The sequence below is a fragment of the Cydia pomonella genome, chromosome 4 (genome assembly GCF_033807575.1).
Source record: "Cydia pomonella isolate Wapato2018A chromosome 4, ilCydPomo1, whole genome shotgun sequence".
In the NCBI taxonomy this organism is placed as follows: Eukaryota; Metazoa; Arthropoda; class Insecta; order Lepidoptera; family Tortricidae; genus Cydia; species Cydia pomonella.
The window spans coordinates 7,680,244-7,752,332 of record NC_084706.1 but is presented as its reverse complement, the minus strand read 5'-3'; the positions used below and the strand labels follow the sequence as shown (position 1 = coordinate 7,752,332).

The 72,089-nt window shown below is 36.9% G+C and overlaps 1 protein-coding gene across 3 annotated transcripts; it reads left to right on the top strand.

Moving 5' to 3' along the window:
• Positions 1-38,843: 38,843 nt before the first annotated feature.
• Positions 38,844-64,039, top strand: LOC133516980 (delta-sarcoglycan-like). Of its 3 annotated transcripts, XM_061850072.1 has the most exons (7): positions 38,844-43,462; positions 43,720-43,814; positions 53,875-54,135; positions 57,282-57,471; positions 57,644-57,836; positions 61,561-61,684; positions 63,405-64,039. In XM_061850072.1, the coding sequence occupies exons 3-7, from the start codon at positions 53,908-53,910 to the stop codon at positions 63,597-63,599; spliced, it is 930 nt and encodes a 309-aa protein (XP_061706056.1). In that variant the 5' UTR covers positions 38,844-43,462; positions 43,720-43,814; positions 53,875-53,907; the 3' UTR covers positions 63,600-64,039. The 3 variants fall into 3 exon arrangements, with proteins under 3 accessions (XP_061706056.1, XP_061706057.1, XP_061706058.1); XM_061850073.1 differs by lacking the exon at positions 43,720-43,814; XM_061850074.1 differs by lacking the exons at positions 38,844-43,462; positions 43,720-43,814 and adding an exon at positions 43,868-44,268.
• The last annotated feature ends 8,050 nt before the right edge of the window (positions 64,040-72,089 follow it).

Sequence of the window (72,089 nt, the reverse complement as noted above, 5' to 3'; positions counted from 1 at the left end):
ATACACCAAAGTTAAAACACCTCCGAACTAGTTAAATCTGAAGTCAATTAGAAAAATGTTAGCTATATTGTCAGACAAGGTTATAATTTGGATTTTTCAATTAAAAGTAAAAAACATATTGTTTACAGGAAAACTTAGCACCTTAAGACTGTCAGAAGACTATGGTCAAAAATATATAAATAATATATAATACTAAAAGTCATAGACAACCTAAGCTTATTTTGTAATTTTGATAACCACAATTTTTTTAAAGTGCTGCTTGAAAATACACATTTATTTCAAATTAATTTATTACCAATTACAATCGTTATTTAATCTTCCCTGAGTTCAGTATTGAATCGCCTATAACTGAAATAGAGGAAATGGTTCGGGCGTGGTGTTGCGATAGAGCGGATTGTGCAAATCGCGGCGAACACCGCAGCGCGCTCGGGCGAGTCTTAAGCCGGCTGTTATGTGGGCCTTGTGGACCCGGCCCCTCGTCTGCTGTACCTACACTACATACGAAACGAATTCTCACACACAACCTGGGTAACATATCAGAATACCTAAAATCGATTTACAGTCCGTTAACTCTCAGAATGACATTCGTTTTTCGGGTAAAATCGGACGTAGTCGCGTAATAGAAAATGACCAGTGGCTTACTGATTTAGTTGCAATCCAACACCCAACTAAACTAACTATTAGGTAAATATTTAATTTCATATTTATAATAATACATAATGTATTTAAATATTTTTTTAATACAGTTGCTCAAAAAGTGCTATTTTACGTAGCTGTTTAGCGTGCGGAAAGTTGGATTTTGCGAACTAGTGCTTTTTACTTTTCCACGTGTTCCAATTCATGACTTATTGATAAGTGTTAATGTTAGTTTCCTTTAAAAATCGTAATCAACATAAAACCAATGTAAAAATAATATTGTATAATTTTACCATATAAATCGACTCTGTATAATTTCCGCCAAAAGTAGTGAATGACGGTGTGAGGTGGGACATTCTGTTTTTAAATTACCTCCGGAAGAATTCCAAATTCTGATTATATTTTATTTAGATCATGGCAAAAAATCAAATCGCAATATAATCATCAACCGAATATTAAGCATAATGTCATAAAATTAGGGCTTATTTTACATTGACACAATAGGCACCCTTAACTTTTTGCGGTAATTTTAAATTTTTATGTGAGTAAATAAGAAAGCAGAACAGATAGTACCTACTTATCACCTTCCCGTGTTAACGCCGATTTCTGATGTAGGTATCTTTCTAAAATCTGAAGGTCATTCTGAGTGGTACCGGACTGTACCTAATGTTAAAATACCGATGGTCGAAAATCTAATTATAAAATACCTAACGATCATTTGGTTTTTGGGATAATGACCTAAGTTTATCGAACGAGCGAGCGCATCAACTTTGAACGCAGCTGGCTATAGGAGTGGTTGCAGAAAGCATAAAAAGGTCAAATACGGCGATCTCTGAACGAAAGATTTCCTTTGGCAGAATTATTATTTGTGTTCCTGTATTAAGAAGTGGAGTCACCCAGATTTTTGATGCAGGTGGAGGGGCAAGGGGGTTGTTCAGGGTCGGCGATCTCTGAAGTTAATAATTATTTAATCTTAGGTTCTAATAAGTCAAGTTCAGTGTCATTTTCACCTAAATCAAAGTTACAGATGTAGATTTTATCTAAATCGGTTCATCGGCTATTAATTTCCCAGACAAATTCCATTTTCACACCCTTTTAAGAGATGATTTTTATATAAAACTATTCCAATTTCTTCTTGGGAACTCAAACTATCTCTATACCAAATTTTAACTAAATCGGTCTAGCAATTTTGGCGTGAAGAGTAATTTTTTTTTTTTTCATATTTTATATGGTTTTACCACGGAATGAGGCCAATATGATACCATGTAAATGAATACAGCATCCCCGATTTTAGACGAAATCGTTACCAAACTTGGCCTAGTAGCATAATATTTAAAGTCTAGCTGTATTCTTTATAAGAACAACTCACGAGCCAACTGGTTTCACGTTAATGTTCCCTAGTTTTTTTGCGAAGAAGGCAGACAATTAATAGACCGCGGGGCAGGAGCATATTTCGTCAGTCATGGCCTCCCGGTTGATACTTTGTCAGATGATAGTTTAGATGCTCTTAAATTATAAAAATATGTAAAAAATATGCGCCTTACCACTTTATGTGCGGCAAAGTATATGTAAATTTCGTAATCCGTCGATGGCTTTTCAGGCGTTTACGTCTAATGAAATGCTCCATACAAAGTTTCATGATTTGTTATTGCTATCATAAAAAGGTATAGCGCTTATTTTTTACATGTTCATGCGACCAGCTGATGTTCTTACCACCGCGATATAACCGGCTGACTATTTTTTTAATTAACAATAGAATCTATCATTTGACAAATTATCAAACGAGAGGCGATGACAATTTTTTTTTTGTTTTACCTGTTTCGGTGGCTGCCATTCCGCAACCCACCAACGGAGCGGCAACTGACGTCCACGAGGGTTCATCATACCTAGCCGTTAACCTCTACATGAGTTTTCGGCCGGGAGGCGATTGGTCATGGAAATCTGTTCCTGGCTCGCGGTCTATAAGTCTTGGTGTCTGTTTCTGTCCACTTATACTATCGATAGCACCCGCATTGCTATACCAGCGACCATTAGCGTAAATTATTGCGGTCCCGCATTGAACAGTTTTCTCATAAAACGATTAATATTAAAAGGAAAGAACGAGTTTTGTATAAGCTTATTTAAGTCCATATCGAATGAAAAAAAGAGTACCAAAGGGGTAAAAATGAAAATTCAACCTGAGAAGGACAGTCTTAGAAGCAAGAAACAACTGCATAATCAGCTTTGCGTCGAGTAATATCGTCGTGCCCGCGGGCCGACCGCGGTCTACGCTCGATATTGCGAAGACAAAGAAATAAATTATTTCCACCATTTCTTGAACGTCTCTTTGTTTTGGATACAATACGATTATTCTAACAGTTTTAACTTACCTCTCCTTTTACTAAATTACTAATTTATATGATCTATTTAAAAAAAAATCATTGCCAATACATGATATTTGCAGTTAAATAACTTTTCTGAGATTATAAACAATGGCTTTAGATTGTGTCATTCACGTAACGTACCTATTGTCTTCATGCTAGAGAAACCGTGGATTTTCCTTTTATAAATTCAATACATTTTCAACAATATGAGGTTACGCTTGTATACACAGGTTTTAAGTTAAAAATAATAAATAACGTATAACATGAAAGAACGAGTTTGAATTAGTATTACACGTAGTGGGACCGGAGCGCCTAGTTCGCGAGTAAATCCGACGATATCGAAACGCCACTTCCTTGGGCAAGCCATAAACACAAATTTAGCGTAGGAGTAACAGTGAAAATATTCTAGGTTGTTCGAGTGGTAGTCACTGTTGGTACCGTGCCAAACTGTGCATGCAGGGCAATGTAATTGTTTGCTGCGACGTCTAATGCACTGGTAACGACGGAGGTAACGCGTCGGCTCCACCTTTCAGAAAGCAAGGAAATGGACACATAAGTATTCATGATACCAATATTTCCTCTAATATACCCCACATAAAGTACCTAATGCTTTGGTTTATCGATTATTTTCCTGAACGTTACTGTTCCTTTATCGCTGATCGGTATTTACTGCCTATAAATTATGTAGCTACACGCCCAAGCTTTTTGCAGTTCTTTGTCAATATTAGTCATATTTAGTAACTGAATTACACATTTGTAGATTTTTTTATTTATTAGAGAATAATCACAATTACATAATATTTGATCAAAAAGCATCGTTAAACCAGAATTGTTGGTCGCGATACTCCTCTCCGCAGTATTTAAATAATTAACTATACAATGCAATACACACACATCTAATTCGTAAACAACATAATGATTTTCATTTTAAACGGTACTTCATTTCTCCACCTTGGTTTTATTTAATCCGTTAATATCGGCGTATCGGTAGTAAGTACATTTATGGAAACTTAATGGCATAATTAATATACATTTTACTAACAATAAATTGTTATTTATCGCTGGGACCCCATGTATATCCATTATGTACATTCGTATATACTGAATATATACGGAGTTAGATGGGGTCCTAGCGCGCACAAGTTTTTTTGCAGAAATCGCAAAGCGTCTGGTTGACGGAACTGGTGAACGCAGAGCTGGCGGCTTCCTCGCACAACGTATCAGTATTGCGATACAACGAGGAAATGCCGCCGGCATCCTTGGTGCAATGCCTCAAAGGCCTATTTTAGGTTAAAGCTAATTATAGTACGAGCCCCAATGCAGAAGAGTTCGTCAAGTCATAGATTATTAAGTATAATGAATCTTATATCAACTCGTTTTATTTCTAGAAAGGCATTAGCAGCAAACGATTTCTACAATATTATACTCCATAAATACAACGTTGCTTTTACACTATTGCACAATAAATACAATGTAAGAAAAAAAATCCTAGGTATATTCATTCATGTATGGTTTCACAAAACAGTTCGGCAGGTTCTTAATTGATGCAAAATAGTTTGTACATGCCTAGCGTTAAGCCTCTTTAATGTTATTTATTACTCAAATAAATAAAAATGATTCAAATAAATTTGGAACCCATTGTCATTTAATATGTCAAAGGGTACATATATATTTACATACTCCAAGTATTTTTTCACTATTATAAGTAATTTAGAGCAACATGGGCCGCGGAAAACCAGTCACAGAAGAAGTCAGGAAAATTATAATTTCCAGTAGTGAGAGTGGAAAATCTACCAATCAAATCGCCAGAGATTTATTACTGCCAAGATCTACTGTCCATTCAATCATCCAGCATCGCAAGAAACACGGCACAATTTCGTGTTTGAAGAAGTCTGGTCGACCGCGTATGACGAGTGCTGCTGAAAACCGAGTTTTAAAGAAAATTATCAAACAAAACCGCCGTGCTCGTGCGGGGGAACTTACCGTAAAATGGCGTGATATGATCCAGAAAGACGTTTCAGTGGATACCTGCAAAAGGGTTCTCAAAAGAATGGGATATGGTTTTTACACGGCCATGGAAAAACCTTTACTAACGGAGTTACAGACAAAAAAAGCGGGCAAGTGCGAGTCGGACTCGCCCATGAAGGGTTCCGTACCATATATGACGTATTAAAAAAATCTACTTACTAGATCTCGTACAAACCAATTTTCGGTGGAAGTTTGCATGGTAATGTATATCATATATTTTTTTTTAGATTTTTCATTCTGTTATTTTAGAAGTTACAGGGGGGGACACAATTTTTTTCATTTTGGAAGTGTCTCTCGCGCAAACTATTCAGTTTAGAAAAAAATGATATTAGAAACCTAAATATCATTTTTGAAGACCTATCCATAGATACCCCACACGTATGGGTTTGACGAAAAAAACATTTTTTTTTTTTAATTTTATGACGTATTAAAAAAAACTACTTACTAGATCTCGTTCAAACCAATTTTCGGTGGAAGTTTGCATGGCAATGTATAATATCATATATTTTTTATTTATTTTTCATTTTGTTATTTTAGAAGTTACGGGGGGGGGGGGAGGACACATTTTACCACTTTGGAAGTGTCTCTCGCGCAAACTATTCAGTTTAGAAAAAAATGATGTCAGAAACCTCAATATCATTTTTAAAGACCTATCCATAGATACCCCACACGTATGGGTTTGATGAAAAAAGATTTTTTGAGTTTCAGTTCTAAGTATGGGGAACCCCCAAAATTTATCGTTTTTTTTCTATTTTTGTGTAAAAATCCTAATGCGGTTCATAGAATACATCTACTTACCAAGTTTGAACAGTATAGCTCTTATAGTTTCGGAAAAAAGTGGCGGTGACATAATCGGACAGACAGACGGACATGACGAATTTATAAGGGTTCCGTTTTTTGCCATTTGGCTACGGAACCCTAAAAAGAGGCTGAAATTCGCTCGCGAGCACTCAAACTGGACTACTTAGCAATGGCGTCAAATAATATGGAGTGATGAATCAAAATTCGAAGTAACTGTCGGCGACGAACGAAAAAGATCGTTCGAAATAAAGACGAAGCATTCATCAAGGACTGCATTAAGAGAAAAGTGAAGTTTCCTGGGTCTGTGATGATATGGGGTTGCATGTCGGCACAAGGGGTAGGCCGCCTGCATTTTGTAGAAGGGACTGTTAATGCAGTGAAATACCAGGACATTTTGAAAACCAGTTTAATTCCATCTATTCCAAGCTTGAAATATGAAAATGTCTACACTTTTCAACAAGATCTTGCCATACTGCGAAGACCACGAAGACTTGGCTCGAGTCTAAAGGAATCCCCACTATGGAGTGGCCGTCGAATAGTCCAGATTTGTCACCCATTGAAACATTGTGGTGGAAAATGAAAAAAAAATTACGCAAGTTTCCATCGAGGTCAAAAAGTGATTTAAAAGAGAAAATCGTCGCTGTCTGGGAGTCTATAACCCCAGAAGAGTGCGAGGAGTTGGTAGCGAAGATGCCATTGAGGATCAAGGCTGTTCTTACGAGCCCCGATGCAGAAGAGTTCGGCTACTATTTAAAATTGAAAGTAACTTTTTTTCAAAGTCAAATCTAGTAAGTAATTTTAGTAGCATAGGAGCAAGAATTAAAAAAAAGTGTTGTAAAATTAATCAACTTTATTTCCTATTTTTTACAACAAAAAAATATTCATGTATTGCAATAAAAAAAAATACAATTCTTCTATCAACTACAACGCATAATAGTTCGGCTATCGATCTTGAGTACGCAAAATAGTTCGCCTACCACTTAGTTGTCTCGCCTTTACTCTTACGAGTAGGTATTTCTAATTTTGAATAGATTAGAATTGTAACGTACAGTTTCTTGTAATATCTTAACTAGAACTATCCGGGCAACTAATATTTGGTCAATATCAAACATTAAGCGGCTACAGCAAACACAATTGAGCGCACCTTATCCATAACTCATAAAAATGAACGGGCGATCCAACAGCAGCTCGAACAAACACAAAACGACAAACAAGTGACGTATCTAGTATAGATCTATAGATTGGAATGATAGAAAGGAGACATACAAAAGAGCCAGGTTTTTAGGGTTCCGTAGCCAAATGGCAAAAAACGGAACCCTTATAGATTCGTCATGTCCGTCTGTCTGTCCGATTCTGTCACAGCCACTTTTTTCCGAAACTATAAGAGCTGTACTGTTCAAACTTAGTAAGTGGATGTAGTCTATGAACCGCATTAAGATTTTCACACAAAAATAGAAAAAAAAAACAATAAATTTTGGGGGTCCCCATACTTAGAACTGAAACTCAAAAAATCTTTTTTCATCAAACCCATACGTGTGGGGTATCTATGGATAGGTCTTCAAAAATGATATTGAGGTTTCTAATATCATTTTTTTCTAAAATGAATAGTTTGCGCGAGAGACACTTCCAAAGTGGTAACATGTGTCCCCCCCCTCCCCCGTAACTTCTAAAATAACAGAATGAAAAATCTAAAAAAAATATATGATATACATTTCCATGTAAACTTCCACCGAAAATTGGTTTGAACGAGATCTAGTAAGTAGTTTTTTTTTAATACGTCATGAAATGAAAAAAAAATTTTTTTTTTCATCATACCCATACGTGTGGGATATCTATGGATAGGTCTTCAAAAATGATATTAAGGTTTCTAATATATTTTTTTTTCTAAACTGAATAGTTTGCGTGAGAGAACCTTCCAAAGTGAAAAAAAGTGTGTCGCCCCCCCCCCCCCCCTGTAACTTCTAAAATAACAGAATGAAAAATCTAAAAAAATATATATGATATACATTACCATGCAAACTTCCACTGAAAATTGGTTTGAACGAGATCTAGTAAGTAGTTTTTTTTAATACGTCATAAAATTTAAAAAAAATTTTTTTCGTCAAACATATACGTGTGGGGTATCTATGGATAGGTCTTCAAAAATGATATTTAGGTTCCTAATATCATTTTTTTCTAAACTGAATAGTTTGCGCGAGAGACACTTCCAAAGTGGTAAAATGTGTGTCCAAAGTGGTAAAATGTTGAACAAGATCTAGTAAGAAGATTTTTTTTATACGTCTTAAATTGTACGGTACCCTTCATGCGCGAGTCCGACTCGCACTTGGCCGCTTTTTTAACAGAACAAAGAAATTGTCTGAAATTAAGTAACGTTTGATCTACGATTGTTTATTATATGTTTTCTGTTGTAATTCATCCTATAAATATTATATTACATATACCCGCGTCATTAACCTTAAAGAGAAGTATGTAATGAAGTTAATTATTAATATTAAAGAGACGTACCCATTTGTAACTTTAATGATTTCTGTATTTTAAGCACAGTAATGGTTATGGTCTCGTTCAACGGGACATAAAAGTGTTTCGTATTAATTCTTTGATATTCTATTATCGACCAAATTTTATGATTTATAAAAGGAACGGTCATTGTAGGTCGGCCTTACTGGCATTATTTTACTCAGCTCATTCAATTAAAAAATGTCTTAATATGAGAAATAAATCGGCCCTCGGCTCAGTATTTATTTGCAAGTAACATTAAGAATTTAAATTCTCCTACGTCTGCACCTATATCATAGTCGGTAAAACCTACTGTTGCCTAGGTATTATATATAAGTATATTATTTATGTAGATTATTAAGGGAAAACGTTATGCACCAGCGATATTGTGGAATGTGCATGTGTTGACAACAAAAACATAATATTGTCACGTCAAAATAAAAGCACTTGGGTTAGAAACAGTGAAACGTTTTTTTTTTTTTTTTATAGATGGCGCCAGCATAGGTTCCCCTGTTGTGTTTTATGAGATTTGGCTAAAAGGGCTCATATAATAAACGTGTTTTAAAATTATTTGTAGGATTGTCAGGGAAAGTCACATTAGCGCCATCTTTAAAAAGCTTTGACAGGCCAAACCCATTTTTGAGAAATTTCCGATATAAACCGGTCTTTTAAAACCTGGCTATTTCATGCCACTTGTCTCCCTATCTGCAGTCACTGTGAATTTAGTGAACATGCCTTAAAAACAGACAAAAGGTCTCCTAGGACAAACTGCCTTTGGTGGTGTGACATTAAAGTTTTCATTGTCCGCCAACAACTTCCATTGATTGAGTTCCTGCTAAATCTTTTTAGAACCAAAGCGGATTGACATGGTATTTTCATTAAATTCGTTGTAACAAGTAAAAACTTGGTTTAACTAAAGAATTTCTAATTAAAAATTTAAGCTCTTCACGACATAGCAATATTTCAGGCTCGTGAAGGTATTTCCAATAAGGGACTTTGCCAAGTCATAATTCTTGAAAGTTCGGGTAATGAGATGTGGATGTTACAGCGTCTTAAGAGTAAGATATTGTCTCCGCTTCCATTTTCCTAGCTACTTACAAAGTTTAAAGATTGGGCTGCATTCTATTCTACATAGTAAGCGTCAGTTTTCACAATGAATTAATAAATATCACTTAAGGCGCCGTAAGTTCAGTCCTTGTATGAACGCACCTCGCTGAGCACTGAGCTGACGGCCGTGCGTGCCCCGGCATTGCGGATAACATTGTCAATTAATTGTTATTTTAAACAAAGAAAGTAACCGGTGAGTTAAATCAAAAATAAAACTTAGCTACTAAATTTCAGCATTCGCCTCTTCTTATTATTGAATGAAAAAAAATGATTTCGTGCATTACACGTGTGATACACTCAGTTGAGACCCGTAATATAAAAACAGATTAACATTCCATATAAAAAAATAAAAATACATGTATCAACATTAAAATATAAAATAGAATATATATATATATTATGCACCAGGCCAGTATTGATACACATATGCAAGACGGTTTAATATGATGGATTTAATTAAATTTTAATTACATCAAGGGGACTTATCAACTTTTTTAAATAATTTTATCATGATGCACCATTGTTAAACATTTGAATCAAATATATGTTACAGCTCATTATGAGGGGTATTATTAGTCAAAAAATTTGAGGTGCCTCTGTTTTAGAAGATTGAAGATTATTTCTGAAATCATAATTTGTGGCTTTCCGTCACCAGAATGAATGAATTTATTGAATCAAGTTTCGAATCTACTTAGCTACTAAATAAATGCCTAGATTAGATATTAGATAGGTTTATTTTTATTTTTGGCAACCATATCATGATCTAAATCAGTTTTTGGCAAACATTTCATTTTTGGTATAAGCTTTTATCATCGAGACTATTATAAAAACCCCAAACGCAAATAAGTAGGTTGCGTTGTTTTATCACAGCTCTTGTCTCCATCATCATATCAGTTCGATTATACCATAATGTTGCATTGTCACCCGACTTATGTATGTATGCAAAATTTCAGCTCAATCGGAAACCGGGAAGTGGTTCAAATTTAGCTTCCAAGATTTGATCAACACAGACATACATTCATACTAACAAGGCAAGTTAAATAAATATAAAAGATAGTATAAAGCCTTATGTTTTTTTCAAAAACTCGTCTGCCGGTTAAACTTACTACACCTTAATAAGAGCACATAATGAGCGCGGTACTCAGCATCATAGAAAAAATACCTTCATGCGCACGTTATGAAATAGAAAAATTATGTTAAATATAGCCTAGGTCGGTACCTAATTCCAGCGAGGAGAGGAATGGCGCAGCAAATGGCGCATAAATTTAACTTCGGGAATAAGTCGAGAGCATTAAGAAAATATAGATTACATGTACGGAACATAAAAATGGTCCTGCAGCGGTAACCGACTGCTTCTGGATTTATGTCTTACCTTCACTGTAACTGCATGGGATATTGTTTACTTCCAGAAAATAATTTGGTAAAAAATTAAGTTAATGCGTTTTATTGATAGTACATCATTTAATTGGTAATACATGAGAGAAGAATTATAGGCTCATGTTGGGCAAATATTTCAGGTAATAAATAGATACATTGACAATTTAAGAAAAAAGGGGTAGTTATGCTACAAAATTATCAGTCCTGTGTCGTTTAAGAAATGTCGCCGTATTATGCCGTACAAACCATGAATTTACATTTACTTTTATATCGATAATAAACTGTGCCCGCGATTTTATCCACAAACAGGGCGTTAAACTGCCCTCCACTTGTTACTCATGTTACCCCTTAGTAATTAGTGCAGTTTTAATTCATCTGTACAACTTTTTCATCGAAATCCGAAAAGACGTTTTTGCGTTAAGGGGCTCCTGCGGTTTTCATCGATTTTTAACTAGTTGTAAGTCGTTACTCCTACATTTGCACTATAGATAGATTTATAAGACGAACGGCCATCGATTCTTCAATCTTTTATCTCCATTCTGGTCTGCCGGATTTTGAAAGAAATGAACACTTATTTTTTTTGTTTTAAACAATGTCTAAAAAAACACTTTTTTTTTAATTACTAGATTGCTGTCTAGGATTTTACATGTACGAAATCTATACATTTGGGTTCGTCTTTGACGTCGCTAAAAACTGGTCAGATATTTTAATTTTAAACTAATTAACACAAAAGTTATGGCCAGTAAACCAGTTTTTTGGTCTAAAATTGTTCAACTATGATGCCAAATATCTCGAAGACAGTGCACTTTGAAGTAAATATGGTATACTATAGTGCTTACTGCCGTTGCTGTTAATATGAAAAGCTACAAAAAACATTAGAAAACTAAGGGATTCATATCGAAGTTCATTGGTGTTAGGGACCCCCTTGAGGAGGACTAAAGAAACAAACAATTTAAAAAAGTTTTATATTTGTAATGTTACTAAAATTACTCTCAATTCTAGGTATGTTTTTTTCTGTAGACAGACATAATTTATTTACCTTGTTTAGACAAACAATGCTCCAAATATTAACTGGTACTAATTATCAATTAGGAGTCAAAGATTCATAATACTCGCACGCCACCGCCGAGACACTCACTAATGGGCTTTCCAATTTTCTTCGCCGCATTGCTCTCGCTTATTATTTCTTCATACAGCGAAATATTTACCATTCTAAATATTACATCTAATACTTAATATTAACGTATTTTTCTGTATTTCACTGTGTTTATTCTTGAATCATTCAATGCTCCGGGTCTACTAAGTCATATCCAGTAGTAGGGTTTTTCCGCTACATAACGTTAATTGTCCGTAGATTCGTAGCAAGCAAGCGTCCTTACAAACCAGAATTTAAGCACTAACAATACATTTAATAATTTTAATTAATACGTCTTCAATAAGAGCACTCTTACTATAATGACAGAGTATTCCGGCCAATAAGTACAGTTTTAAACCGAGAACTCAGTTCGATAGCGGTGTACCATCAAGGTAAGAGGATCAAGCGTCCGTAATGCCCGGCCTGCACACTGCAACCCGCCTATAGCCTTTGCAGGTATAAAATTCTCTTCGGTAGTTGTTTTTGATCTTGTATCTATTACATTCTTTGATACTTATTTGTAGCAATTGAATCAATATTATTTACTTTTCGTTTTTATTTCTACTGGATTTTATTATTTATTCTCTAACCATTATTCTATTTGTATAGGTAGTTGAACGGAAAGTAACTACTTATCATCTGAGTTTCTAGCACAGACAATAAACAACCTTGTCGTTAGGTCCTTTTCTATAAATATTCACAAACTTTAGAGAAACTTATCATTTACAGAATGTTCTAACACTATACTAATACACTCGATCTCCACCTCTCCTCACCTCCACCTCTCGACCTTAACGTTTCTTATACAAGGTTTACCAAAACTCATGATCAGGATAACTTGTCACTACAGTAATTTGGAGCGACTGTCTTAATTCTTTGAAATCAGTGAGGAAAGTTGCATTTTACCCTTTATTTCTTAAAATTTAATTTTAGTTTTATTTATTCAGAATAAACAGTCGCCTATTGTTGCATTTGACACAATAGTAAGCACGCAAGCAAGCAAGTTTTTTTAATTAAATCATATAAACCTAATTAAATTATTTAAAAAAAAATCGGCAAAGCGCATGTCGGGCCATGCTCAGTGTAGGGCTCGGAAACTTCCGTAGTTACCATTCCGTCAGACATAATAGGCTAAACGGGGGTATTAGTAAGTATCATGTACATGACGTGTATACGGGAGTACCTTCGTAGCGCTTTCTACGTCTTTTTACTAAGTAAATGAGTAAGTGATTCATTTGTAAATATAGGTAGAATGACAGTGATTATCAGTAAGAAGAGAATACTTTATCCAATAACTCAAAAAACGGCTATACTTATCACGTTCGCCATAATTTTAATTAAAAGTACATCTTAAGCTTTTGTTTTAGGATTTTGCATATTTTTTGGAACCATGGTTCAAAAGTTAGTTTATTTCAATTAGTTTAGTAGTTATTTTTTTCTTTCGGGGCGATTACTTCCAAAAATATGGACTAAATAAAAAAATGGATTTCGGGGACCCCTATTAATTTTAAAAAACCCATAGCCAACTAACTATAACCTACATCATTGGCTTTAAGCGAAAAAAATAAAATAAAAATATAAAGTCTAAAGAAAATATTTTGTATGGGAGGTACCACAACATTTTATTTTTTGTTTTACCGTTCTGTCAATCAATCAATCAAATCAATTGATGCAAGTTTTGAGTTTTTCCTTGAGGTTAGCTGGTAGGTTGACTTTCAAGTGATCATTTTAAATAATATAATTATTTAATATCACTAATTTGGATAAGAGTTTTAATGCCTTACAGCTAATGTATCTCTCTTACAACGCTTAAGATTTTATTTTTTGAAGAACTTGCTACACTTGAGGTTTCAGTTTTAGAAACGTTCGCTTGCTCATGTGTCAATATTAACACAAGGGTAAACAACAACCTTTTTCCTCTTATTAAACTAATTATTTCAACCAAACAAACCATTATTATTACCGACCAAAGAACTTCGATACCAATTTGACTTAGGTTAGTCTCCTGAATTACCCGGGTGCTATTGGAACGTTAACCATCATATTTAATTTTGTCTACAGTGTAATAATTTTCAAGTATATCGTGACTGCTGAATACCGCTAGTATCTTTAGTGCAAACGACGAATTTCCATAATACGCCGGCGTACACGAGTGATCAAAGCTCTGAGAAGGCAGCAGTACGCAATTCTGTCCCGAAAGTCGACATTCGGAATGTGGTCACGTAAAATTTTACGTTTGAGCTCGGCAACGTCGGTGCAGCGACGGCGATTTAAACGTAATCCAATCAGAAGCAATGATGCTGGACACGGGTGTCAATTTTGCAATGCGCCCGCCGCTACGCGCTCACACAAGCAACATCATAATAGTCGAGACATTTCAGGTTTACTGTTATGAGTTTATCGGTATTTCATGTGCACCAGATAGAGGAATCTCGGGACAAAGATTGTAAAGTCGGACCAAGCTTACTCTGCATGCTGTTTGCAATGACAATGTGTGGCTATGTCAACATTAATGTCCAATGACTATGAAAAACTGACGTTTATAACGACACTCCCTCTGTTTTATTCAAATCGGTGCAAAGTTACACAGACTATAAGTACAACATTTACACGTTACTTAAAATTATGTTATCTACATATAAGGCAATATCAATAACTTAAATTTCATTTATTAATATTCCATTATATGTGGATATTTTATTTTACCATGGGTAAGTCCGTACACAATTCTCTACCGTTTTAGGAAAAAACTTGTAAGCTAAAACATATGTTTTACACTCTTAACTTTATCTTAGTCATATTATACATAATATTTAAAAGTTAGATATCACATTACGCTTGAACTAATGTTTGCAATACTTAATGATCTTGCGAACGGCCGCCAACATGTACAAAAACATATTTATTTCTAGACCGCGGGCCAGGAGGATATATCGTCAGTCATCGCCTCCTGGCTGATACTTTGTCAGATGATAGTTTAGATGCTATCATGAATTAAAAAAATAGTCTGCCGGTTTTATCGCGGTGGACAGACCGTTAGTTGATGACTACTTAGAACATTAAACAAAAAATTATCAGTCATCGCCTCCCGATTGATACTGTGTCATATCATATGATATTTGTAATGCCATTTTAAATAAATAAAACCGTCAGCCGCTTGTATCGCGGTGGAAAAACCGTCAGCTGGTCACTTGAACATGTACAAAATATGCGACTTACCACTAAATGTCCGCAAAGTATGCGTAATGCGTAATAATCCGTTTATTAAAACCACCTGATAGCTACATGCAAAGTTTCATGATTTGATTATAACTATTATAAAAAGGTAAAGTATTGATTTCGTTAGGTGTTTTGACCGTTAGGTATATCAACTTTAAGTATTCCGTACATTAGAAATATCGACTTTTAGGTATTTCGTCCAGTGAAATCATTTATTTCAAGATAAATACATTAAAACATTGTTATATAGGTACAAACACAAATGTCCAGTAAGCTTTAGGTATTTCATTAATTAGGTAAGTATATCAGCTTTAGATATATTATCTATTATTTATCTATTCAGGCAGCTCGCCTTTGGAATAGTCTCCCTGTCAAAATTAGACAGTGTCCGAACAGCAGTGGCATCATGGTTCCATTTTTATCGCTTATTACTATGCCCGTCACTTTCGCGCTTACATACTTGTTAGAACGTGACAGGCATGGTGACAAATGATAAAAAGCCGACCATATTAGCCCTACAGGTTTGCTTTTAAAAAATCCTTAAGTGAGCACTTTGCTGGCAGTACTGGAAAATCTTAATGTTTCTGCTTTGTAAGTTCATCTGATTTCATATATATATATATATATATGTAAGTATATGTATTTGTATCAATATTATTTATATATATGTATGTTTATGTATGTGTATTTCTTATGAATGTATTGTGTTCGTACATGTATCAATTGTATCACCCATACCTATGTTTTTGCACCGCCTACAACTTATCTGCTTTGCCTAAAGGTTGGCTGGTAGAGAATGTCTTACGGCATTAAGTTCGCCTATTGTACAGTGTGTTTTCTTATGTGCAATAAATAAATAAATATATCGTCCATTAGGTATATCAGATTCAGATGTTTCGTGCATTAGGTATATCAGTTTTAAATCATCTATTTCAAGATTAATACATTAAAACATCGTTATACAAACACAGGGTTAGGTTAGGTGATTTGAATTAGGTGCAATAGCAATTCAGTTCACACTACGAGTAGAATCATCAAAAAATAATATAAGATACCTACGAGCTATTTTTAGATCATGAAATATTAACAATTAATCCAGACGTTATTAAGTATTTATTAAAAAGCTACTTATTGCAGCTTTCATTTATGCATAATACAGCCTGAAGCTTCGCCAATTATTCATACAGAGGCTGTACACGTAGTGTCTGTAAATAAAACAAGCAGGGCAGCTTTTAATAGTTATTATTTACGGGCCCTAATAACTGGTGAGCCTGCACGCGCCGCGCTGCCCGCTCCGAACTCACCTAGAATATTTTAAGGGCTGCTAGCCAATTTCTTTGCATGGCCAGGCAAATGCATGCAAATACGAACCGGCTAGTAACATATTACACATACACAATACAGTTAAATTATTCTATAACTTATGTAACTAACTATTGAGCTAAGCTACTATTGACTAGACCTACTACTAGCTTCTTTAGAAATGTAAAATGTATACTATTTAATACATAGAATTTAATTTATTTTTGCAATAATTTCGAATACACACATTATTTAGGTTTTAAGAGAAATTATTGAGACCCTAACACAAAAAATTGTTACTTTATGAATTTATTATTCTAAATACATTTATTTATTGTAAGTAGCCATATTGTTAAGAGAAATAATTGAGACCGTAATACAAAACTATGTTCTTTCGGGAATTTATTATCTGTGTATTTATTATCAACGTAGGTATTTTTATTTATTGTATAATGACATTTGGAAAATAAACTCCTCTGTTTATGCATTACTTATCGTGCGAATTTAATTAATAATTATGTACTCTAATTTAATTTGATAATTATATCTTTATTCAACGACAGTTAATATACTTACAAATATGGAAGGTAGATGTAAGGAATGCAATCTCCATAGGCAGAACTGATGCAAGTGTCCAGTTGTCAGCTATAAATAATAGTTCCAAATCTCTCCAGAGTAGCGCTAGCGTAGCTAGGGACCTAGGCGTTATTGACGGAGTGAATGCGCTGTCTATAATTTGTTTTTTTATTTCAAGTATTCTAGGTATTGTAGCGCCACCTATCTAAGGTTTTTTGATTACACTTTTTGGTATACCTATGGAGATTCCATTCCTTACCTCCATCTTCCATATTTACAAATGTGAATTCTTAACCTTTTCGACGCCGTGTCAAACACAAAAGCTGTCGCCACGTCACCGAAGTGTCAAAAATGAAATTGAACTTTATGTCTTTGGCGTTGGACCTGCGCCTGCGGTGTCTATATATCCGTTATTGGCGTCGAAAAGGTTAATTCACCAGAAAGTATCATTCAACCGCTGTATTAAATGGCCATAAGTACAATAAAAACCTTATTTGAATGTAAAACATGGGTTGGAGCGGAGCCGGTAGCAGTAAACGATTTGTCGGCGTATTAATAAAACGATTAAATGAAGCTCTCGGCGGTAATCTGAGAGCGAGCGGCGCGCGGCAGATGGCCACAATTCCCAAACTTTGATGACGAACGCCCATCGCTGGCGCCGCGGAATCAACCGGCGATTTGTAGACTTTTGTTGAAGACTACTCCACCGTAAAAGGAATGAGTTCTTTGAATGCCTTTCATTCTTCAAGATGAAAGAACCCTCTAAATAACTTATTTATGCTAAAAGACTTAACTTGCCAATGGCACTGCCGTACCTACCCCTAGATTTCTCATTAAGGCAATTATGTCTAAAATAAGATACCATTTACAATTTGCCGTAGGTAGTAAACTAATGATACGCATTAGTTTGAGGAACAGGCATATTCTGATTCTTATAATAGGTTAACAATTAATAAGGATCTGGATCTGATCTGTCAGTGTCGAAAGTGACGTTTTTGGATGAAGAAATGGCCGCTTTTGATACTGGCAGATCAGATCCATATCTAAACCAGATCTAATTCTTAACCTGTTATTAAAATCAAAATACGCCTGGAAGTGACTTCGATCGGGGTCCGTCGTTTGATGAGTCGTCAAAATTGCTTCCGCGCTGTTAAGTGCAGGAAATTGTGACATCTCCATCGACACTCCTGCCAAATATTGACTGCCTTTGCAGTACGTAGGTACCTGCCGTTTGTGTTTATTGCTGTGTTCTAATTACAATTACCTCCTTACAATTTATCTATTGAGCACTCGGAATTATAAAAAAAATATTTGCAGGAAATATAGCGAAAACTTATTTTTGTAACAGATATCGAGAGTCGGCAGAAAAGTTACCTAAGTCTTACGGATGCGATATCGCACACGCTATTTCATACAAAATGTGTGAGAAGTCGAACTCCTTTGAGGGGTTATAAATAAATTGAACCATATAGACACTCCGCACTTTTATCGTAAATAACTATAAGTAAAATAATGTTTTCAAAGTAACGATGCAGCATTACGCATTTTCAAGACCTATACAATCAGGTACATATTTATTGTCAAACAAAAAAAGTGCTGTATTTTTTATTTCACCTACCTACCTACGGGGAGAATTTGTGTTACATGGTATCACTCGCCTACACGCACCCTTTCAAACCATCCGCCATTGCAGTGTCACAGTTTATCATAAGTCAAATTATCTCTGGCAATATGTTAACTCTATGTATAGAAATTCAAGTTTTGGAGACCCTATACATCTCTAAGGATATTCGTTTTATGTATTTGTAATTTATTGTTATTGCTTGTAAAATGTAAATTGACATATTAAAGTGCCCTTGTCGCCTATTTGCTGAATAAATGTTTGAATTTTGGGTTTGAAAACAATTGAAAATTATCGGAAAAACGAAGAATGAAAGTACTTAGTTGGTCAGTTTTCTCTCTTATATGCAACTGCTCCATGATGTATTAGTACTATTGTAGACGTAGGTTTTTACTGTACGTGCAACTTATATATCCATATCTGTGTGTGGTCCACAATAATTCCCTATTATGTATTAATACACGATACACGGCACTAGATATTTGAAATACCGGTTGTTTATTAATACTTGCACTGAGTTGCAATAAAAATGAAATAACAAAGTACTAGAATTTTTTATTATTTTTATGTAAAAAGTGGCTGAGAGAAAATCACCCGAAGCGGAAAATGGTATTTTGGGCAATATTTCGGTAACAGCAGCTGTGAAGTAATGGCGCCGCCACTTTACGCGATGCGATTACGACCACCTAAACATTAATTATAAGTAATGTCCGTCATTTATCTGCTCTAATCACTATGCGGGGAATTGCCGTCTACTGTTGAAAAAATATCTATTTATTCAATCTTTACAGCACAAAAGAAAAACTTATCTTACAATAGTGAGACTAAATGCCATAGGTAAGTCTAGTTCATTTTTCACAGTTAGTTCAAGATTAAAGATGAAATTATAACAATACCACTCAAATTCAATACATGAACATGTAGTATCCTCAACATAACTTAGTAACTTAAACCGAGATGTTTATAGATCTGATATTCGTTTATTTTTGTTTTTAAATATGTTTAGACAAAAATTTAGTTTTTGTTATTAGCTTTTATCTTTAACAACCTCCAATACAATTAGTTTGCGTTGTTTTATCACAGAATTCCCATGGTTACCTCCTGTCTCCATCATCAAATCAGCTCAATGGTACCATAATATTTAGCTTCATTGGAAGTCGGGAAGTGGGTCAAATTTAACTTGCAAGATTTCATCCGTATAAATAGATACATACTTACATTGCAATTTAAATAAAAGCTTTTAAAAGGCTTGCAGCGATTGCTTTAAGTCACTAGAATTTCCTGCACTGACACTAGAATAAATAAAGTTTAAGAATGAGCACCGGCTAAGCGGCGATCTACCTACCGTTCGCGTGAAGGCGGCAGCAGTTGCGGGCCGGCAGGTAACGCTAAATGTTTCACGGTTTAATCAAGCCCCAGCCATCAGGCAAGACAAATAGTCGGCTCATCTGCATCTATACGAGGCGGCGAAACGTGATACGTTTCCAATTATTTTTCCACTCTATTGTGATAAGTTGTCGAACAGTTTGTAAACGGACGGGGATCACGAAACAACATCGTATGTTTTTTTTTCATTAATAGCCCTGATACACAGATTTTTATTTATTTGAGTTAGGGATTTATTTGTGATCTGGCTGTTCGAGTTTGTGCGCTTCTAGCTGATTGAAAGTATTTTTTTCTATACATGGTGTACTTAAAAAAAAGTGGTAATCCGTTAAAGGGCATATTCGGTATCGTGTTCTGATCAGGAAAAAGTAGAAGAAAGAAAATATCCCATCCAACTCGGCCAACCATCCATACAAAGACCAAAAATGTTTCGCTTCAAAAAAGTTTCCTTCTATTGTTTCATAATCAGAACACGATACCGATTCACGACGACGATTCAGGAGGCGACGAGCAGACGGATCACCTGGTGGTGAGCGATTACCGCCGATTTTTTTTTCTGCAACACCGGAGGGGTTGTAAGTGCGTTGCCAGCGTTAAAAAAGGGAGATCGTATCGGTCCGGAAATACCGCAGGCGACAGTTCATTCTACAGTTTAGCTGTGCAAGGCTGAAAGTTTCTGGAGAAACGCACAGTTGAGGACTATCTAAGTGGTGAGGATAGAAATATTGTATTGTAAATATTGGCGATAGCGAAAAGAAGCGGCAGAGATTAATCCGAACAATTCTTAGGAGCACTCCCCATTTTGTCCTAAAATCACTTGCCCTAACCGTTTTATCCTGATGGGTATTTAACCTAATAATCAATTTTCAAAACCGTTACTTGCCATAGTGTAATTATAACCCTAATATTAATTTGTGCCAAGCGTTCTTATACCATATATAACGAGTAAAAATCTTAATGTATTATACTTTAACATTGGTTTTCATAATAACTTTTGTCCTTAACTATTTTACCATAAATATTTTGTCCTAATGGTAATAGTCCTAGTATTCAAGAGCCATAATGTTTATTTGCCATAATGTATTGATTGTCGTAAAACATATTAGACCTAAGCATTATTGCCATAACAACCAACTAGTCTAATTAATTGAGCCAAATTTTGTCTTGTTGTTGCCTGCCCCAATGTAAGCTGCGTTGTCAATGTGTTACCAGAAGATTAGGTAAGGTTAGAACTGCGGCCCCCAGAAAAACGAATCGTTGCCAGAAAAGTAAGTAAGATTAAGACAGAACTGTGGCCCCCACGAAATCTAACTGTTGCCAGTTAAGTAAGTTAGTTTAGATTAGAACTGCGACCCCAGGAAAACGAATTGTTGCCAGTACCTAACCTAACCTAAGCTACTCTGTTAGGTTAAGTAAATATTGTACTTTAGACATTAAAATATCTTTATAAATTTGACGACCGGTCTGGCCTAGTGGGTAGTGACCCTGCCTACGAAGCCGATGGTCCCGGGTTCAAATCCTGGTAAGGGCATTTATTCGTGTGATGAGCATGGATATTTGTTCCTGAGTCATGGGTGTTTTCTATGTATTTAAGTATTTATAAATATTTATATATTATATATATCGTTGTCTAAGTACCCTCAACACAAGCCTTATTGAGCTTACTGTGGGACTTAGTCAATTTGTGTAATAATGTCCTATAATATTATTATTTTTTAAATTTCGTACATTAGACATTTTGATGTTCGATGTTCTGTCTTTAGGAATTTCGTACTTAAGATATTTAATGCCTCACTGAAATACTGAATTAGTTAACAATAGTTTATTTATATTTCAGTTTTCTACAATTAAAACAATACAAATCTTTTATTCAACCGCTTGAGTTTTTCCTCTCAGTCGTAATCTAATTGTTAATGTCACATTTTACCAAAACCGCGGCAAAACTATCTGTCACTTGTCAAACACTTGACAAAATAAAACTAAATAAAAGATCGTTCGAGATATCCTTAATATCTAACAATAGGTAACCGATGTGGATCAGTAATATCAGTATTATAATGAGTACGTATTATTCAGCTTTATCTAATATCAGGCGTGAACAGGAATACCTAAATACTAATTAAGTCACATATTACAGACACAAGAAACCCTGATTTTATATTTTTGAAGTGACTGATAAGTAATGAGTAGGTAATGACATTTCTATTAATAAGATTTGCAACGCTGCATGTATTGGCGTCTTTGTTGGGTTCACATAGCGGTCGGCGGCGGCCGAGTGCTCAATCGCACTAATGGCAAGAACCGCAAGCGCAGTCTCTGGGGACAGACTAACTAAATATGTAATGGTTATTCGGAGCGCTCTCGTTACACTTAGACCCACCCCACTCTCATTGACCAGTTAAAGTTACCTACATGCGCCTAAATTACCGTCTAGGCACGGATCCCGAGCACGCTTTATAGCATCCTGCATTCACTGTCGCCACACGTTATTTATAAGTTCCTTGATATTATAAAATGCACCCGTTAAAGCAAGCTGTAAAACAGCCGTCGTAATGAATAGCATTCCTAAGTTCAAAAGGAATTTCAGAAAGTGTGAGTGACTGCAGTAAAACAACTTTTGAGCCTTATTTACTCGTTCCGAAATTGCACTGGGTTTAAGCGAGATTTCATTTGTATGGGAGCCGGCATAATCTGGAATAATACCACAGTGGCGGCGGCGCGGGCCTCAAAGACGGCACTCGTCCGCGCCGCGGCTGCCGCGTGTAATGAGTTTTTTTTAAATGCGCAACACATTCGCACCACGCCGAGCTCCACCGGGCTTAACTCCTCCAAGAGCAGTCGTAGAAGCAATATCGTTTAATTATAAATTGAGAGCATTTTATACAGCTAAGTAGAAATACGTTCTTATTAAATGTTAAAAGTCATCCTTTTAGAGCAAGTTTTGCTATCGAAGGCGCACATACTTCCCGTGAATAGCTCAGTGAATGTAACTGCGGGTTGAAATCCAAGGGTATCCGTCGCCCGACCTCCGCTAGACTACTCAAAATTGAACGGATTATGAGGAATTTAAAGTACAATGACTGAGTATGAAAGAGAAACGTATTTTTAAATTAGACGAATTCTCCCTTTGTGCGATGATGATCCCTTGTAAATGCATGCATTTCTTGAGATCGCACTGATTAAAATTCTTTGTTATGCTGATTATGAAACATTCACCGTAATAAAAGTAAATGATATTAGCGCGGGAGGTACTTAAGGAAAACGATATTTGTTCATTTAAACCCATTTACTGTTCAGATAACCTCGTAGCCATACACCATAGCCTTTTAGTAGGCATAAGGTAATTGTGCGTTTCAACGAACGCTTTAGATCTGGATGTACGTGTCTTTTTTAAATAAGATCTAATATTTTCGTACGAGTATGATGAATAGGTAGGGGAGAGTTGGATATATCGTACCAGTTTTGACTTAAACGTAGATAGTTTGTAATAAGAGGTACTTAGTTACAAATATGTTTCACTGTGCATATAAATGTTCAGTATCTTGGCTACATTAATTATGAAGATGAGCATTCTGGGATCCAATTAACATAGTCAAAATTCATTTATGCGGAAGCTCTGCCATCGGTACGATTTAGCCGATGAGATGTTTAAATTGTACCACCCATATTAAAATTGTATCATCTGTCATAGAAAATGACGCGTTGGACGCCCGGACTAGCTATTTTTTTTAAATAATCAGTATAAAAATAAAAGCATACAAATCGGACAATTTTTAACAGCTACCAAGATGACAAGTTACGGTATTACAAACACACATCAAAAATTAGATCGAGTTCGACGACAACCATATTTTTTCTGTCACTCGTTCGTTTGTAGTCGTGTGCCATGACTAATTAGATTACTGAGCTTAATTCCATTAGAGCACTGTTTGGTGCCTTACGTGTAAATAAACTAGATTGTTTGATGGAAAAAATGGAGGTGGTACGATTTGACTGGCGGTACGATTTTTTTTTATACTACGTCGGTGGCAAACAAGCATACGGCCCGCCTGATGGTAAGCAGTCTCCGTAGCCTATGTACGCCTGCAACTCCAGAGGAGTTACATGCCCGTTGCCGACCCTAAACCCCCCCCCCCCCCCCCTCGTTGAGCTCTGGCAACCTTACTTACCGGCAGGAACACAACACTATGAGTAGGGTCTAGTGTTATTTGGCTGCGGTTTTCTGTAAGGTGGAGGTACTTCCCCAGTTGGGCTCTGCTCTAGATCTGGAATGACATCCACTGGCTGTGCCCTACCACACAAAGCGAGATGAAATTCACAATGCCCATACCTCTCTTTTGGACGTAGTTTAAGGACGTACCCGGGTCCGACGATATAGCCGACTCTCCCTTACTAACGGGTTGGCGTAAAGTATTGAAAAGTTTTACTTTAGAATACACAAAAAAGACCATAAACTATTAGTTTTTGGATAATATAATGACGAACTGGAGCATATTCGACATTATAAGCAACCAACTTACAGCTTAAAACGGACGAAATTCTGTGAAAGGGCCCGTTCGATGAACCGTACATTTACCTATAGGTGCTGTATAGATGCTATAGGCGCGTGCCGCAATAGCACCATAAGAGTTAACAATACTTATCTAATAGCTCAAAAAAATTATAAAAGCAGAAGAAATAATGTAAATTGGTACAGTTATACCTTGTGGTGTCCAGATGTACATACGTACTAAAAGTCCTCGACGGTGGGGGATGTATTGAAGGTGTAGAGAGGGAAAGTACCTTTTTTCAGATTTTTGCTCATATCTCGAATGTCTATACGAATAGCATTATAATTACTTCGATTAAAATTTTGTACATAAAATTTCCTACAAAATTCCTGCATAATTATTTTTACTTTCAAGAAAAACTATAGCAAACCCGATCGTTGAAGTAGTTATTGAGTTTTAACAATTTAATCCGAAGATGGTTTTAGATTGTCATCCACGTAGAATCCAGTAATTACTTAGTAAATGTAAGCTAAAATGAATATCACCGGTTGATTAAGACCGGTTGAGTGTTGTGAGTTACACTTATATTTCCATATAAACCGATAAAACAGCCTATATGTCGGATGAAGGCATGTAGGCGGGAAAGTGAGCCGCGGTCAGGCTCGGGTGCACACGCACCACAGAGGGCGCGGAAGGAACACAGGGTAATTACTGGAGCCCGGCGGCTCAAGACAAGGGAAGTACGCCTGTGTCAAATAACTTATGACTCCACTTTTAAATATAACTATAGTGTTATTTCAAAAATACTTACACAAAGTACTTAATCAACTTTTTTTGTGCACCTCGTATCCATGGATACGTCACCTGGGTCACTCTCAAAATTATTATTAAGGTGCAGTGAGTTCAGGGGCCCGAGTTATTAATTTCGAGCGCTCGATTTCATCACTCGTAAATCTGTGGAAAACGGCGAAATGCTTTTTTAATACGAGCTGTAGAAATTGGTAATCTAGTGGTATATAGACCACTCTTTTCAATTCTATTAGTAGAATTTAAATACCTACAAGTGGAGATAGTATTAAAGGGTACACACGAAATCGAGCGATCGAAATTCAAAAATCGGTCCTTCTCCGAACGCAACTCGCATAGCACTGAGGGGACGGCCGTATGTGCCCGGGATCGCGGATATTATTGTTATTGAATTGTTATTATAACAAAAAAGTACGCATGTGTAGACGCAATTTTCATGTTAATAGCTTTTATGCAAAAAAAGTTACAAATTTTTTATGGTGCGTTTTGGACCTATGTTCGTGATATTTTTTTATAGAGCGAAAATTGTTTAATGAGCTTTCGAATCGATGAAATTACTAGAGAAAGGCCTCAAAATTGCAGTCCTAATTTTTTTTTCAAAATTCTGCTGGCTGAACGCACCTAAGTGGAATATTATTGCATCAAACAGGCATTTTAGGGAAATTTTAAGACCATTTTCATTTTCATTTTTTTGGCTATCTACAGAATAACCCCTTTCATTGTGGTTCGCTAGGTCTTCAATCTTTCCCTAAATTTGGTCAACGGGCTGTACATAACAATAATATATGTTTGACCCAGGGACCCGTCCACCCCTTCCCAGAAAAAAGCCTTTAAATGGCTTAGCCGTTCATCGAATAGCCCCAACGATTGGCTTTCCCTTTGAATAGCTTACCCGTTCATTTGACTTAGCTCTAGAAAGGGGTTTCCCTTTCAGAGATACCGCTAAATGAAAGGGTATCCCCTTCCTAATTCAAAAAATTATGACGCCAGTGCTGTCAACGCGCTAGACACTCAATCCTTCTCTTTAAACATAAATAAGCAATATTTGATTCTATTTTTACCAAGAGAAAGTCGGAAATGGCATAAGCGTTATAATTTATAATCTACACCCCTTCAAGGGGTTAGCGCTTAGGAACGGATCAGCTTACCCATATTATGAAGCGCTTAAAAAGGCAAATGAAAGGGTTTTAGTTAGCAACGGCTTTGGTAAGCAAAGCCGTACGAAATACCCCTTCAAAAACCCTCGAAGGGGATACCAGACCGGTCCCTGGTTTGACCGTCTGAGGGTTAGGTCTCGAGGGGAGTCACACCATCCCCATTTATAATGGCCGACCTTTAGTCATGTTTTTGTCAAAGAATTCACACTTTTAAATGCAAAATACGCAACAATCCGAATTTTCAGGTATATGTTGTCGATTCAAAACTGTTGTTTTTTTACGCTCTTTCATTTGAACATGATTTCATTAAAGTCTACCGTAGACTCCGGCGGTTTTATTAATTAGATGTATATACTCGTAGTAGATACTAACACGTGCTAGTCCTTTTATGGGCGCCGTTAATCCTACCACTTCCGACTTGTGTAATCAAAGTCCTTGGTACAAACGATTACTTTTATTTTACTCCAAGTTCTTACTCCAACACTCTTAAACAATCTTAAATTAACAAACAGTAGCCTTCCTACTAAATGTTACTGGTTCAAGCGCCATAGCGAAAATGCTCGTCCCATTCCACCACACGGTACATTATATTTATACCTTTTCATCATTAGAATTGGCGGGTAAGAGAGAACGGTTATTTTCGACCAGATTAATTAACAAATATTCGGGTAAACGCAAATCACATTTTCAAATCACTACCCATGAATGCCGTTAGTTTAACATATCTCAACACAAAATAATTATAATTTATTCTCAAAAAGTTAGTCGGAAAATTAGTTGTTTTGGTTTTTCTTTCATACAAACTTCAGTCCCCCATTTATCCCCTTAAGGGTTGATTTCCTAAAATTTTATTGAATGCCTAGTTACCTACCTATAGTATCTTTCAAAAATTTTAATAAGGACAGGGATGCACACTACACACGCGGTATGGCGGCGCGGAAGGAAAGCCTCGCTAATTACCAGTCCCGGAACCGTCTTCCGCGCTGAAAGCAGGGGAAGTGCGCTTCGCACCGCGTGCCAACTGCGCGCTGACATTTGCTGTGCATACGACATCGCGTTCAAGTCATGACAACTTTAAAAATAATCTCTATTATACCAACGCGAGCACAAATACACAAATATTCACCAATTCTTTATAAAACTGAAACAACGGAAAATTAGTTCAATTTTGTCCACACAACCTTAAGCCTCTGCTGAAGCGCGTGCGGCCTCATGAGGACTTTGTCTGAACGCTTAGATTGCCGCCTCACAACATATTAGGTAGTGGTGATAGGCAGGGCGAAATAACCCACCTTTTAGTCACTTTCTCCTCTCTACTCGCAGTGATGTTAAGGTACTTTTAAAGTTTAAGTGATTTTATGTAAGTTTTAATATAGGGTGTAAGTTATTCTAGTTTTACTAACAAAAATAGGGATCACCTGGTCTGAATTAAAGGAACTTTTTTATTTATTGATTTAAGACTTTGGTATTCAACCTACAACCGTTATTTTTTTTATAAAGGGGCAAAATTGTTGTTTAGCTCTATGGAGTGTGGAATTAAGAGGAGTGACATCTCTTATGGTAGAACTGTTACAAAAGTGTCCAGCTGTTAGCTATAAATAATAGTTCCAAATCTCTCCAGAGTAGCGCTAGAGTAGCTAAGAACCTAGGCGCTATTGACGGAGTGAAGTGCGCTGTCTATGATTTGATTTTTTGTTCGAGTACTCTAGGTATTGTAGCGCCACCTATTTAAGGTTTTTTGATGACACTTTTTGGTACATAGAGATTTATTTCCTTACCTCCACCTTCCGTATTTAGCTCTTTATCATTCATGTCATTTTTGAATATTTATCATTCAAAATTATAACTTAAACGTCTATTCCACCAAAACAGCTCAAAATTGTCTTTTCAATTACTTTTCATAACTCATGTTGTGAAAGTGGGTCAATGTTATTCTAAAAAGTGTGCAGAAAATGATACGTTTCTGCTCTAGAGCACTGTACTTTCCAAGTATGTTTTTTTCTTTTTTTACGATAAGCAATTAAATTTTGGTTTTAAATGAATGTGTTGCACAATTTCCACTCTAATAATTCACTCCTTCTTCCATAAATAACGATAGTTTTACCTAAATTGTTAAATGAAAGTACCCTCAAGAAAGACTACTAAAGTTTTATACTTAGCCGTGTTTTTTTTTAAATGCACATGTATTTTACTTTCCACGTAATCGAGATGAAAATAGAGTGTTTAACTCGGGTGAAAAACACCATTTCAGTCTCAGACTATCTAGACAGAAATGGGTGCCTTTCATGCCTTGGTTAACAATCTACTATTGACAATCTTGTGGATAAAATGCAACTTTCTCATCAGTTTTTTAAGAATAAAGAGAGCCTTTACGAGCTGGTGTGGTGAATAATTATTTAAATATCCTACTACCAAGGACTGTTGATAATACGCCCTAAACACATTACACTTTGATTTGAATTTACATACGCATCCAAAAAAAATAGTCGCATAAAGTACCTACGAGTAGTCTCTAAGATCTCCAACCATGGTACGCTGATGGTGAGCGCGTTAACATAAGAATAAATGATGTTCAGGAGTATAGGACTATCAATTTGTGAGTGAAAATCGCTTACGCAAGAATGATGCAATGTGTAATTAGGGACCGCACACACGACTCAACCTTGTGTGCCTATGTCTACCCACTGTATTTACCCCAAAGTGATGTTAAATCGTTTTCTGTTTACGCATCCAATCCCGAAGTAATTTCACTGTTACAAACAAATTTATGGAATCACTGTCTCTTTGAGCTCCCGAGGAGTATTTAAATTGCGACATATGCTTTTATTCTTAGGCGGTTTAATAATAGACAGGAAAAATTGTAATATGTAATTAATTTATAAAAGTTCAAATATATAGCACACTTTTGAGGAGCCTTAATTTAAATAATTATTAGGTAATTGCAAATTAGAGATTTGCAAATAAGCTAGGTATAGTACATTTCACTTAATTTTATTTGTAGCTATATTTCTCAGCGTTAGTTTTACAATCGGGAGAAGTTATCTAAAACTTCTAGAACTACCTAGAATACCTTCATATTTTTTACAAAAAAGGAGCACATACAGACTATAACAACTATAGACCAATTACTATATTGCCGTGTATCGACAAGATAGTTGAGAGATACCTCGGTAACGAAATCAGTAACTTTTTGATTCACAACAATATAATTAACAGTAAGCAATACGGTTTTCAAAAAAACCGAAGTACCTCTCAGCTACTTTCTGACTTTAACAATGATATTAACGAGCACATGCATGAAAAAAGGCATGTACTCGTTGTTTTCATTGATTTCAGCTAAGCATTTGAAATGTTAGATTATGAAACATTGTTTTACAAACTAGAGCAGAGCGGTATACAGGGCCCTTTGATTAAATTGTTAAAAAACTATCACAAAAATAGACATACATTAGTAAAGATAAACAACACATACAGTGACGAAATAAAAACCGAAAAAGGCACGGCTCAAGGATCTATAATCGGCCCAACTGAGTACTTGCTGTATGTTAACGATATGTGCAACATAATAACTAAAGGCTCTGTCTATCAGTTCGCGGACGACACATGCATTATCACAGCCGACCGCGACATAGCTACCGCCGAGCGCACAATGCAATCTAATTTCAACACCATCTGCAAATGGGCGCACGACGTTGGTTTAGTAATTAACGCGCAAAAGACGAAAATAATGCATATTCGTTCGGCGCACAATAAAACTGCTCGTGATATTACTGTGGTGGCACACACTGCCCTTTCAGCTGCCTGCACCAGCAGAATATCACAACGTGTAACTGTGAAAATATCGAAGTGGTCACAGAACACATGTATCTCGGGTTAATAATCGACCACAGATTCAACTGGGGGCCGCATATTAACTATGTGTGCGATAAGTTAAGAGCCATTCTAAGCAAAATGTCAATCCTAAGGTATAAATTACCGTACAAAATCCTACGTATGCTGTACCTAGCCCTCGCTGACTCTGTGATCGGTTACGCTTTGAGTACTTATGGTAAAACCTATAAAACATATATAGAAAAAATATATAACTTACAAATAAGATTATTGAAGACACTTGTACCTAAGCATATCAAAAAGAAATACGAAACAGAATATGCACAACTTTTCAAATACTGTAATGTACTTCCGGTTCAAAATAAGTGTAAACTAGCCATACTAACTGAAGAATATCACTATGTTACTAAACTAAAAGTAAACAAAAGATGTACAAAACTAAGAAGTCTACAGAGACAAAACAAATATTGTAAACCCAAATATAATAACATATATGGCACTAGGCTGTATACATATATATTACCTAAAATATTAAACGATTTGCCAGAAGATGTTCGTGTAAAGTACTTAAATGGTAAACATATAAAAAAAGTAATTAAAATGCACTTATTGACATCAAACGACACAAGCTACTTATACTAAGAATCCTACAATGTTTTCTTTTTTTTAAATTTAGACATAAGACATTAATATATGTATTGTTCTCTGAACTCCCCATCGGCACACAAACCTCCTCAAGGTTTTGCCTACGATGGGTCTTGTATTAAATTATAGACTGTAAATTGTTTGTTTATTCAATAAATTAAAAAAAAAAAAATATTATTCACTAAGTAACAAATACTACGCGATGGTACATATTATGTATGGAAAAATATAAACTATAATAAAAGAAAAATATAAGCTACAAATATCACGAAATACATTTCCATTTTAGTTCATTTTATCGATACGTTTAAGATTAGAAAGCTTGTCATAACAGAGAGCCGACGTGAGCCAAACCTGATGGGTTAATATTAGCAACAGCATTTTGATATTTTTATATTTCACATACTTCATGAGTAGTAGGCCAATAAAATAAGATTCCCAGCAAGCTGGAAATCATTTTAATATTTTCATTTTGTCCTCCTAAATGCGTGTAATGCGAGGTTGCCCCGTCCCAGGAAGTGAGCATACATTTTGGAAGCCTTATAGGCGATCAATTTTACATTGGATTGCCAAACCACTCGATGTTGAAGGAACCCATCATCAATTACAATGGCTTTACCAGCAAGGTTGGGTTGATCAGACACTGGTAAAAACCGTTTTCGGATTTAACATGATTATACCAAATAAAAGAAATCCAAAGTGGCAGCCATTTTTTAAAAACTTTGACTACGAATTTATATTAAGGTACCTTTCGGATCCTCAGATATCAATTGTCATCATGATTAGAACAAATTTTCTGTGAGACGTACCTACCGTTTTCGATCTACAAACAAAAAAATGAAAAAGAGCTAATTTATGTACATCTCCTGGGATGGAGCAAACTCGGATTACACGCATTTAGGACCAAATGAAGGTATTAAAACGGTATCCAGCTTGCTGGCAATTAATTCTTCGAAAAAACCTACTTTGATAGGTCCCCTATAATAATATATAGGAATTCTAGTTTAATTTTAGTACCTAAGTAGTTGATATTTATTTCGACTACACTAAAATATTATTACGGGTCAAGATTAATTGATTTACTTATTAAAGAAGAAGAAAGAGAGATACTAAGTCAACAATCGACTACTTATATATTCGACAAAAAGACGGAGTTGTAAAGATCAGACATATTTTAGCAAACAAGGCAGTACCTATAAGTATAAGAAAGAGTCTTCGAGGTGTCGGCGGCAAGAGGCAGCGCCGTGGGGGAAGCCATTCATAATATTGTAATAACGGCTTCCAGCAGCAGTTATTCCGTGCTTAAACGTTTTACTGCGGTCATTATCTACCCGCTGAAAGGATATGCAGGCGATAAATTGTAAGCGTTACCTACACACGAACATCTAGCCTAACCGGATACTTATCCGAATCAAAAGGAAATGCTATATTATTATCAACTATATAACCCCGTTTAACAATGTTTTTATTAAAATCTTTTACTTATTTTTTTGTTGAGGTGATAATAACTTCAAGTAAAAGTTTTACCCCATCACAGTGGCCCACAGGTGTAAGGCATATAGTCAATTATACTAATAAGCCACTATCACACGCGCGTTGCCAACACTTTACACATATATACCTAGCTGTGACCCGCGATTGGAGATCTACACGAACAATGTGCAGAAAAAAAATTGCAGTTTGGTTAAGTTTTTTTTTTAATAAATTGACATTAACCACATTGTACTTTATTCATGATAATAATCTTTATTAACTAAACCTACATTAATTTCGTTTGTATATATCTTCTCTTATATTTTTGTATTGTATTGTGCCATTTGACATTAAATTATTATTCTAACCACCCATATGTGTAAATAACTAATTAAGTCTTGTAATCAATTATTATAGTTGCATGATATTAAGTTTTATTTTTAATTATAATTTTTATTCAAAACCAATGTAAATTGTGACTGAATAAATGAAATGACAACACGTAATATTTATCTGTCAATCAATTAACCCAGCGGATGAATTTTCTTAAACGCTATAATTACTTTTCTAGTTTTCTAGTATTGTGTCTTTTTACAAAGTTTCACTCAAAAAAAATTGGCTCCTCATAAAAACTTACAACATCTTTATTACTAACTTAGGGGATCAATTTTCGTAAACGCTGAAGTTGTTTCTTGCATTTTAATAAAAACATATTTTTACGGATTTTCTAGTCTTAAAATATAACTTGTACCAACATACAAAATATTCATCCATTTAGAAGTACAATTTCTCGAAATATCTACGTGTATTTCGTACACATTATACATGTAACCTGATGTGCAAATTTCAATTTTCTAGCTTTAGTAGTTTCGGCTCTGCCTTGATGAGTCAATCAGTCAAGATATACGCATTTATGCATATATAGATATATCTTTGCTGGATTTAACGCTTAATAAAAGACAAAAGAGGTTATTTTTTCATCTACATAATGTAAAGTGAAATTCAATAGGAATTGCAAATAATGTAAACAAGCCAATTTACCTGCATATCTTCATAATCTCGCACTTTTTGTGGGCAGTCATGATTTTATTAACAGTTTATAGACTAAAATCTTGTATTTTTAACAATTACTAGAATGGTGAATGCGACCAAGAGGTGGTTAGAAGAGCCCAGATGGCCAAATAAGAACTTACCGACGAATTATTTTAAATTTGAAACCCGGGACCGCCATCTTTGTGACGTCACAGTTATCCCCCTGCACTCTTAGAAAGTGACAAGTCCTCGTTTCGTACTCAGTAAACTCTACCGAACACAACGATACCACTTTTCGGTAGTATACTGTCCAGTCACATCAAATAGTGTATGAAGCCCTCTCGCCGCTGTTCTAGTAAGAAAAGAAAGAAAAGTGTACTAGTAAATCTGGCAAGCAATCGTTTCCAAAAGCAATGATATCAGTTAGACATTTTAGTGGTAGCCGTGCACGAGTATCGGATATCTCAATGTGCACATAAAGGGACGCGCCTTTCCTTTGGCAATAAAGAGACCATTTAATCGAAGCTTATCTGCCCGGAAGTATTCATTAGATGATTGCCTTATAGTGGCGTCTGCTACTCCACCCTGCGACATTATTAAATCCGACAAAATACTCGACACCGGTTTTTAATAGCAGCGCTCAAGTAAATTAATGATAACAATCATTTAAGCAATTTGGAGTAAGTCAATTGAATAAGTGGATAAGAAATATTTGCAACTTCAAGGGCGACTAATAAATTACGGCGAAGGCGTGAGGTAGCGATGGGATCGAGGGTTAATTATTGTAAACATTTTCCAGAACCTGCGTATTTTAGATGCTTATACAGAATACCAAATTGCAAAGATAGATACTTAGGTATACAGAATACCAAAATACTTAATACGCAAATTCGGGCGTATAGTGCCATCAGAATGATATCTAAATAATGTCAGTTAGTTATCGTCCGTCTCGCTCGCGCCAATACATGTACGGTCAAGTACGAGCGAAATGCACAATAAGTAAATGACACCATTTAGATATCATTCTTCTACTGACATTCAATGCTAGCTAGAGATGGGTAGTGAGAAAATACTCACGGGTAAATACTGAGTAAATACTACTCAATATACCCGTATTTACTCGTTTATACCCAAATTGGTGGGTATAAACTATTTAGAGTGCTAAAAGCGGCATAAAAATTTGATATATATATATATATATATATATATGTGTATTTTATAAGCCACTACTGGATTAAGTACTCAAAATTGTAAGAAATATATTTTTAAGTGGGGCACTCCATACATGTAACTATTTGTCACAAAACGTGTTGCACATCCATCATTAAATGGGTCTTTAAAAATAACTTGAATGTTTCTTAAACCTTGTTGGGATAAATCGAATACTTCTGGAAAAAAATCGTTTCTAAAGACCGAAACAATGTTTATCCCTCTATAACTTTCGAACCCAAATTCAAAAAAAATATGAAAAAATATCGTGGGCCGTATAGCCGTAGAATAAAGTACTAAAAGATACTTATAACAAAATAAATAAGTAAATAAAAATTACATTCCAAATTAAAATTACAATTACAATTATTATTAATTAATATTACACTAAACTAAGATTAAAAAGGTGTAAGTGCAACCTTACTCCTACAATAGCATGTTTCGTATACAGTCTTAACAATGCTGTGCGCCGATTGCAACATGATCGATTGAGGCATTTTAATAAAAGGACGTAAGTGCAGCGTAAGCACGCAATTTTGCGCGAAATGCAGTTATCTAGTACATCGATAGAACGAAAGTCCCATATTTTTAAAGTCCATACCTTCTTATTAAAGAAAAATTGTTACCACAAATCACAAAAAATTAAATTAAATTGTTATCACAAATTGCCTCTCACCGATGATTACCTTTTAAAAAAAATTAAGCGTCCTTTATGCTTTTTTATTATGTATAGGTACATATATTGTTAATACACGTTAACACTCTTCAATAAAAAACAATTTAGTTCTTAAATCTCACTTTCTTAATTTTTTCTTAGCAATCATTTTTACTCACTCCTACCAATATCTAGTGCCCGTGCAAGCTAGGAGCGTAGCCGATAACCGTATGTAGCGAAAAGCGCCTACGAACAAGAACCCGCTTAGCGACTCGCTGGCATCGAATGTATTAAACAATACATATTTTATTATTTCGATTTATTCTTTTTTGTCATAAAAATAACCTAAAGTTTTATATGTTACCGTAAAAAGCCACTTTAATAAATTTTCTCTTTTGAAATGATTGTTTTTTTTTATGACTATATGTTTGGCAATGTCCGCCTCAGCGGACACATGAATTCATCCAACTTGTTCTCGATATTTGGCAGTGTCCGCTGTGACGAACATGTTTTTTTCCAAAACTAATATCTCAAGATTTTTTTTTACATTGTATTGGAGCTCTTAAAACACCCGTGAGCCAATATATTTAGTATAATATACCACTTTATTTCATTAGTCTCTGCCAAATTAAGGGTTAAGTGAAAACGCATTTTCTCTGAGTAAAACTAGGTTTTCGTATCGCCTTGATGAAAACGCGTTTTCAATGGTTAAACAAGTTTTTCCTACTCCTCTACTGTTATCTGTCATTTATACATCCATGAACACGAATATAAGAACCTACATTAAAGGTTTGAAGAAAAGTCTATATTGTCTATTCCTCATAACAGCACTTGCGCTTTAATTAATCGCTATAACGATACTGTGACTAATGGCTACCAACCTAACAAAATCAAATTTAATACAGTTTCAAACTAAGTGCATTGCTGCCAACTTACAAAATATTCATTTGGTTGAATAGTAGAAACAATTGCTTCATAAGTCAGAAACACTCATGTGACACCCGTAGTATTACAATATCCATAGACTACGAAGACCGCATAGCGTCGCTTGTTAGTCTCCATAGACTATTGGGGCCAAAATCGAGAAAAAAACAGTCCAAAAATTTACTTAGCAAAGAACAAGTACCAGGGCCTCATGACTTACGAGAAGGTGTCGCTGAGCAGCCGGGCCGCCAATGTATGCTCGCCTCGCGTATCTTAGATGTATACTCTTGGTTTGTTTACCTACATACAGTGTATATGATTCTAACCGAGTTTAAAGTATTATTATTGTTTACTCGTAGGAAAAGTATTGCATGCAACGTTGTATAAGTAGGTCAGAAAATGCTCGTGGCGTATTCCTTAACAATAACTCACGCCACTCGCCTTTTTTGACCATTCTTATACAACTGTTGCATAATACTACATTATGATACAAGTGTGCTGAGTTGGTCATTACACACGAGGCGATATTGTGCAATAAGAAAGCCGATGTGTGTAATGACGAATTTTCGTATTTCTATTCGACGAATGGAGATCAAATCGATAAAATATTATGTTTATTCATTAATGTATTTTATCATTTATAATGTATAAATTATGTTTAGTGTAAAGAGGTTTTAACCTCTTTGAACTAACATTTGAAACCAAATAGTTGGTTAAAAAGAAAGTATTACTCTACCAAATAAGAAGGCTCCGTTTCCATGCATATTATTAGCAATCAGTGACCTTCTTAACTCAGTCGGATAATATAATAAAAAAGCACGAGTGTTATAATATACTGAAAAAGCACGCGTGTTTAATATCTTGGATTATGAGTCAAAAATCGGTGGAATAAAAACGCCATTTTGAGCAAGTGTGTTGAAAAATACTATTACGAAACGCCTTGGCGAAAACTAGTTTAAACTATGGAAAACGCGTATTAATTAGAAACGGGTTTTTACACATATACAAGTACAAGCTTATTATTGTATTTAAGAGACAAGTATACCACTTACTTGAAAAACAAAAAGAGAAAATGTTTTTCCTCTTCTAAATATTTTCCATTCTCCATGATTTTTAACATGTGTCAATAACACAATGAAAAACTAGGTTTATAGGTTGTCCTTTTATTCAAGAGCAATACAATTTTTTCTTTATTTTTTTTTTATTAGACAAAAAGGCGAAACCTAGAAACCTATAATATATTATTCTGGAGCGATCGACATCAAAATGAAAACCGTTTGTCTCTAAATGGAATTTCATAGAAAAAGTGCTGTTATTTCGTTAGGATCGCAAAGCTTTTCTTCCCTCTTAACAATTCCAAAAACCATACAGTTATAAATAAATGTTTTCTTACTACGGCTAATAATTGTAAGTAGCTCCTATCTTTGTACATCTGTCCTAAACCAATACATGTGAATGGTCGGGTAGTGTAAATGTTTTTGTAAATACTCGAGAGCAAATAGGAGGGAGACACGACGGCCCTTGTGTCGGATACTGCGCTAAACGAGGCCGCGCGAGACCAAATAATTCTATTAGTGAGACTTGAGCAATTTCTCTTGCCGGTTGATGTATCGTGCTCTTTAAAATCTCGGTGTTATAAAAAAAAATTGACTTTTTTATACAACCTACCTATATTTTTATTTATTTATTTACGAGTAATAGCTGATTGACTTCAAGTATTATTGAGCTTACTGTGGGACTCCTAGCACTATTATTCGCGGTAACGAACCCTTTACATTAGGTAAATAAAACAATAGGTAGCTTTTCTGTCGTTCATGGGAATGACGAATGTTTTATGCATACAAAATAACTAGATATTGGTTTGATATAATGACATATTTAGTGATCCACGTTGTAAAGTATCCAAAGTAGCAGCTTCTAAGTTACATGAAGCTTATGATAAACTAGAGACGCTAACAGGCCTATTCATACGTACGCTACTGATATCAGAATGATATTTGAATCATTATTTAGTTGATTAGCTAATTATCGTGCGTCTCGCCCGCGTGAATACATGTCCGGATCACGGATTACTTAGATGTCATTCTGATATCTGTGCGTTCGAATTGGCCTGTGAGTTAAAGTTTGATAGTGCAACATAAATCTCTATCAAAAAATAATAACTGTACCTAATAGTAGGAGAGCACAACATAAGGTAGGAAAGCAGTTCAAAAGTGGTGCATAGCAGAGAGGATCGCGCGAGTCGCGGCCGCCGGCAGGTGGCTTAAATTACCGCATTTGTTACACGTTTACACGAAACTGTATCAATATTTCATGCGGATTTACACCAGCTATCGCGAGGGTTTGCATTTTGCTGTCCTAAAAATACGCGCACTTGCTATCAACCCCACGAAGCCTCTCCTATTTGAATAACAAACTTTTTTTATCAAGAACCACATTATGAATTGAACGTACTGAAGTATAATATGAATTGAAGGCTTATCGAGAACACTTTTATACAACCAAGAGGCTTTTAGATAAATCTCGGCAACCTAAAAAGTTTCCAGTGCTCGTACCTACAAACTATCATTTCAATGAGACTGGCTGTGAATCCTTACAATGACAACTCACTCAACTGTAAAGCGAACTATTTCTATAAGAAAGGCATTGCAAAAGTTTTTCAATTTTCAAGTGACGCAGGTATGATGGGGAACTTTGGCTTTGGACGACCACGCTGCGGCGTGTTCGCGTCCCAACTTATCGTGTCGTAACCATTGCTGGAAAACAATGCATTTCGGGTGGAAGTATCTTCCATTGAATTAACAGTTCGTATCTTTGTAGTGAATGTAAATTTGGATTATTTGTAGTGACATGTAAGTTTCTATGTTTTACTGAATGTAGATGATGAAGAAAGGAAACTACGAATGACCATACCAATGTGGATTTTTTTTATCATGCAGATACGTCTGTAAGCGATACTACACATTTTTATATTAAAAATTGACCCCTTCGGCAAGACCCACCACACTTTTGGAACACCGGTCCAATCGCTCTTAACCAACTGAGCTACCGAAGCTTATCAGAAGCGTGCGAATTTTTCCGTTCCTGCCTTTTTTGTTTACATGCCTTTTAAGGTACAATAGGAGCAGCCAGCAGAGTTCTTGATAAATCGTTACGCTTTTTTAGATCACAATTCGGTTTCCAACAATTTTATTAGCAATCTTTCTCTCGTAACTTCATCGATTTGAAACCTGATTTCTTGATTTTCGCTCGATGGGGAAAATCACGAGCATAGGTCTAAAACGCACTTTAAAATTTTGAAACAATTTTTGTACAGATGTTAAAAACATGAAATTATACATTGCGATAGGTGAAGAGTTTGCTTATTCTTTTTTTTTTTGTAAAATATTTTGAACATGGGTTTTCTCTAAAATTAATCATCTATTTCAATTTTACCCCAAAGTGAGTTAAAATTTTAAATTGATAAGCAAGCGTGTGCAGGGGCAGGCATAGACGGCATTATGCAACATCACGCCGGGATCACGGGATTGTTTCCTAAAACAGAATTGAAGCCCTGTTTGAATTAACGAGACCATACACTCCGCCACTCATCCGCCAAATGAAAGTAGACACAAGTATTTTGATTGTTTCTTGTGCAACTGGCTCTGGTTGAAAGTAAAAATACAGGCGTGTAATAAACTCGTATTTTCGGATGTCCGTTAAATTTATTTAACAATCTTAGTATTTAGGAAAGCTTTTGTATATATAACACCTATTCGCGTAATAAAAAGATATAAAAAACATTAATTATGTATGTATGTGCACATAAATAGGTTATCATACAACAGACAAAACTAAACAAAAAAATGTTATGTACAAAGATGAACTTATCCCTAAAAGGGATCTCTTCCAGCTAACTTTTAATTATATTATCTTAATTATATTGTCAAGAAACCTAAAACCGCGTGACTACGATGAATTCGCATGACTGCTTAGAGCTAAACAGAAACGCGTGCAGGAACAATGTTTTCAGCGTATCACGCAAAAGACGGAATTTTACATAAAGCGTTCCCCTATTTTTTTTTCTAAGAAAGCGTAGGGATGGCCGTATGGCCATACGTTGGGACGACAGAATGACGTCAGAGACAAGACCCACATTGCAGGGTAGCATGCACGGGGCCCAAGATAGAGCGGCTTGGAGAGCACTGGTGAAGAGTGTCCACAGTCGTCGCGTCCGTCAGCCATGAGGATAGGACAAGGAAGAAGATAATTCCTTCTGGAAGTTTCTAAGAGAGGAGAAGCTAACTACTCTAGTACTTTTAATTTGAACGATCGTACCTATACTCGTACCTAACAATGGCAAGGACATTTGCGATGCGTTTAACAATTTCCTGCGCCGAAAGCCTCACAGTTCCCCTAACCTTTATTTTCTGTCTATCACTAAAGTATTGCATTTTTCCTTATTTATGGAAAAAATACCAAATTATCCCTGTTTACAGAAAGTGATCAAAAACCAGTATAGTTAATTATAGACCCATATCTATCCTCAGTACCATGAGTAGAATATATTCTCTCATAAGTAGTGGTATTTCAAATACTCAGCATGGTTTCTTCAAAGGACACTACAGTTACAATAAAAATTACCTACAATAGAGACAAGAAGACTATATATCTGAATGTACTCGTTCGTACTAGATGCTCACATAAGAAAAAGCAATCGAACAAGTTTACACTATGTCTGTTTTACTACTGATGTGGAACAGCGGCCTATCCCCCGGGGCTTGCATTTATCTACCCAATAAAACTCCGATGAAAACACTCGATGACGTCCAATATGATCCGGGCTTCCCGAAGGGTCCTTATGCGCAGTCACATCAACTATTTTGCTTTATTACGCCATGTTGTACGGCTTTATGGGCCCATCTGAAGTAATAGGATTTGTTCTGCACAAATTCGTCCACATTTCACTTTCATACGTGATTTGCTAGGCAATCTTAAGCTAACACTTTACTGCGTTTGTTCTTTGCACTGCTTACTACACAAGGGTTTGGAATAGTTATGTTTCCGTTCTTTATTTTATGATAATTTTTCTGGTATTGCACTGACTTGTTTATTTTGAAATAAAATAATAGTCATAGTGCAACGTGAGTAAGTGAGATATTGGAAACGAGGGGAGATAATTCCCGACAGTCGCACATTGATGGAGGGAATTAAAGGCCCGAGTTTGCAATATTCTTACCCCCGGAGTTCCACACAATGTTTATCATCACACTTGCGAAGAAAAATTAAAGCGAAATAATTCTTAAATACGGTGACATTCCAAACATTCGTCCGACATATTGACATTTTTTAACAGGTTAGGCATCAAAAGCACGCCACGCATTCAGCCACGATTGAAAAATTGTTCTAAAATATTTGAAACGGCTATTAAATTAATCAAATTAAATATATGTATAGAAAAATTATAAACGTCAGTATTTTAAAAGTAAAAGCGCATTTATGTTTGCCTACCTCCTTTGTCTTGTTAAACTCAGACTCATTGGAAATTGACAATGTAATCGTGAGTCTTTAATCTGATAGCGCTCCCGGATGGGATGGTCTCACCACACGCTTCCTTAAATTAGCCAGGCCATTGATTGTACCTATCATAAGTCATTTAGCAAACCTTTGTTTCACACATGGCGTATTTCCTAGTCCGCTGAAACAATCAATTGTAACTACGGTGTACAAGGGTGGTGAGAGAGACAGTGCAAACAACTACCGACCAATCTCCGTCTTACCTGCTATTCGATGGGACCCATGAGGAATCATGATGGGAACTTCTCAAATTTAATAGCGAGTTTTGTTATTTGTTAAAAAAAATTTTTTTAATCAACAAATAAAGACTCAAACTTTGCAGAATTTTATTTGGATTAAGCCACATTCAACGGGCATTTGAGTGCAGTAGATACCGATGGCGGCGAATCTAGCTCAAAATAGCCGAAATATCGATTCACGAGACTATAACAATGCGAAATAAATTTAACAGAGTAATGCTTATAATTCATTGCAGTTTGGATTGGAACATCTTTGCACATTTTTCCCTAGCAGTATTATTTCAAAAAAATAAACGTGTCAGACTAACTGGCTTAAATCAACGCCCAGCCCAAATCGTTTGACCTAGAAAATTTAATTTATAAAACGCAAGGAAACAGACCAGACAAAGAAGCGATTTTGATAAATTCAACCCTTAAGTGGGTTATTAAGGGGATGAAAGTGTGTATGTGGAACAAGTTTTATTAAAGCAATTTTTTATAAAAGGTAACGTATTTCCGCTTTTTTGAAAATTCATTCTCCATAAGGAGTGAAAAGAGGTTTGTATCGGGAGCAATTTCTTTTAAATTTGGGACTTGAAACTTTGCAGAAAGACACGTGCAATATTATAAAAAAAACGGATTTCAGCATTTTTGAAAAGGCGTAATAATGAAAAATCTTCCTCTAGGTGAGAGGATGTTGAAAGTTTGTATCGAGAACAAATATTTATTTGATTGAGGAACTTGAAATCTAGTAGAAAGACATTATGCCAGACATATGTCACGTTTTGTCAAATTATTAACCCCACTACTATTTTTGCTTCAATATAGAATTACAACAACCGACATAAAAATTCACGCGTAACCTAACCTAACCTAACCTAACCTAAGCATTCCTAAATATATTTCGCCCTCTCTTTCACATACTTTATTTCTGTCTGCTATAACTATATCCTGATACAGGGAAAAAATATCTATGTGCGTAAAGCTGCCAGACCCACACATATCGGCAAAGCCAAACGACGTACAGCTGTTGGCAATGTTGCCTACAGGCGCGAGTTGATAGGGGTCCGCGTAAATTATTAACAAGTCTGCATGAAGGTGACGGTTAATGATAACGTTAACTAGATTTTGTAATAGAGGCAGCTGAGAGCGACCCGGAGTTATGTCCCGCGCGAGACGGGCAGCGGATTAAAAATGCAACTCTTCAAAACGAGTTCAATTCGGCATGGGCTTGGGCGACGCTGGCGCAACCGGCGATCCCGCCAGTGTTGTTATGACGCCGGGACCGCGTGGTTGACTCCGTCACTCGGACTGCTCGCCATTTACTGTTACTATAAGTAAAATAGGCAACCTGTATTACACATTTTGAACCGAGTGCTCGTGATCTAAGTGATTAAAGGATATTGCCAATTTTGATGGTAAGCATGTTAGACAAAACGTTTTCTTTCATTTTTGTGCATTCTAGGATAAACTCATTTAATTTTGTTCAAAACTTCAATCTCATCCAACTTATTAGGCACCTTTTTCAATAAACAAATAATATATAAGTATTTTTTTCAAGTTAAAATTATCTGAATTAGCAAATGTGATATAGAAAATAATTTTGTCGGTATCGCAACTTACATGTATACTGATATTATTATAACCAAAGTATTTTTAAAACACAAAATTGCAGAATGGATTGACTGCAGCACCGACGTTTATAAAGCAGGAACACAGCTAACAGACAGGGACGCTACAAACGTCAGTATTTACGTGGAGAGAATAAAGGTATCCGCTCCAGAGTTTCTATTTTTGCGCTATATCGTTTATTATGAGGACGGGCGAGTGCGCGGCAGCGGGCCGGCACGGCGCCGACACGGCTCGGGCACGCGGCCGGGGCGGGCGGGCGCGCCGTGACTCTCGCCGGCCACTACATCTGATATTATATTCTGGAGCACGCCGCCTAGCCGCCTCGCGCCAGATATTTCGAGTGTTGCATGCACCACCTATGAATTTACCTAGTATTTCAGTCACAAGGTAGCTCCGGCACAACCAACCGTATCGCGCATCGCCGCTTTTACCTATTTTGTAATAATATTTATTTACATCTCATTAAAACTGTAAACGCCGCGCGTCGCGGTCAAGAGTCCCTTTATGAAGTAATGCTTGGTGCAGTCCGGCTAGCGTAGCGTCGGAGGCGCGCTGCGTGGTACAAAACGCAGTTATTTAAACTTTGATTCAGGTAATACCAATTTAATATCCATGATTGTCAAATGTTTTACTTAAAATATAAACTCAAAACATTAGCAATCATCAATTAATAAACATATGCAAGGCAAGTTATACATACAATAAAAAACCGTAACATTACAGAGAACCTTCAATATTAGTACAGTATGTGAGGTTAAAGTATGCGCTTTGAAGTGGGGTCTATTGTATAGACTTGTTGTAGAGCTCGCCTAACAAAGCCCTGTGATATAGCGTGATAGAATGATGAGGTACATTCATGCTCTATACTTTAGATACAACTACACATTTTTTTCAGATTCGGCCAAAAATAAAGAATATTTAAGCTATAGCTAAAAAAAATACAGTAGAAGCTCGATTATCCGAACTAATTGGGACAGAGACTAGTTTACATAATCAAAAGTTCGTAAAATCGAAATGTGGAGGTTTTGGAGCAATATCAAACAAAAACAACGCCTTTTTACATAAAAACAATAGAAAATGTTAAAATTTTATGTACAATAAAATTATTGTTAAAATAAAAGAAATTTTCTTACACATTTTTTTATAAAGTCGTCCATTTGCAGCAAACGGATGCAGTGTTCGATTAATGGAGGGTTCGGATAAACTAAGTCAGCTTTCGGATAATCGAGGTTCGCGTAATCAAGGTTCTATTGTGTATAGGTATTTTTTTATAAAATAAGCAATTTATGGGGAAAAACAATATATAATAAGCCTATAGTAATTTTAAACATCACAATGTCACTTAATGGAATTGCATTAAAGTGCCGTTTCTTGTAACAGTCCGGATATAAATAATTTAGCGCTAAATGATCTGCATTGCAGACCTGGAGTGGCATATTTAGATAGGGCTGCCCAATTCAAGTTAGACGGATTTCATGTCACAATTATGATTTCGGATGTAGGTAGTAGTGGAAATGACTAACGAGACTGAGAGGCGAGGGTTAGGCGTGAGAGGTGAGGGGAGAGGTTGGGGGTTGAGGGGTTGGAGCTTGACGGGTCAGGGTTTGAGGGGCTGGGGCGTTGAGAGGACGATGATTTGATAGATTGGAGACCCATTCTCCGTTGGGTGTTGAGGGGTCCGGGGTTGGGAGTTGAGGGGTCGCGGTTAGGAGTTAAGGAGTCTGGGGTTGAGGGGTCAGGGATTGGCGGTTGAAGGGTTGAGGTTCAGGGTCGAGGGGTTTAGGGAATAGGAGTTGACTGGTTGTGAGGATGAGGAATCGGGGGGTTGAGGGTTTGGGTCAGTGGTGGTGTGGAGGATGGATTTAGTGACAGGAATGGACGGAATTATTACTGAAACGGAATGGTTACTCGAAGAAAATCCTCCATATTTAGAATGTTTACATCCAGTGTAAAAACATTTGTTTTTCATTTATGCGTCTCGTGTCACACATAAGATCTTAACAATACTTTAAAACTAAAAATGTAAAAAAAAACCTTTTATAAGAAAAAGTAAACCAATTTCAAAAATGATAAAATAAAATATTATCCTATTTAAGTATATGCGTTACCTATTAATATGAACACCTACTGTTATAATACTGGTCAATAATAATCAGCGTTATGTCCAAAAATCACAATACATTAGAGTGCTTCGCCAACATGCCAATCGTTAAAGCTCCGTAGCGTAGCGTAGTCATCACTCTCTATCACTCTTCCATAGGTATTGTGCGACAGTGACAGTTGCGTTTCGTTCGCCATGGAACGTAAACGATTAGCATGTTGGCTACGCACACTAATAAATGTGAAAGTAACTCTCTCTGTTTTTTCCACCTTTTTGTGTGAAAATAAAGAAATAAGTTTTTAGCAAAAATTTCATTTTTGGTACAAGCTTTTATTGCTGACTGTAATTTTATTTTCACAGGCAACTAATACTCACTGAGACAATTTTAACAACCCTAAACACAATTACGTTCAAACAAACACAGAGTTCCTATGCCCACCTCCGTCTCTATCATCAAATCAGCTCGATAGTACGGTACCATAATATTGCATTGTCACTCGACTTACATATGTATGCTAATTTTCAGCCGAAGCAGAAACCGGGAAGTGGGTTAAATTTAACTTGCAAGATTTGATTACAGATTCAGATGATACAGATTACAGACATGTAATACCTCTGGTGTTGCAGGTGTCCATAGGCTACGGTGACTGCTTACCATCAGGCGGGCCGTATGCTTGTTTGCCACCGTCGTGGTATAAAAAATAAATAGGGTGAAACTAAATAAAAGCTTGTAAAATATACTGACCATCTCGCATAACAGCCGCGTCTGTCAGAGCAGTGTTATTCGTCCGATTTCCCGTTGTTTTTGAAAAGGCTCCGTGTTATTAGTCGCCCGGCGCGCCGTTCATTAGCGCACTGCGATGCGCTTTATCCGTGTTCGTTTTGTCACAACCTTGTTATTCATTCACTTTAAACCGACTAATTGTAAAACCATTGCAGGAGTTCATAGCATATTTATATCATATATGCCCATAACAAAGTAGTTAATACACTTTTAAATTAAAATATGAGGTTAGCTGCAATTTATACGCGTACTTCTTTTTAATCTTGTTATTTATTACTTTGAACCCTTTGTTTGTATACAACCCTATCAGATATTTTCTTGTAATAAATAGGTACGACTGAAAGTTCTTATATCTGCCACTTAGACTAGATATAATACAAAGATGCATTGAATTTATCATGAAAATACAAGTTATGGGAGGTTATTATTTTGATTTCAGGATTATTAAAAAAAAATTGGTCGGCGCTGTTATAGTTTTGACCCGAGAAATTTATCATGACATAATTTTAAACGGCTATTACTGTGGGCTAAAAAGTTAGCTTAAGTAAATTATCTTTTTATAATAAAGAACAGTTTAAGCAAACTGTTGCATAAAACTGTTCAACAAACTGTTTTTATTGATACCTATTACAAATTCAATCGCTTTCGTACTTTTTAGGGTTCCGGACAAAAAAGGTAAAAAGGAACCCTTATGGTGCGACTCTGTCTGTCACATTGCTAAATATCTCGAAAAGTACTTAAGCTGTCGATTTGAAATTTGGAATAGTAATGAGAATGAACAACGCTAACCCCCACATATTAAAAGTAGGAAGTATATATTTTTTATATGAATTATGGAAAATGCCCAATATAAAGAGGGGGCAAAATTTCAAAGCCAAGTGGGGTATCATTTGAAAGAGCTCAAATTGAACATTACAAAACAATTTTTTTTTTCATAGTGAAAAAAATTGACTTATGAAGGAAAATGTAAAAATAAATATCATCGCCCCCTTATCTCCGAAGTTTACGAATGAAAAATTATGAAATTATGATTACAGGAAAAAATAAAAAACATTTTATAATTTAATTTGCAATTTAATCCCGTTTGCGGGTGTGTATTATAGTTGAAATTCCTATGAGTTTACACTAAAAACACCTGTCAAATAAAACAAAAATTATTGAAATCGGTTCACATGCAGCACTTGACCGGTTTTTTAACCTTGACCATACAGAATGATGTCATTCAACAGCGATCACGTCCCAAGTTAACACTCAGCAAGCTTTGTGGCTTAAACACGGTACTCGACTGAGAAGCTCTGTACTATATCGCGATTGTATAAAATACTATTTTATACGTAAGAAGACTTTAATATCGTCAAAGAGAATTTGAAATAGAGGTGGATTGTCAAAGAAAAATTTATAGCAACAGTAAATTTATCAAAAAGTGGCGCCATCTTACCGGGCATAGGCAAAAGGTTATGGCGCCATCGCTCGAAACGATGCCACCATACCGTTGACCTATCATCTATTAGATGGCGCCACTTTTTGATATTTATCAAATTTAACACATACCAGTGAAAGAATAAGGATCAAAGCCAAATAGCGTTCTAAAAGTTTTAATAATGTGTTGATGATGGCAGTAAATTCTTTAGTGTACAAAAATACATATTAAAAGTAATATACACTTAGTAAGAAGTACAAAGGCGAACTTATTCCTTTGAGGGATCTCTTCCAGTTAACCGTTGAGTAAATGAGCGGAGATAGTGAAAAGAGGGTGAGAAATGCAGCAAAATGTACAACAAGGTACCAGAAAGACAAAGGATATAAATACATACATAATTTATAGGATAAACATGCATTACAACAAAAAGGAATGGGGAAAACACACTAAAAATTGGAATGAAGTAGAAGAATATAAAAAAAACTATTCAATAGAAATTAATCAGTCAGCTAACCATAGAATCTTTAACCTCCCCTTGAGCGACGCAACCGATTGCGCCTGTCTGAGTGAAACAGGCAGCTCATTCCACAGCTTCACTGAACGCACTGCGAAGGACTTGTGGTATCCACGAGATTTGTGAGGGGGGATGGCAAGTGATAAATTCGCGCTAGAACGCAGACGGTGGCCACTGCCTTCAGGCAGAAATTGAGATTTTTGAGAGAGGTATAGAGGAGAAGAAGGTGTAAAGAGAACATTAAAGATAAGAGAAATAGTGTGAAGATCTAGAATAGAGCGGCGGATTGGAAGCCAATTGAGTTTTAGACGGTAGTAAGACACATGATCGTACTTCTGTAAGCCGAAAATGAATCTGATACAGACATTTTGTAAACGCTCTAACTTGTCCAGAAGTTCCTCTGACATGTCAAGGTTCACAGCGTCCCCGTAGTCTAGTAAAGGCAGTAACAGAGAGCGAGCCAGCATAGTTTTGGCATCAAGTGGAAGAAAGTTCGCGCCTTAAAGAATGAAGAGATCCAAACAGCTTGTTGCTCAATTCAGTGACATGAGGCGCCCAAGAAAGTGTCTGATCCATGGTGCCCCTAGATTTCTGACAGTGGGTGAGAAAGGAATCGGTATACCATCAAATAAAATTCTAGGTACAACCTGCTCAGACAATTTGGATGTAATAAGCACTTCCAAAAACGATCGCCTGTGACTGCGTGGCGTTGACTTTTAAACCATAAAATGAAGCCCACAAACAGACGGATTCTAAGTCGGCGTTAATTTGCTTTACGAGGAAATCGAAATCGTCAAGGTTGGCAACTGAATAAATTTGCAGATCATCTGCGTAAAGATGGTAACAAGATTTTAAAGACTTAGTAATGTTATTTATAAAAATGGAGAAAAGCAATGGAGAGAGAATACCCCCTGAGGAACGCCAGCAGAAAATCCACACCAATCAGAAAGATTATCATCAACTCGAACCCTCTGACGCCTCCCAAAGAGGTAGCTGTGAAACCAGGACAATGAAGTGGGCGAAACATTAAAAAGTTTAAAAAGGCTAGGAGAATGTCGAAATCTACTGTGTTGAATGCTGTGCTAAAGTCTAAGGGAACCAAAACTGTGATTTTTTTTATTTTCTATATTAAAGCGAATGTCGTCGGTGACTTTCCCAAGAGCAGTGGTGGTGCTATGCCCGGGGCGGAACCCGGATTGGAAAGGATTAAGAAGGTTGGGTCTACTGAGATGCGAAGAGAGACGTTTATCGGTAAAGTGTTCAATTATCTTGGAAAGGATTGGAAGAATGGAAATAGGACGATATTGGGAAAATGAGGAAGGATTAGACACTTTAGGAAGTGGAATTATGTGAGTATATTACTAACATGAAGGGGAGACACCAGAGAAGAAAGAAAAAATTATTATATGCGATGGTACAGGAGCTATTAAGTCCACCACGAGCATATGCATATCCAAGCTCAGGTTATCATCACCGACGGCTTTTAATAGACTTGAGAATTGAAACAACTTCTTGCGAGGTAATGGGGGCCAAGATCGAAAAGAGAAATATCTGGAAGTGGAGAATTGGCTAAAAGGGATAAAGAACTTTGCTTGACGCGCGAGTCAAGGCAAACAGAAGAGGCGCTGAAATATTGATTAAGAGCGTTCAGATCTAGAGTTCCAATAGCATTGAGTTTGGGTTTGCCAACACCAAGTGATTTTAAAAAACTCTAAAGCTTAGTGGGGGGACATTCGTCATTAGAACGATGTATGTATTTGCGCCTAGCGTCCCTGCAAGCCCTATTGCAATGGTTACGAAGGGGTCTCTATTGGTTCCCATAAATTTTTAGTTCCGATTTTCTCAGTCCATAACGTTTTCTACCATAATTTTTATTAGTCATATTGTTAATAGTCATAAAATTAAACGACATAAATTGTAGATCCGATTTTTGCAGGTCATCATTATTGTTAGTCATAATATTTGTCGGTCATAATATTCAAAGCTCAGATTCTATATCATTACATAATGTAGAAGGTAATAAACTTGTTTATAATAATTGTCGTAAGGTCTATTTACGCAAGGTATAATGATCGATATTCACTTGATTAGTTACTAATACAATTCAATGTTCTGGTATTAAAATATAATATGATTGAAGGTTTTATCGTTTTCTTTACGCACAATCAATATTACCAGTTAAGTACCCGTACCACGAGTTGGCTTTTGATATTAACTCCATCGCATTCTCTTTATCGCACTAATGCATCAGTACAAGCGAGATGAACTGCGATCGAGGACACGAAATGCTATTTTTCATGTAGCTTATTACATGCTATTTTTTATGTAGCATGGAGTCGACTCCTATTTTCGCTCTGAGGGACACAAGGTAACTAACGAACCTACCTGGGGAAACATGATTTTTTGTTTGGCTGACTTTACCTCCGTTTCCTATATTTCATGTAACTTATTAATCCATTTCGTGCCGCCAACGAGTCGACGGAGCCCCGCTTCGCGGGACTCCTATTTTCGCTCTGAGGGACACAAGGTAACTAACGAACCTACCTGGGGAAACATGATTTTTTGTTTGGCTTACTGACTTTACCTCCGTTTCCTATATTTCATGTAACTTATTAATCCATTTCGTGCCGCCAACGAGTCGACGGAGCCCCGCTTCGCGGGACTCCTGTTTTCGCTCTGAGGGACACAAGCTAACTAACGAACCTACCTGACGAAACAGGTTTTTGTTTCGTTTGGCTTACTGACTTTTGCGCCGTTTCCTATTTTTCGTGTAGATTATTAATCCATTTCGTGCCGCCAACGAGTTGACGGAGCCCCGCTTCGCGGGACTCCTGTTTTCGCTCTGAGGGACACAAGGTAACTAACGAACCTACCTGGGGAAAAGGTTTTTTTTTGTTTGTCTTACTGACTACCATGCCGTTTCCTAAATTTCATGTAATGTAGCTTACTAATGCATTTTGTGCCGCTAACGAGTCGAGGAAACCTCGCTTCACGGGACTCCTATTTTCACTCTGAGGAACACAAAGTAACTAACGAACATACATAAGTTTCTTTTATTCTTATTTTACAGCATAATTTTAACAAGACATTATCGAAAGGCATAATTATAAAAAGAAGCACCTTCAAAAGTATGTCTTTAAACTTTTCTGAGTAAATATATGTATGTGTATAAAGTGGTATAGATATGATTTCTTAGACGTAATTCACTTTAGTAATTAAAACTATATGAATAATAACCATTAGTCCGTTAAAATGTATGCCATAAAATATTTCTGAATAATAATGCATAGGCCTTAGAATGTTATACTAATCAATTTTATAACTTTTGCGATTATAGTATTTAATATTATAGAATGATAATGTTCGAACTATTAAACGTTATGCTTAGCAAAAATTATGACTATTGATCTTTATGTTCTTTAATTATATGGATATCAATTTCTGACTATCGAAATTCGGAACAATAAGAATATGGGAAAGAAAGGGATCCCGTTACGAAGTGATGTGTAAAAATTTACGGTGTTTTCTTTGACAATACACCTCTATTTCAAATTCTCTTTGATATCGATGAGTACTCCACGATCTTCATACAAATTCACTAAGATTGAGAACCCAAAAACGCCATACAAAAAAGGCCTTCGAATAATGACTTGTGTAATTTTCAGGGTGAATCTATCCTGTAGAAATATGTATATTGGATACGTGCGAAGTGCATGGTGGGGGGGGGGGGGGTAAGTAAAGCCATCGACATGCGGTGGTAAAAATTGGCACTAAAGATGATTAGGGTGTTTAACATTTCGTGTAAGTTACATGGCCCGAAATGGAACTTATCACTCCTGAGATATTCATTTCATTGTATGGTATAAGGAACCACCGCAATCTGTATTTTATTTGTAATACATATTTAATTTGATAATCATTAATACTGTATCCGTGTATATAGCTTTACAAATACCACATATTATATGTTTTTTTTTTCTAAAAGTTAAGAATGGGTATAGTAAGATATCCTTAAAAGATAGACATACACCGCTTTCAGGCGATCCGGCTTTGTAATGATCTCCCACTCAACATCAGACAGGCTCAAACCAAGCTCACGTTTAAGCGCATGTTACGCAAGCACTTTTTCGACAAGCTCACTGGTTAAATATCCATCGTAGTCATAGTATTTTTTGCACTGGGTACATAAAGTAACATCTATTTAAGTATATTTAATTAAAGTATATTTATTTAAGTTTATTACCTACTACTGTTTCTGTTTAGCCTGATTGTTTACTGGTAAAGAATGCCTTTAGGCATTACGTTCGCAAGTGGACGTTATTTGTTATATTGTGCAATAAATAAATAAAATACACCATCGCAGACTTTTTTGTAGACCAATGAAAGAGAGACAATCCCACCATACATTGTTTTGTTATATCTCAAACGGATCAGGCAGCGTTTTCGATTAGAGCTTCTCCGACATTATTAGCAAACATCGTCATTTCCAAACCTTAACAAGTTATAGACTTAAACCTTCCTCAAGAATCACTCTATTGATAGGTGATAATGGTATGAACATACGTTTAGTAGTTTTTGAGTTTTGGAGATGTAGTGAATTTACGTTGCGCCCTAGATTTGCGGATGTTAGGTTACGGGACAGTCGTCCACAGCGAATACAATAAAAATGCACCTATAAGAATTCAATTAACGACGACGAATGACTACAATTTTTCCTATTCAAAAAATGTTCAGTTTTCCCCACGTAAGGTAATTTAATGAAAAAAATTGATTATGGAACTCCGATGATGATCAATTTAAAGTATTCATCAACATTTGCATTCGGTAAACCAAATGGTACTTTGAGAGACCAAGTGCAAAAGTTACCTACTTTAAAATACTAGTAATTGTATTTTAAGAATACTCTCGATTGGTCTAGGACTATGATATTTTAATCAGTTTTATTTTTAAAACAAATTTCAAATGAAAAAGAAAATAGTCATTAAAAAGTCATTGTTCTCTAAGGAAACAAGGACACAAATATTACCTCGTCTTGGCACTCTTGGCTATTCATAGGATCGAGTATGTGACAGCACGCGTCTCTCAGTTTTGTGTTAATAAAACATATCATATCAAAACACTTAACATATTCATAAATAAGCTATTAAAGGTGACTCACGCCAGACCGAGCCGTAGGTTCCTGTTCCTTCCGGCGCTTCGTTTTCTATGGAAAGCACCCCGTGATCACCGATCAGGCCCCGGCCCAGTCTAGCATGAGTCATCCTTTACTCGTAATATACAACTTTTATTACGCGGCTCTTACGTGCGGTAGTAAGCCGCTGACACTCCATTAGAGTCTAATCATGTCTAATTGCAATTAGTTGTAATCCTTTGTTGCAGGATAATAGCACATTGTTAGCAAGGGTGTAAAGGATGGCGGGGGAAGCCCCGGGCTCGCTGCACGGGTGGGGCTGCACCCCTACCGGGGACACGCCGCCAACCGTAGCGGGTGAGCAGGCCACCAAACCGGCATGCCTGCCAGTTTTGCTCAGAGGCTGGCGGAAGACTGCCCTCTACTGCATCCTAGTGTTCCTCATGGTGCTAATTTTCCTAAATATCGGACTCACCCTATGGATCATTAGTAGTTTGAAATTGAGAATGGTAAGTGATGTTAACAGCCGATAACAATTAAGTATAATTATTAAACAAGAAGCTAACACAATCAAAGCAACTAAACGGATATCGAAGTTTGGTTCGGATGTCTTTATAGAGTTCCGTAGTCGATTAGGAAGTCTAAGAATAGTTGGAATAGGAATCTTTTGTATTTTGCCGCGGCTCAGAATGCGTAGCCAAGGTGACTATTGCTTTTAACGAAACGTTTTGATTGATTAGTGCGACACTAACAGTTGCGTTTCGTACGGAGCGTAACGATTGGCATGTTGGACCAGGTCAGTAATCGTAGAAAACTGCAATTTGTCATGGGTATATATAAGTAGGTATTATGGACACATTAGCGTGAGTCATCATTATTATCGTAGAGCCAAAACAATACAAGCTAGAAGGTTGAAATTTGCACATCTAGTTTCATTTATACTGCGTATAAGAAATAACTTTTTGAGAAATTCATCCACCAAGGGGGTAAAATAGGGGATGAAAGTTTGTACCGGCAATGAAAAATAGCACTTAACGCATTGCGTACCGGGAACCCGCTCGTTAGGTTCTCTGTTCGTAGTCGCTTTCCTCTACAAAGCGGGAAAACGCTAGGATCGGCTACGAGCGTAGCGCTACGAAAACGTTTGCAGTGAATGCGTTAAAGGGCGTTGAAAGTTTATAACGTAACGTTTTTGACTAGGTAAGGGACTTTAAATTCCTAGGAAGACACAATATTAGAAAGCAAGAAAAGTAAGTTCAGAGCTTTTCAAAATTCATCCCCAAATAGGGTTAAAAAGGGGTTGAAAGTTTGTATCAGGAATTCGCAGATTATGTCAAAAAGCAGCACATATTTATAGCGTGGGCGTACATTGTATCCTGAACGAAGTGAAGGATCTTAAAATAGAATCCTGAGCGTAGCGAGGGATTCAAGTCTTAACGCCAAAGGTGGAAATAATTTTGTTACCATGCGACACATACTGCTTTTACCATCACCTATGAAAAAAAAAAAGATAATAGTAATGAAACAGATTTAGTTACCATACCAAGATCCCGTGGCTACATTTACAGTTGGTTAATAAATCAACAAATTACTTCATTAAGTTTTTACCATTGCTTCTTGCTTCAGTATCTCTTTGAGCCAAGTAATAACCATTAACGCTACGCCGCAGACTACAAACTGCATAAACCGATGTATTCATCGTTGAATTTAATTTGTTACTTTACCTCACTTTTCTTGCTCATCTTTTTGAACTATCTTCGCCTTTAAAACGATTTTAATGATACTGCGAATTATAAGTAATAAATTAATTGTATCTTTTCATGTATTTTATGAGTCTGATGCTTTTTTAGAGTTCCATGCCTCAAACATTTAGTAAAATTTCAACAGACAGATGGACAGTGGAGTCTTAGTAATAGGGTCCCGTTTTTACCCTTTGGGTACGGAACCCTAAAAACGAAACCCTTATAGGATCACCTTGTTGTCCATCCGTCTGTCTGTCTGTCTGTCTGTCTGTCAAGACCTTTTGTCACGGGAATCGGGAACGCGTGGAGTCTACAGTCCCTTGAAGTTATGATAAAAACTAACGTACGTAAAAAAAAAGATACGGCCGTTTTGCCGCAAAAACCTAAATTTTAACATTCTCTTTGAGAATCAAAATTTATAGGGTGATTCGCGTTGATCTAGTCGTTTTTTGAACCCTCATACTTTGGAGTTTGGATTATACCAGAGAAACAAATTTTTCGGGATACAATGTCCATAGTAGACTTATTATTATTAAGCATAGAATTTCAATTGCATAGCTGTTATACTTTAGTTTTTATTAAAATCTAAATAAACCGATTTTCTCACTGACTCACTCATTCACTCACTGATGATCATCAAAACCGTTAGGGTACTCCCTGAAGTCCTAGGAAGCTGAAAGGGTGTAGCAGCCTTTGAAAAATTGCCCCCAGAGATTTTTGTTCAAAACTATTACCAGATGATTTTTTTTTGTTATACTACGTCGGTGGCAAACAAGCATACGGCCCGCCTGATGGTAAGCAGTCTCCGTAGCCTATGTACGCCTGCAACTCCAGAGGAGTTACATGCGCGTTGCCGACCCTAACATCCCTCCCTCCCATCGTTGAGCCCTGGTAACCTTACAAGGCTTTTTAGCAACTATTGCAAGGCTTTACGGGGTAAAAAATGGTGTTAGTACCACTAGCCGAACTTTGTTATACAGGGTGCTACATTTTTTTTTAAGAAGGAAAAGGTTAATAAGGCTCTTTTTTTAACAATACCCACTACCCTTTAAAGTAGGGTGTCATAAACAATTTATAAAAAGAAGTAAAATCCCATCAAAAAGATTTTCACGGAAAATGTTGCCAAGACGAAACCATAAGGCTCGCACTGTCAAAATCAGATCTCCTGTATAGCCAAGCTTCTAACTCTACAGGCCCTAAATTTACAAACTCTGCACCTTAGTCAAAAACAAAATATGTGGGTTGTCCGTTTCGGTACTACAAGAAGTACTGTATAATAAAAAATAATGAATAGTGAACAAAATTTCACCTTACGCCCATGTGACGGTAGCGAAAGTCAACCGGCCAAACCATATATTTTAACTAAGGTGTAGAGTTTGTGAATTTAGGGCTTGTAGGGTTAGAAGCTTGGCTCTACGGGAGATCTGATAACTTTTTGATAGTGCGAGCCTTTTATTTTTTTTGGCGGTTAACGGCTACACATTTAAGTTCTATTGATAACAAATTGAATGGCGGTGGCACTAAATATAATGGAACGTACGAAAACATAAGCAACCGCTTACAGCACTTATGGTTTTGAGAATTTTTACTATTCCAGCGATTTCCATGCATTTACCTGTTTCATTTACAGCGTTTCTCCGTAACGGAAATGAAAATAGGGGCCATTGTAAAATTGATACCAGTAATTTTTATAATGTTCTGAGTATGATATTTGAAAGAATTATGAAATTTATATATTTATTCGTTATCTAAAGTAATTTCGTTAATAAACAAAGAAGTTATGATTTTTTTTTGAAAACCCGGAAAGTTCTTTGGCTCTGGTGTAAAGTTTCCATTTTGGCGGTTACTACGTTTCCGCTTTTTGCCATCGACATGTATATGATTCATTAAATCTAAGTTGTTATTTTTTACAGGGTGGGTTTGGTCCAATGAACATAGTAAAAGGTGGTATAGAGCTGCAAGGACAGGCATTTGTAATGGACAACTTAATCGCCTCGTCAATAAGTTCACGCGCTGGGCAGCCTGTAACGCTGCACTCGTACAGGAACTTCAGCATACTGGTCACCGAGCCCGAGCGAAAGGAAACCGCCAAATTGGTACTCAGTAAGTTGTTGACAACTATCGCCCCTTTCTTTTCAAAATGCTTTCGATTCCAAGTTATTAAGCACGTACCTAATCAACTCTGTAGGTACGGACAGAACAGGTGGAATCCAAAAAAAAAACACATTTCTGAGTGACAACAGAACAGACGCACTCCTTAATATTTTTTTTTCAGAGAGAGATAGCATTGAATGCAGCGGACGCATGTTCGAGGTGCGTGACGCGCACGGCGGCGAAGTGTTCCGTGCGTCCCGCGACGAGGTGCGCGTGTTCAGCGACGTGCTGGCAGTGGACGGGCCCGGCGGGCTGGCGGTCAGGACGGCCGTGCAGGCGCCCAGCGTCAGGGCGCCGCCTGGATCTGACCTGCAGTTAGTATTACAATCTACACATAAGCTTAAAATTCTCGCTTAATAACTTACTAGTCGGGATAATGATAAAGCTTCCACATACATTATAATATGCAATGTAATAAATGTGATCCAATGTCAGGTTTACTAGTTTCTTATAAAAAATCCCGTTTCGTAAACGGTACCGCAGGTTTTTCTCAATATCACTTATCTATATATTTGTATTTAGCACCTGCCTAAACAGATCCAAGCAAAGGAAGGTAGATCACCCGCACTGTCAATATCAGCTCTGTTTATTATTGTCATTATAAATTATTTAGGCTGGAAAAACACCTTAATTTCCATTTTCTGTGATGTCCACGGCGCAACAAGCAAGTGAAAATGTTATCCCGCGTCAGTATCCGGTAACAATGACCCAAAACGTTTGTTTTGATAGCCGGCATTGGCTGTCCGCATAATTGGAATAGTACGGGCGGGGACAGTATTATCTACTACGTCATCTGATACAAGGATAAGCCCCATGGCACACGTTCATAAAAGTGATGCTAAGTTTGGAAAAAAAATTGAATTGGCCGAAAGCACGAAAAAAAGTACCACTTCCGGTTACAAAAAAAGTGAAATTTATGCCATCTATGTAAAACCACTACCACACAAACCCAATTTCACGGGACGGGACCTTCTTGATGCAAAGGTTATCCGTTCAACGTGGCAACGCGGCGAGCGCCATGGGTACTTTTGCATCCGGAGGGTCGCGGGGTGACTTTATAGTGTAGCTGTCGGTATTTACATTTAGGTTAGAAGTAATTTAAGACTATTTTTTTGACCTGTATATCTGTTTTATTTTTGTATAATGTTTATTTATTTGACATTGCTAATTATTTCGTTTATATTTAAATTGGTAATATATTATGTAGAAGAAGATATTATGTAGCTTAGTTAAGGATTATTTATTTTGTGAAACGTTTTTTTTATAAATAAATATTATTTTGATTTTACGGGTTAGTTAATCAAACCACAGTTTCCGCTCAAGTCAATTACAATAATTTATTTTTATTGACGCTGTTAAATCATTTTATTCGTACATATAATATTCGTAAATTTATTTGACTATAGTTATGCTAATATCACAACCTCGTGAAAGCCCATGAGTTAGAAAATATTTCTAATCAAATAATTATAATTATTACATATCAAATTTACAACACAATATTCAATTTAATAGACTATACCTAAGTTTTAATGTTTTTTTTTATTTATACGAGTAGGTATTAACTATTTATGTGTATTACAAAGAATTTAAATAAACATCCTACATTTATTATCATATTCCTTATATACCTACTCGTATCTCAATTTCCTATACATGATGTTTATTTAGTCACCTGCAATAATTTACGGGGCCCTACTGAGCAACTTTTACTATGGGACCAACCCCGAAATCGCGAAAATAATTATACTCCCCCATAGAAAATGTCAAGGGCAGCCAGCCAAAATGAATGAAACACCCAATTCTTTTTTTCGCGATTTCAGTTTGACCTATATATTCACCCCGTTAATTATTGCAGGTGACTAAATAAACAACCTGTATATACATTTTTATTTGACTTTATGCCTTGCAAGTTAATACACTGCTAATAATTATTATTATTACCATATTAAGCCTATCCCATCATATTATCTGTATAATTATATATATTATTACATCCATATTCTATCACATTATTCATATCTATCTATTACATCCATGTCGCCATCATATTATCCTTAATAATCGTATCTATCCATATCATCTATATTCCAGCATACTATTATATTATGACATATTTTTTCTACTCCCGTACTTTTATTTGTCATTTAAAGGGTCGTGCACACATCTTTAAAACCCTACGTTATAGTTGTCAAGACAAGTCTTTAGTCTAAGAAATATTAATACTGCACAGTATAAAGAAGTAAATAAAGTATTTATTTAGAGATGTCAACAAATGGCTAGAAATAAACATACTTCAAGTCAATCTAAATACAACTATATGCATGGAAATGTACGCTACCTATGGAATACTACATCAAATTAGTATCAAGCACAAGGATACAGTAATAGAATGTGTTAAATTCACAACATTTCTAGGTATAATTACAGATTTTAACTCTAATTGGCTTAACCACATGTACTTACTATCAAAATTAAATAGATTTGCCTATACTTTAAAACGACTTGGGGAAGTATCAACAAAAAATACAGCTCTTCTATTTCATGTCAAATCCATGTCTATGTCATGTCAAACCTACGATATGGAATTATTTTATGGGGTAATGTTGAGAATAATGACGAAGTCTTTAGATTACAGAAAATGCGCTTTCGCGCTATATATATAGTCTAAATCCAACTGAATCGTACCGTCGAGAATAAAATACTAACCTTTCTAGCCCATTACATATCTGAAATCAGTCTATTTGTTAAAAATAGCCCACATAATAACATATACCATCTCTGTAACTCATGATCAAAAATAAATATTTTGATTGATTGATTGATTAGTATACTTGCTAACTATGTACCAGTGAGATTTCTAATGCATACTTTTTTCTGGTCCCTATTACCTAGTAAAGTGGCATTTATTCGTGTGATGAGCATGGATATTTGTTCCTGAGTCATGGGTGTTTTCTATGTATTTAAGTATTTATAAATATTTATATATTATACCTAAGTACCCACAACACAAGGCTTATTGAGCTTACTGTGGGACTTAGTCAATTTGTGTAATAATGTCCTATAATATTTCTTTATTTATCATAATAAATAAATGAAAAATTTAACACTTATATCTTATTTACATTCAGCCCCTGCCGCTGCCCCTCGCGCTGCCGGCAATAATTCCCTAAATACTGCTGCAGCAGTATCGAGAGGAGTGTGTGTTTACATACTGCCCTAAAACTCACTTCGCTTTCAACTTTCGGCAATGGCAGACGTCGAAATAATTACAGCGGCCGCGCTGTGTCTTTTTGCGATAGGTACGCAATTATGTTCGATAGCTAAAACGATATCGAATACAAAAAAAGAAAGTTCGTCGTAGACGATGGTGGATGATATCTATCCATCGTAATAGAACTTTGTAAGTACCAATTATTTTTAATAAATTAATAATTTTTGCCTATCTTAAAAAACGAACAACACACGTCTTTCTCCTCCAGGCGCTCGACGAGTAATGAGCAACGGAGCAGAATGTGAACACGCACTGCCGCTCGCGTTGCCGGTCCTTTGACTACCGCACAAAAAAAAACCGCCAGTTTGGGGCAGGGATCGGAATCGGTTTTTTGGAAAAACTTTGAAATAAACATATATTTCGGTTTATTTTATACTCTAAATATAGGACTCGGTTGTGTTTTTAGATAACGACTTCGTATTATTAGATTGCCCAATTAGAATGAAATAATTAACAAAGAACGAAAAAATACCGTTTTCGTTCCCATACAAAAAATACCGGTTTCCGATCCCTGGTTTGGGGAGCGCCTGGCAGCGTGAGTGGCAATGGCAGTGGCATGAGAAGTATGGTGTTTACACACTCGTCCTGTCCACAACCCTGCCCACTTCCCTGCTCACTTCGGCAATCTTATGGCAATTTTATAGCGTATATAAGGTTGCTTGCTAAAATCCACTCCTCAATAATAGTTGCCAGGCTTTTTGATGAAAAAATCGGAGAAATCAGAGATGAGAAACCTAAAGCAATGATTTGTTTGCAATATTCAGGTTGGAGTCTCTAACGAGACACCTGGAGCTGACAGCGCCGCAATCCATACACTTCGAGAGTCGAGCGGGTGGCATTGATATCACGGCTCACAGCAATATCAAACTGGATTCTGTTGTAGGCGCCGTAAGTCAGATTAAATTTTCTTTTCAAAGGTGACATTTGGATGCCTTCATCAGCTATACTTTATAACTTCACTGCTGGAGAGTTGATGCGGGCAGGTGGTGTCACCGTCAATTTTCTTGATAAAATGAGTGACAGATCGAACGTTCTAATCGCTGCAGAAATGCGAGGCCCCGCCGTTGTCTGTTCTCAGTACAAAATTTAATACTCAAGCCGCAGCGTAGCCATTTTGGTGGTAGGCAGGCTCTGTATCTGTGCATGTGTTTGTGTAGTTTTTTTTTAAATGTGGGCTTCTCGATTTTAATCATGTTATATATCGATAATCTGTACACAGCAGAACTTGATTCGTTGATGAAAATATTAAAATCACTATATACATGCCTTTAACATTTGAAGAGTTCCCTCGATTCCTCATGGACTCTATCGTCAGAACTCGAACTTGACAAAAACAGCCAAACATGAATTATTATGTGTCGTTGAAGAGTTCCATTCTGATCAGCATCAGCAGTTCCACAAGAGTTCATCAAATGTCACTTTTTAAAATGTAAATGCTTGATTTGTTAAAGGAAATACACAAATCACTATATGTATGCCTTTAACATTTGAGGAATTTTCTCGATTCCTCATAGATTCTACCATCAGATCTCGAGCTTGACAAAAATGTGTCTTGAAAACCTAATTTGCCTAACAAACATAACGAAGACGACCAATCGCCAAGCGGGAACTATGCGTCGTTGAAGAGTTCCATTCTGATCAGCATCAGCAATTCCACTTCATCAAATATAACTTGCTTAAATGCAAATGCTTGATTTTTTGATGAAAATATAAAAATCACTATATGTATGCCTTTCACATTTGAAGAGTTCCCATAGATCCCATCATCAGAACTGAGTTTTGACGAAAACGGATTCAACCTGTATTATATTAATTCTATCAAAATAGTACATTACGATACAAGTGCGAAAAATAGGAAATTCGAAACGAGTGGCGATAAATTAAAACACGACCGAAGGGAGTGTTTTAAATCGACACGAGTTGCGAATTACCTATTCGCACATGTATCGTACAACGTTTTACAGTACATATGGCCCTTTAAATGTTCGACACAGTAACATAATATGCTACTTCTCGCACTAGTGCTATAAAGTAGCCCCATATGTACTGTAAAAATAAATTTCAAAATCGATTCAAAAATGACGGAGTTATGAAGTAACAAACATTCAAATAAAAAATAAAAAAACACAAATGACTTGAGAACCTCCTCCTTTTGAAATCTTGAAGTCGGTTAAAAAGTGGCAGTGTGTGTGAGGCTACAGTGACAGCTGGCGTAGACTTCATCTTTAGGAATAATGTATCTACGCAGTAATGAGACAGTGACAGCAATTTATCAAAGAAATTGACAGTGACATCATAACATGCATCGCCCGCGTCATTGCTGCAGCAGTAACGTTTGCAACAATAATGATGGTGGGGTACCATTCGGATTTACACTACAAGTGTCATGTGCATCTATGTCCCGCAAATGTCAAAATCAATCCCCCCCCTATCCCTGAATCCCTGGTTTTTTTTTACATTTGCGGCAGCCGGAAAAGAAATCGCACCGCAATACTGCAGCAGTAAGGCTGGTGCAGGCTGAATCCGAATGAATCTTTACTGACGCGGCTTAAATATATTAGAAATATCTTCAATAAAAACATTTCTTTTAAAAGTGTGTTTTTTTCAGCTAATAATCGACACTCCGAGTATTTTCATCTCAAACCTTAAAGAGGCTATGAAAGTAGAGTCCGCGCCCCCGACCAAACACTTTCGGCCGCAGAAAGTGTACCAGCTGTGCGCCTGCGCGTCGGGCAAACTGTTCCTCGCCGCCGCCGACGCCTCCTGCGCCGCCAACAACGCCGACACTGACTTTTGTAGATGATAAACATAATTTACTAATTCAAAAGCAATAAATATTCAATAAAAATCCAATCCGTACACAATTACTATCTGAAGAAAATTTGTGATTTTAATTCGATATGTGCGAGAAGGACAAATACTTTAGTCAGGCACAAAAGAGATAATGCTATTTGGTTCATTCTGAATTCCATTCCATCTTGAATACCTGTTTTAAAGTTTGGTAATATATATAAAATATAATTATATTAATACACCCTGTATAAGAAGATGGTTAAAATAAAACTTAGTGGAAGAATAGTATTTAGGTCATGTACTTTGCACAATGCACAATAATTACATTTAGTACAAAAGTGTGATCATAGAATACTGACAAATAGAAATTTAATTATAAAATTATGTATAAAGCTTGTATTTTATCGCCTCAGAGTTTTAGAAATATAATTATGCAGTTTTTAAGCAAAAGGCTGCCTCCTTATTGTTGGTATAGGTAAAAAACGTAAGTAAGTCACCTGTTGTATGTAGTTGTGACGTGTTTGAATAGACAATACATGTTTAAAAGACACACAAACAAACCAAATGTATATCCGAACACGTCACAACTACATACAACAGGTGACTTACTTAAGTTTTTTACCTATAGTCAATTAGCCCTATCGACAATCGACATTGTACAGTCGGCATGAAATAGGTAGTGACGGCCTAAGTGGCCAAATATGTCGTGACACATCCATTTTATAGGGTAACAAAGTTGCCTCACGACATATTTGGCCAAATTGGATATCAGTATATATATGATGCAGACTATATGTCGGTGTCAAGACATTCCTAATATAATCAATATTACAAATGCGAAACTAACTCTTTACGTCTGTTTATCTGATACCTCTTCACGCTTAACTCGCTAAATTAATATAAGTATATGGAATTGGGTTTGGTTTAGATTCCCGGGGGAAGTCCATGTGATCGTTATTATCACGAAAATCGTCATTTTATGTAGAGGAAGTCGCAGGCAGAAACTAGTACATTGTTTGCCAGGTGGAGCAGAACTTAAGGTGCAGTAAGTTCGTGTTCTTCTCTCACTCACACTGAGCGTAAGTGTGAGAGAGATGGAAGTGCATGTGCCGTAGCGCAAATATCATATTTTTTTACTTAAAAATTTTGTGTATTTTAAAATTAAAAGAGTAATCGCTGAAGTTTCCGCAAGCATATTATTGCTAATTTTTAGAAATATTTTTCATAATGATGTTTAGATTTGGTGCAAAGTTTATTACAATTTTATAAAGTGCATCTTAGACCTATATTCGTGATTAAGAGTCCTTATTCCTACAGACGAGCGTATTTTGTAAAATGCTGCCTTTTTCATTCAAGATTACGACGTAACTATTAGTATTTATTCAAAAACTGATAACGTACTTAAATAATCGTTTCCTAAACTAGGGGCTCCAACAGTTCAAATTTTCATTTTCTCTTTTAAACCTCTTTTTTAATGAGGTTTTTTGGGAGTCTTATCCAAATTTTGCAGTGAGATGTGGCGTTTCGGTTCTCAATTTTGCTATAAACAAGAATCATTTGGTACATGAATGATTACAATTTGATTCAACATATCTCGTACGAGGGGCTGGAATGATTAACAATCGAAGATTCATTTGAAAAAACTGATAAAATACCTTCCGAGTTTTCTTCATTTTTTTGGCGAAAACAGGGTTTTATTATATTTTATTTCCGCAAATTGTACGCATATTTTGCTTTAAAAATAATATTATAGCAAACTGTAACTTTATGTTAACCTATAAAAAAAAAATCGTAACTATGGGACCTACATTGCCGTAAATTTATATTTTTTTAAAACACGTATAAATCACGCAGCAGCGACGCCCCGCTCTCAGTCCGCGCGGAGCGCGCTTAGAGGACGGACCTGTGCTCGATTGTCAGGCATTCGTTGCGATCGTAATCAGCTACGGATTTCCGAGAAGTGCTATATACTGCGATTAGAAAATCTTAATAAAAGTTCATTTGTTCAGTATGCCTAACAGACTCGCTTATTGATGGATTTTCAGTGTTACTTTTTTTTTAATACTAAGTCGGTGGCAAACAAGCATACGGCCCGCATATGTACGCCTGCAACTCCAGAGGAGTTACATGCGCGTTGCCGACCCTAACCCCCTCCCGCCCCTCGTTGAGCTCTGGCAACCTTACTCCCCGGCAGGAACACAACACTATGAGTAAGGTCTAGTGTTATTTGGCTGCGATTTTCTGAAAAACGCATTTTCACTTGAAATTACGTTAGGGTTTGCATTATTATTTTTGAACCCGGATGAAGTCCAAGTTCTCATGATGGAGTCAGGAGTTGGTCACCAGAACTCCTAATCTACTAATTATAATCCCATCGTGTTTGGGCTCAAAAGATTTGCCCTGACGAAAACCATCGATCTAGATGAGGTCCAGGGTCTCATGATGGAGTCAGGAGTTGGTCACTAGAACTCCTAATCTACTCATTATAATTCCATCGTGTTTGGGCTCAACAGAGTTGCCCTGATGAGCACCTTCAATCTAGATGAGGTCCAGGGTCTCATGATGGAGTCAGGAGCTGGTCACCAGAACTCCTAATCTACTCATCATAACTCCATCGTGTTTGGGTTCAATAGAGTTGCCCTGACGAGCACCATCAATCTAGATGAGGTCCAGGGTCTCATGATGGTGTCAGGAGCTGGTCACCAGAACTCCTAATCTACTCATCATAACTCCATCGTGTTTGGGCTCAATAGATTTGCCCTGATGAACACCATCGATCTAGATGAGGCCCAGGGTCTCATGATGGAGTCAGGAGTTGGTCACCAGAACTCCTAAACTACTCATCATAACCTCATCGTGTTTGGGCTCAATAGATTTGCCCTGACGAGCATCATCAATCTAGATAAAGTCCAGGGTCTCATGATGGAGTCAGGAGTTGGTCACTAGAACTCCTAATCTACTCATTATAATTCCAACGTGTTTGGGCTCAAAAGATTTGCCCTGACGAGCACCATCGATCTAGATGAGGTCCAGGGTCTCATGATGGAGTCAGGAGTTGGTCACCAGAACTCCTAATCTACTCATCATAACTCCATCGTGTATGGGCTCAATAGAGTTGCCCTGACGAGCACCATCAATCTAGATCAGGTCCAGGGTCTCATGATGAACTCAGGAGTTGATCACCAGAACTCCTAGTCTATTCATCATAACTCCATCGTGTTTGGGCTCAAAAGATTTGCCCTGACGAGTACCATCGATCTAGATTAAGTCGAGGGTCTCATGATGGACTCAGTAGTTGGTCACCAGATCTATTCATCATAATGGTAATTTGATGGTGCTTGTCGGAGTAAATCTATTGAGCCCAAACACGATGGAGTTATGATAAATAGATTACGAGTTCTGGTGACCAACTCCTGACTCCATCATGAGACCCTGGACTTCATCTAGATCGATGGTACTCGTCAGGGCAAATCTTTTGAGCCCAAACACGATGGAATTATAATGAGTAGATTAGGAGTTCTAGTGACCAACTCCTGACTCCATCATGAGACCCTGAACATCATCTAGATTGATGGTGCTCGTGAGGGCAAATCTATTGAGCCCAAACACGATGGAGTTATGATGAGTAGATTAGGAGTTCTGGTGACCAACTCCTGACTCCATCATGAGACCCTGGACTTCATCTAGATCGATGGTACTCGTTAGGGCAAATCTTTTGAGCCCAAACACGATGGAATTATAATGAGTAGATTAGGAGTTCTAGTGACCAACTCCTGACTCCATCATGAGACCCTGGACTTCATCTAGATCGATGGTACTCGTCAGCGCAAATCTTTTGAGCCCAAACACGATGGAATTATAATGAGTAGATTAGGAGTTCTAGTGACCAACTCCTGACTCCATCATGAGACCCTGAACATCATCTAGATTGATGGTGCTCGTGAGGGCAAATCTATTGAGCCCAAACACGATGGAGTTATGATGAGTAGATTAGGAAATATGGTGACCAACTCCTGACTCCATCATGAGACCCTGGACTACATCTAGATCGATGGTACTCGTCAGGGCAAATCTTTTGAGCCCAAACACGATGGAATTATAATGAGTAGATTAGGAGTTCTGGTGACCAACTCCTGACTCCATCATGAGACCCTGAACATCATCTAGATTGATGGTGCTCGTGAGGGCAAATCTATTGAGCCCAAACACGATGGAGTTATGATGAGTAGATTAGGAATTATGGTGACCAACTCCTGACTCCATCATGAGACCCTGGACTTCATCTAGATCGATGGTACTCGTCAGGGCAAATCTTTTGAGCCCAAACACGATGGAATTATAATGAGTAGATTAGGAGTTCTGGTGACCAAGTCCTGACTCCATCATGAGACCCTGGACTTCATTTAGATCGATGATACTCGTCAGGGCAAATCTATTGAGCTCGAATACGATGGAATTATAATGAGTAGATTAGGAGTTCTAGTGACCTACTCCTGACTCCATCATGAGACCCTGGACTTCATCTAGATTGATGGTGCTCATCAGGGTAAATCTATTGAGCCCAAACTCGATGGAGTTATGATGAGTAGATTAGGAGTTCTGGGGAGTTCTGGTGACCAACTCCTGACTCCGTCATGAGACCCTGGACCTCATCTAGATCGATGGTGTTCGTCAGGGCAAATCTTTTGAGCCCAAGCACGATGGAATTATAATGAGTAGATTAGAAGTTCTGGTGACCAACTCCTGACTCCATCATAAGAACCTGGATGGACTTCATTCGGGTCAAAAATAATAATACAAACCCTAACGTGATTTCAAATAACACTGAAACTCTATAGCACTAATGTGCGCAAACGATTGGCATCTTGACTACGCAGCATGGGTGCGTAGCCACCATGCCAATCGATACGACAACGAAACACTATCTGTCTCTCTCTCGTACTAATATGCACAAACGATTGGCATCTTGGCTGGGCAGCATGGGTGCGTAGCCAACATGCCAAACGTTTACGATACGACAAGGAAACACTATCTGTCTCTCTATCGCACTAATATGCGCAATCGATTGACTTCTTGGCTAGGTATCATGGGTGCGTAGCCAACATGCCAATCGTTTACGATACGACAACGAAACACTACTCTCTCTCTATCGCACTAATATACGCAAACGATTGGTATTTTGGCTAGGCACTAAGCAAGTGTGTGGCCAACATGCCAATCGTTTACGATACGACAACGAAACACTATCTGTCTCTCTATCGCACTAATATACTTTATTTATACCTGCAATCATTTAGTAACTTCTTCATTTTCCATTGGTGTGAAAGAGACAGAATAAAGAGCAAGGGTTATAGTACACTCTGTAGTCTGTACACTTAGTAGTAGTGTACATAAAAAAAAAAACTACTGTGCATATACAATAAAATAAAGAGTGCCCATATGATATCATATGACACTAAAATTAATGTTGCTTGAAATTATATTGAAAACTATCAAGATTATTCTAGTCTGCATTGAAACGCGCGTCGCGTTGCCGGCGCTCGCGTACCGAGCGCCAACGCCATCTATCGAGCGTTATTTCGTGAAATCGGAGAACGCTCCAAGGATTAAGGGCTCTTAATTCTATCGAGCGAAATTCAAAAACTCAGGATTCCAATCGCTGAAGTCCCTAGAGAAAGGCCTCAAGAGTGTTAAATAAATGAATGGCAGCCGTATTAATAATAATAGAGTCAGCCTCTGAGTCCCCTGTGGTTCTGCCTAACTCTGAATCCTCTCAGCATCCTGCTGAAGGATTTGGGGCTAGGCTGCCGGCTTCGGAGAGAAGGTGAAGTAATTTCTCACCTTCTGTACATGGATGACCTCACATTATTTGCATCAAATAGCCAAGACCACCACCGAACTACTGAAAACCACCGAAGTCCTCAGTAATGCCATCAACATGGAGTTTGGTGTCGATAAATGTGCGGTTATGCATGTACGAGTACAGCGGGGAAAGGTTGTAAATCCAGCAAATATACAATTTTCTGAGACAATATCTTTCAGATCTATCTCTGAATCAGAAACCAATAAATACCTTTGTATGTCACAGTCATTGGGTATTGACGACGAAGGCATTAGACGGTAGGTGAAGGAGCGCTTTTTCAATCGGCTCACGAAAGTCCTTAATAGTCTTTTGTCAGGAGGCAACAAAGTGCGCGCCTTCAACGCCTGGGTAATGCTATCACATACTCCTTTGGCATACTAAGGTTGGCTCAGACCGAGCTGGATGCCCTGGATAGGGGAGTCCAACTACTGCTCACCACTCACCGTATGCTACATCCACGCTCGTCAGTTATGAGATTGTACAGCCCACGGAAGTATGGAGGTCGAGCAGTGCCGGATTAAGACATTTTGGTGCCCTAAGCATTTCTAGACCATGGTGCCCCCTCATCAAGATTACATTGAATTTTCTTGGTAAATTGAGTGACGTTTATTGCCGCATTACTTCTGAGAATAGAATTTTCAATCCGTCACATCATTTTATCACGGAAATTGACAGAACTGCAGCATGTTCCAAGAGTAGGTAAGGTCAAGTGTAAGCAAATTCCAAGACCGTGCTTCGCATAAGTCCGGAGGCCAAGCCAACCATGGTCCAAGTGTAAGCGAAGACGTAAGACATAGGCAGTATTCCGCACAGGATTTTGGAACCTCTAGAGCTTTCCTGCGAAGCTCATTCATGTGAGGGCAAAGGCCGAGCTTCAGTAGGGGCTTAGCCATTGGCCATTGGTTTTTGTCAGAACAAGTACCAATGGCCACAAATGTTTTAAATAGCAAATTATTGTTTACGAAAACGGAACTTAATAGGGTAAGTTTTAAAATTACCTCTGACCCGACGTTTCAAGGACGGCGTTGTCCCCATGGTCTCGGAGAAGACTGGGTAAAGTCGACATCATTATCTTGACGTTGGAGGTAATTTTAGAACTTAATCAAACGCGAATAAGTCCCGTTTTCTGAAATAATAATGTGTCACAATTAGGCCAATACAATTAGATTTTTTCGACCTAAAAATACGTGTAATCCGAGTTTGCTCCACTCCAGGAGGTGTGCATAAATGTTTCCTCTTTTTCAGTTTTTTTGCTTGTAAATCGAAAACGGTACGGCCGACGGAAAATTTGTTCTAATTACAAGTATTATTAAAATTGATAGGTATCTGAGGATCCGAAATGTAATTTAACTATGTTCTTGCAATAAAATATATTGATTGATTGATTTAAGGTACCTTAATATGTATTCGTAGTACCTAAATTGTAAATTAGGTCGACATTTTTTATTTTTGGTAAAATCATGTTAATAATCCGAAAACGCTTTCTTACCAGTGTCTGATCCACCAAGTGCTATTGTAATTGATAGTGGGTTCCTTCTACATCGAGTGGTTTGGCAATCCAAAGGAAAAAATTATCTCCTAAGGATCCCAAAATGTATGCACACCTCCTAGGATAGAGCAAACTGGTATTACACGCATTTAGGACCAAATGGAAATTGTTTTAATACATTTATTAAAACAATTTCCAGCTTGCTGGGAATTAATTCCTCAAAACGCAATTTTTGGATCTAATTTGATTGGCCTAAATCGTGAAGGTGTTTTTAAAGGCAAAGTCTAAGGCTGAATGCGCGGAGCGTTCGATCAGCGCTTACGGATGAGGCCAAAGGTCGAGCTGGAAGAAAGCAAGGCTTGAATTTGACCAATGGCGAGGTATGAATAGCTGGACGTCCGCAGCGTCAGATCGCGGCGCGTTATCATATAATACAACTAATGGCGAGGTGTGAGCAAGGCAGCCCAGCTGCGAAAGAGGACAGCATGGATTTGGATCCATGACCAAGCGAAAGTGGGGCAGTTTGCATAAAGTAGAAGGCCTGGCGTCGCATGAGACCTAACGCCGAACTGCAAAAGAGTGGCTTGAAATCGAACCTATGTAATCACGGTCCTCTTACTGCTCGGCCTTTGCCTTAACTCGAAAGCGCAACTTGATAAGATACTTTTGTTTTTCGGCCTTCGCATGGCCCTTTATTACACTTTGACAATTAGGTCGCAGGATCGCGGCTCTGCAGCAACTCGGCCTGGCCGACACATCTGGTGTGCAAGAGACCAAAATACGCTACAAAATCGGTAATCTACGTCGAGAAAATCGGTTGGCCACAAGCCCGACGGTAAGATTTTTTGGCCATGAGCTTTGATGGCCTCCGCGTAAGGTTGGAGATGTGCTTACGTGTACTCTCTCTCTTACGATCCTTCTTTATTAGATGGGTACTTGCACACGTATCAAAAAGTTTCGTGTACATAAGTGTAGTACACTACGACTGCGATGCTGATGCAGCCTGCGCGTTTTTTTTTTCCTATGATTTTGGTGCCCCCCTAGACGTGGTGCCCTAAGCAAGTGCTTATTTTGCTTAATGGTTAATCCGGCACTGAGGTCGAGGCTTCCTAAACGCCAAAAATCTTCACAACCGCGAGGTGTGCAAT

What these genes read in the sequence shown, in the direction of transcription:
- LOC133516980 (XM_061850073.1), top strand. Translation starts at nt 53,908, where the DNA reads ATGGCGGGGGAAGCCCCGGGCTCGCTGCACGGGTGGGGCTGCACCCCT. An exon ending in AACCGCCAAATTGGTACTCA is followed by an intron (nt 57,472 to 57,643) that starts GTAAGTTGTTGA and finishes TTTTTTTTTCAG; the next exon opens with AGAGAGATAGCATTGAATGC. An exon ending in CCGCCTGGATCTGACCTGCA is followed by an intron (nt 57,837 to 61,560) that starts GTTAGTATTACA and finishes TGCAATATTCAG; the next exon opens with GTTGGAGTCTCTAACGAGAC.